Source organism: Festucalex cinctus, chromosome 20, assembly GCF_051991245.1.
Source record: "Festucalex cinctus isolate MCC-2025b chromosome 20, RoL_Fcin_1.0, whole genome shotgun sequence".
NCBI lineage: Eukaryota > Metazoa > Chordata > Actinopteri > Syngnathiformes > Syngnathidae > Festucalex > Festucalex cinctus.
The window spans coordinates 17,626,562-17,687,509 of record NC_135430.1 but is presented as its reverse complement, the minus strand read 5'-3'; the positions used below and the strand labels follow the sequence as shown (position 1 = coordinate 17,687,509).

Below are 60,948 nucleotides of genomic sequence, written 5' to 3'. Positions count from 1 at the left end.
TGAACACAACCACATGCTCTAAGAGAGAACACACAACCTTTAATGGCCCACATTCGCTTTAATCAAGAGAAGGTAAATACAGTCTGCACAGCCGTTTACATTTTGTTTCATTTGCATTCCATATTCTCTTTTACTCTTTCTCGCATTGACCATTTCAAATAGTGCATCATATTTCCCATGTCACCACGGCTGCTAGAAAGTACCAGTAACATAAAAGGAACAGTGCTCATTTTTACAATATTTAACCTTGACAAAGGTTTTGAGTTTACAAAGTCAAATGGTTATGACGGGATAGTCCGGCGCACCTCGACACACTGCTTGGGATCAGGTACAAGTCCTCTTTCCATTTCCACTTTTAAATAGTTTGTTTAAATTCAGAATGATATTTCTGCTCTGTCATGATTATTGCATTCATCTGTGCAGTATTGAAAATTGGCCATCATTCTGCACACCTGTTATTAGGAATGGGCTAAATTAATATTATTTTTCATTAAAGCATCAGTAGTCCACAAAATGAGCCACGCATCAGGTGAACAGTGTTGAGAGAGAGAGAAACAATTACAAAAAAATATTCATTTATTTAATAACTACAGGTGACATTTTTTTGTAATTTTTTTCAACAAAACTTGATTAATAATGATCATACACATTCAGGATTCTCTTCAATACAGCCTTAATTTATTATTATTTTTTTTAATCACCATTAAATTTCACATTTTTCCCCACAGTTTTATTCATGACAACTGTACTTATTTATTTTTGTATGCAATAGTCAATCCAAATCACAAGGTAAAAAGCGAGCTGATAAATTTCAGGTGGCTGTGTAACCTGCCAACCTGGTGAATAAACAGTTTTAAATTATTTTGCAAAGGAATTCCTCAACATTCTGGAACCAGAATTTGTCTTCATCAAGTCCTCATCAAACCTGATACAATTTGTGGACATAAAATGACATCAGAGGGCATAAAATTAATTTTTGTGACATCGGGAACACTATGTTCTGTACCTTCCCGCATTTGAAAGAATGTTGTGACTGCAGTTTAATGTCTTTGTGTTTTTTTTTAGTCATGGATAGGGAAGGTAAGTGTGGGTTTTGCAGTCCTTGTTTGGCTAATTTTATTATTGTCATTGTGTTTTCTGACACTTTTCAGTCTGACCACTTCAAAAACAGCAGCTGACCTTGCATATGTTACTACTGATGGAGATGTATCTTAGTAAGTACCAGTACTAGGGGTATAAAAAAATAAATAAATAAAAAAGATTTAAATTGGAAAATTGTTTGACAAGCCGAATTATATTTGGGGTTTTTTCTTTAATGAGAGATGTACACCAGATATAAATTTGTTTGTCGTAACTGATGATCTGTTTCAGTGGATTAAATTAACTTGGATAGTTTAGACTTTGGAGAGGTATACAGGTAAGTTTCACAAACTTAGTCATATTCTGTAATATGCATACTAATAATTAAAAAAAGAAGAAGCAATAAATCGCAGCATTGTACAATGGATATGAAAAGTCTACACACCCCTGTTCAAATGGTAGTTTTTGTGATATGAAAAAAAAAACGTATCCATGATAAATACTTTATCCACTGTGACTACATGGATCAAAAATGCGATATGCTATATGAATTCACAAATATATAGCAAATTGCAAGACCAAACCAAAAAAAAAAAAAAAAAAATCATAATTTCAGTAACTATAATTGGAATGCTGAGTCATGGTCACTAAAGTGAAGAGAATATGACCACAGAGACATTTATTTTTATGTACAATGGACCAACTAATGATCTGTCATTTATGACCCACAGGGCTTGAGGAAAAAATTAAAAAATGTGAAGATTACTTGCTGCTATTACGTACTTAGTTAAAATCATTTATAGACCAGGACCCTGTGAATGAAAAGACCCAGATGACTGAATATTCACAGGAATGGCTTAATGGTACAAAATTTATCCTCCCACCCCTCTTCTTTTCTTCCCCCCATAAACATAAAAATGGACGTGTTTTTCACATCGCATTTACGATATATGTGATGGCATTGAATAGAAGTGAAGAAATGTGTCACAGGGTACCGACAGCTTGCTCCACTTGTGCTCAGTGCTCCAAAGCAGGCGGAGGTGGGAGGGATGAGGTGGATCAAATTATTTTGTAAGCAAAAGGGGGGATGTATTGTTCTTTTATCATTAAATTAAATTTGAACTAAGTACTGTTTTTTTAACAATTTTCCAGCTTTATTAAAAAAAAAAAAAAAAAAAAAGATAAAGATCTGTAAAATTCTCAGATGCTTTCATTCTGTTTAGGGGTGAAGAATATAAAATAGAAAATGTGGTAGAAGAACTTTCTCCCAACACTGCACTTTGGCTAAAATATATTGCAAACAGTTGGGCAAACCTCATTTTTACACAACTGTGCCATCTGCTGGATGGTTTGGCATACAGCAGCCTTCAGCGGTAGTGTCGCCACCTGTCGCACGGTCCCCATGGCAACCGTGATGTTTACTAGTAAGCTTGGACATCAAAAACAGCATAAAACCCCATCAATATTCGGAAAATACGATACTTGACTGACTCATTTAACCATTTTCAGCAAAAAGTTTTTTTTGTGTAGAATTAATTTTGACAACTTCATTTTACTTGCTGACCTATTTTCTGGGTTTGGTCATGTGACGTTCGCAAACTTGGCATCTGAGCAACAGATGTCAATTTTGGTGGACAGCAAGTGGCAACATTTTATTTTTAAATGTATTAATTGCACATGAAAATGATTTTGAAGTTATCAAAATGCTAACTTGTTAGTTTTTACTGCTGAAATTGGCTAAATGAGTCCTTTTAAAAAAAAAAAAAAAAACGGAGAGGGGGTCTTTGCGCAAGATAGAGTTTACGAAAAATATTGACCATTCTTCTTGAAGCACATTTATGAGGTCACACGCTGAAGTTGGATGAGAAAGCTTGGCCCGGTTTCCGCTCTAATTTGTCCCAATGGACTCCTTCCTGTCTCAATGACTGTGCACAAAGCAAAGCCCATCAAAGACATGGATGAGAGATTTTGGTGTGGCCTCAACTCACTTTTGGAGTCAATTAGAATGTTTGCTGAGTCAGGCCTTTTTCATCCAGCATCAGTGTATAACTTCATAAATGTACTTCTGGAGTAGTCAACACCATTTTAAAACTTATTTCTTAAAAAAAAAAGGGGGAACATGCAAGTCAAGGTAGGCAATGTCATAGAGCAAAAATTTGTTTTGTTTTTTTAAAGACAAAAAAACAACCTGCACAATCCAATAACATGTTTCTAAAAACAAAACAAAAAAACAAATCTTTATTGACAACGCAGGCTTTCAAGTCTAGCATTTTACAAAAGCTGGTATTTTCATTTTCGAAACTCCTTTTTCATTTTGCGTGAGCATTTAGTTTGGAAAGCGTCCACAAGAGGGCGGCCGAGCTCACAAACTGTGTGACCTTCCTGCTTCTCTATGGTCATCCAGTAGTAAGTACCGAAATACGTTTCAAATAGAATCCGAAAGCGCATGTATTAAATTAATTGACAGACGAAAACAAAAGACATTCTCGCTGTCTTGAATATGTCAGTACTGAACGTTTAAGTTTTACACTTTCATTGTCCTTTCTTTACACTGATTAACTGTAGGGGATAATGACTCAAGATCAAAATCGTATTTGACTTTCATTTATTTATTTATTTATTTATTTATTTAATTTATGTATTTATTTATTTATCTTACAGGTATTTGCTTTTTAAAATCAGTTTAAATGAGATTTTAGAGCAGGTTTGTCAGTTATTATTATATTTTCATTTTCGAAACTCCTTTTTCATTTTGCGTGAGCATTTAGTTTGGAAAGCGTCCACAAGAGGGCGGCCGAGCTCACAAACTGTGTGACCTTCCTGTTTCTGTATGGTCATCCAGTAGTAAGTACCGAAATACGTTTCAAATAGAACCCGAAAGCGCATGTATTAAATTAATTGACAGACGAAAAAAAATAAAAAATTCCCGCTGCAATTACTTTTAGTCTTATAAAGTGTAGTTTTGATATTTCTTTGTCATTTTGTTTGTCAATCAATAGTGTTGCCCCTTAAGCTTTCTAATATAATAATAGTAATTACATTTAGTAATATTTTTTTCCTAATCTTTTTATGGCATTGGGTGAGCAGACATTGGGCATGGCGGGGTACACCTGGCCTAGACTGGTCAGTGTATTCCACAAAGGCATTATTAATCAAAATAGTCTTTAAGACTAGTGGGAGCACAAATAACATTTGAGGATTTTTTTTTTTAAACTTCCTTTAAAAACATGTAATGTCCTGCAGGAGCTGCAAGATGGCGGAATATCCTCAATAAGGACACCTTTTGTATTCATCACGGATCAACATGGTTGGAGCAAGATCACCTTCAGACCTCCCAACAAGGAAATACCTTTGCTACAATGACAGTGAAGCAGAGAAGTCCTTACCATGTGGAATATTTGGAATCATTTTCCCTTCCTCAGAGTGGATTATTACTTGTGGAAAATACAAGAGCAGCAAGCCGCATTCCTGCAGTTCCTCGGAGATTCTTGGATTATTAAGAGAACCTGAAGTCAGCAATTGAAAGCAATTTATGTTCAGCATGGCACTTGAGTGGATGCAGGAACCGCGTTCCTGGTTGGGAGGGGCCATAAATAGGTGGAATATTTCTGAATCACCTGGATGATCAACTCTCATCATGCAAGGTAGGATTTTTGAACATTTTACATTTATCTCTTGGCGTGGATTTTAGGAGCTGGAAACCCAAACAATGTAAAGATAAACAAATACTTGAAATCACTTATGGGCCCTCAAGCAATCATCTATGAAAGTTTGACTTTTTGAATTGAATTATGGAAATTGTTCAACTAATTGAGGATATATGAGGATATATAAGGATATATATATATATATATATATATATATATATATATATATATATATATATATATATATATATATATATATATATATATATATATATATATATAGATATGTGTATATATATATATATAGATATGTGTATATATACATGTGTATATATATATATATAGATATGTGTATATATACATGTGTATATATATGTGTATATATACATGTGTATATGTGTGTGTATATATATAAGACTCAAAATTAAATAGATTAGCTTTCAGGCTTGCACACGCATTTCTACAATATATGTCCCAATATATGTTATGTGCATATATGTGTTCTTTGTTGGGGTAAAAATAGCATTTTATCATATTTTATTTGATCAATGCATTGCAATACTTGCTCTCATGATTCAGTCTCGATTCAGCAAATTTCGCATCGAATCGAAATGCTGCATCCACATGAAGGACCCTGGACTGCACGGCGTCGTGGAAAAACCCAGCGGTTCAAGAAGATGCCAATACCAACACGAGAAAACATGTCAGAAGTCGCCATCTCGAACCTGTACACAGAGACGAGGGCAACGGAGTCATTCACCTCAGCAGCCTTCGGACATGTGATGTTTGGACTTCCAGAGGCTGACCTCGCTAATCATTTCATTGAGGGTAAAGAAAGTTTACATGCGCTTCATTTTTTTTTTTTTTTTTTTTCAATTTTCATGTTTACACCCAAATGGAAACGCAAACTTGACATGTACATGAATACAAAGTGTTTAAAGGAGAAGTCAACCCAAAAATATTCATTACAATTAGGGGTGTCAGACGATTAAAATTTGTAATCATAATTAATCGCATGACTTCCATAGTTAACTCATGATTAATCACAAATTTTATACCTGTTTTAAATGTACAATAAAAAAAAAAAAATTTCCCCAAGTTTTCATACTCTTGTTAACATAAAAGTGGGGGCAAAAATGTTGAACTAATAGAAATATGGCTGCATATTTTAGTCGTTAATACAGTAATTTCATAATAATTCATAAAATTGAGTTAAAATTAAAAAGATGTACTGTAAAAAAGACGAGTGAGCTATCTAATCTTTAAAATTTTTGAAATTCTGCACATTTTTTAAATTGTAAAATATAACTTGCACCCAGTCTCCACAAATACATACATATTATTATTAAAAACAAAAACAAATAATTCTAGATTTTGACGTGGACCTGTCTATGTTGCATTTGTAATTCCCCCAGTACAGGCTTTCCAAATAAGTAAGTTAAAATTAATTGCACATAAAAAAAAAAATAGTGGCGTAACTGGCGTTAAAAGAATATTAAATTAACTCCAAATTAACGCACTAATTTTGACACCCCTCATTCCAATATGTTCTATGCAGCCCCACTAGTCTTAAACAAAGTAATCTGATTAATATTACGTTTGTGGAATGTGAGTTGTGAGCACACTGACCCCAGTGAGATGCCACACGTAAATTCCAAGTCAATAGAGTAAGAGGTTGTTGTTGTTGCAGCTTTCATTCTAATTATATATATATATATATATATATTTTATATATTTTTTTCTTTAATGTTTGGTTCAATATGCACAAAGAATCTGAACTTTTCAATGCATGCATTGTGTTTTTTTCTGAATTTTTTTTCTGAATTTTTTTTCTATGTCAGTTTCTAATTACACAAATTAATATAGTCCAATTACCAATTTTATTTTCCAACAGTTTAGTATAATACTTTCTTGCAGATTCGTACATCGGTAAACGTAACTATTTGTAATATTTCCTACATTTGTTGCTTTAGTTTTATAGGCTTTTTGAGATCCACTGTTTATCAATGTTTTGTATTGTTCAATTAGTTTTATTAATGCTCACTGTATTATTATTTTATTTATATCCTATTTTTGACACATTGTAACATGCATGACATTTCCCCCACCACCTTAAAATGAACATTCTTTGCTACAAACAAATATATACCACCTCCGCACCATTTTTATTTTTTTCCTATCCGTACAAACCCATTCATATGCATATATGCATCCATTTCAAAGTCAAAATTGAAATGGATAATGAAAACGTGGTCACAATTGATGTTATATTCATCTAAACACCAGCAGCAGTTCCATAACTTTAAAATTATGTAAAAAGTGTTTTACTGGATAATGCTATGTGAGATTTTTGTCATCAACTGTAAAGTAAGTTAATTGTATTTGCTATCTCGTTTCATACCTGTTTGTGGGTTACAGTAGTTAGTTGACAGGCGGGCCCCGAATTTTATCATTATTATTATTATTTATTTATTTTTTGACCAAAAGACAAACACACGTGCAGATTTCGTAACACCAGCACGTACATGTTTTCATTGGCCACGCGTCGCAACATAAACATCTTGCCGACTGCTTACGTAAATTAACAGATACGACATTGTCATCGTAGAGAAGCAAACTACGTCGCATCTGACTGCTTACGCAAATCGAGACTTGTGCGTCAACTTTGTCAACTTTGCCCCGTCCCCATAAATAACAATGGCCAGCAGATGGAAGCATTCGAGAGTTCGCCTTGTCGTACAAAGGAAGGCTCGTGAACATCTTTGGAAATTAAAAGCGTTACACGCAGTTTGTTTCAAAGTGGGGGGGGGGGAGTCTCGTTAAATCTGCAACAAATGTGTCACAAAAGAGAGGAGAGAAGACATTTAAATTTTAGAGTTTGAAGCGGTGACTTCATTTACATACACACAGTGCAAAATACTTTATACTGTATGTTTTTTTTAATTATTATTATTCAGTCTTAATATTTTATTTAGTATTCATATTTGCAACCTAAGTTGAGTGTTTTGTGAATTTGTGTACCTATATTTAAATTTTCCACATGATTTGTATGCTATTGTTTAAATAAATAATTGAAAAAATGTGGTGGTAGGGAATAAATGGCCTGCAAATAGTTTATAAAGGTTGTCAAATATAAAATTGTCAGACTGGTGATTATTTGTAAATACATTATTTGGCCATCAAAAGGATAGTTTTATTGTTATTTTATAAAACACACGCAAACAATAGTAAGCACTTTATAGGCCTACTGTATTTTTTGGTCTCAATTTAATTTAGCTTTCATATTCTTTGTGTCCTCCTTGGCGAGTTTTGTGTTTTTATTTGGATACAATATTCAATTGTACTCTAGATTGTTTAAATAAAGTTTCATTGAAAAAGAAAAAAGGAAAACACTAGCGTAAAATAGTTTGTTAAAAATATCATTGTTACACTCCTATTTATATGTACAGTATATTATTTAGCAGTTAAAAGCATGTTTTTTCCCATTATTGTTTTGTTCAAGAAAACAGCTGTGAATATGTTGAGGCGTCATTAAGCTAAATGATTAGCATCATCGTCAATGTTGTACGTATTTTCACAAATAGCTTGTTTTATGCGTTTTGGGGGTGTTGACTGTGTTATAATGATTACGGGGAAAAAGGAAGGTAAGGAGCACCTTTTAGTTTATATCTTTTATTTGATAGATTCTGTATTTACAATGGTGTGACGCTGACATCCTCTAAATTGGCTGCCACTCAAGAGGTTCTCTTTGTGAAATGAGAAATTCAACAACTGACGACAGACAAACCCAAGTAGCGAAGTAAACCACTTTGTGAAATGAGAAATTCAACAACTGACGACAGACAAACCCAAGTAGCGAAGTAAACCAAAACTCATATACTCATATAACTAAAAGCTGACGACATCTAGCAACACAAACAGGCTGACTGCTTGCTTATGCAATTGACGGCTTGAAGCACGACAGTTAAATAACAACGTCGACAATTTCGTACCTGACGGGTGCTGATGCACACTTTATCCACTGCGAAAAACGATTAAATAAAAGTCAGAGCTTGTGCAATCACTGCATAAGTCATAATGCACACATGTAGATGTCAGATGATAAAATGAAGCTTTTTTGCACGTTATTGTTGTGAAATCCGAGGTTGTTTGTGGAAGGATAGTTCATTAAAGAAAGATGGATATGTTCATAACGCACTTGCAGTGCGTTTTATTAAACGTACAACATAATTGACACACTTGACATCAAATGAGGCTGTATGTGGACACTGAACTATTATATATTTGACACCCATGCTCTAGTATAAATTGACCTTGCTGTGGGTGTGAATGATCAGCTGACATAGGTTCCAGCTCACCTGCAAGCTGTGCATGAAATTGATGGATGGGTGATAAATTGGTATTGTATGAGAAATCAGGTGGGGGATGCGGTTTTAAAGAGGTGAGTCCTAAGTTTGGATTTAAATGTAGTTTTCATATCGTGTGGGTTGGTGCCGTGCATGGTTGGAGGAGTGAAGCAAGTCGGTGAGGTAGGAACAAGAAAGGTTGAATGAATGAATTTTAGATCAGGAGTTAATAATATGGAGTGGGCGAAGGTGAGTAGATGGATAGGGATAGACCAGGCCGATTATCGGCACCAATATTGGGCATTTTGGTGAATATCGGTATCGGCCTTTTAAAAAAAAATCTGACGTCTGATAAAAAGTAAATCAAAAACCATTTTAATCTCAGGGAAGTATTTAAAATTAAACAATTTGTTTTTGTTTGACATTAAAACAAAGAAATGTGAAAGTTAAGATGTCAGGTGTTTATAAATTTTTTTGGGAAAAAATATTTACTGTCAAACTATAGAGAGCTATGGTATTTACTTAAAAGTCTTAAGTTTCCATTTAACTTTTTAAGACCTACTAATAACCTTGGGAGCTCTGAACATTTTGTTAGGCTAAGAAAAGGATGCATTTCTTGATGGAGATGCAGTATTGCATAAACTGACATTGAGGCCCATGATGGCTGATGTTCAAGAAACATTTCGTTTCATTTGTTCATTTATTTCAGCCAGCAATCAACATCAAGAAAATCCAATTTTTCCAAACAATACTCAACTAAATCACAACAAAAAAGAATGAATAGGTTCAATTATTGATATTAACAACTGAAGTTTTGTGTAGGTAAAAGTTCAATGGCGGGCCAATAGGAAGAGTCTTTGGAGGCTTTGACATGTGTAATCGCTCTCAAGTTGTTTGCGTTATCCTTGAAATGTCACAAATACATCATGTTGACAAGGGTTCATCACCACTGTAAGAAATGATGTTACATAATCCATGCATCCATCTTTGATACAAGCTGCAAAACTAATGGCTAACGGCCTCATAAAATGTTACTAAATGTAGAAAAACAACAATGAGATTTTTTTGCAGAGTTAGACCCCCAAAAGTCTGTTTTCTAATTGATAAATGACGAGCGCCTCAGATCGAGATCTGCATTTGTGACTGACATTGGATCAACATGCACCCGCTCAGGCCGGAATGCCATCCAAGGCCAATGCTACCCACTTTCCCCGTGGGGCCTCGTTTTTCACAGCCAGCTACAATGATGGCGGCCCCAAACATGTACAATGTACCGCAACATATCAGACCCCCGGTACACCTCAATAGTCATGCTGCTTTCCATAATCATAGTCAGGTAAGTAGCATTGAATTATTAGTGAAGTCAACGTCTTTCTAAATGCTAACCTTTTTTGGTTTGAAAGTTATTGTTGCTGGAAGACAAACAGTATAGGAAGATTTCCCATTTTCTCAAAATCAACTTTGTTTTAATTATGACTTTTTTTGAAAATGTCTTAAAAACATCTTAATTCCCTCCAATAGCTTCACCGGTTGTAATCTATACTTTATGCATGCATTGATAGATCTTTCTTTTGCAACAACCTTTTTTTCTAATATTGCATAAGCCCATTAATATAAAACACAAAAATTGTGAATTCTGCACTGATCTTGACTGTCCTTTACCTTTGAACAGCAACAACTGCCGCATCAATGGCCTGTTCAAAATGTCATAGGCCCACATCCTCAACAAATGGTACTATTTAGCAGTTTTCCATTACATTGAAGCATTTATGTATTTCTGATTGAGCAACTTGATGGAGAATTTTAGTTCACGGTGAAAAATGGAAATGACTTCTGTTTCAGATGAGGGCGCCATCGGGCATGATGATGACACCTGGGGCCCCTCAGATGGTACCAGTTGGTTTTATGTGAGTCAAACCCTCACAAACTATTGAATTAAATTGTTCACATGATCACAGTCTTTCTAATTCATATCTATGTGTAGGAATGGAGAAATTTTGTTTGAGCAGGTGCATCCTTTAATGTCTGCAGCTCCTCCCCAAAACCTCTTCACAACAATGTAAGCTTTGTTGAGCAAATGTTTCTGTACATGGTCTACAGTACATGCAAAGGTATTTTTCTCCTTTGAAACTTGGGGAAAGAATTTCTGAAAGATACCATAAACTTTGAAAATGTTTCCTTAACTCTTTGACTGCCGCACGTTATCAAAAAAATAAATAAAATAAACCTGAGAGTGCCAGCCACTTTCGAGCATTTTTAACTCATCTTTCAAGGCAAACAGACTATTGTGTGCTATGACTACATAAACATGGGGGATATCATATGAAAGATTTGATTCTATTCTTTCATTAGAAAAAAAAAAGTATGATTCTACCTTATTCCGTTCTTGAGTAATCACCATTTGAAAATAGGTAGTTTGAGTGACACCAAGAAAAAATAAGGAAAGCGAGCTTTTTTGTGAAAAAGAGACATTTTGTGCACAAGAGTGACTTTGACACAAATATTTTTTGGTTTAGTGACGCTCTGTGAATTATATTTAATGGGACAAATGTTTTGATCATTCACGGCATCCTTGAAAACGTTTGATTTAATCAGATTCCGTCATGTTTCATTGTAATTTTATACACCGGCAACCCATTGAAGAGATACAATGCTGCCATCTGCTGACCATAGCTAGTGGATGTTTAAAAAAACAAAAACATTCTGTTCACTCAGGAAACCAGAACTGCCCAAGATATTGTGCTACCCATTGAGGGGAGGAAAAAAAAATAGTTGACGTCAATTAACGTTAATGGCAGTACTCGGTGGGATTTCCGTTAACGTCAGTTAACGTTAACGGCAGAGAAAGAGTTAAAAACGCCATATTTTGTGTCCTTCATTTCAGTAACACAAGAAAGGCTGAACATGTGCGGGAGCGGCCCTACATAAAAAAGCCGCCAAACGCCTTTATGTTGTTTGCAAATAAGTACCGAGAAGTAGTCACCATGCAATTGGAGAAAAGAGACAGCGCGTCTGTTCATGTGGCCCTCGGGAAAATGGTGAGTTATGCATGCACTGGAGCAAGCACTTTAGGAGATTGCAAATTTTATTTCCTGGGTCATCAAAATATGAAGAGAAGTGGGCATTATACTTTGAAAAGATTTTCGGAACGCCAAGTCAGCAAAAACTCTGGCACCAGTCTGGTCTTAAAAAGTATTTAAAATGTTTGTAAGCCATTGCAACATTTTTAAATGTTTGAAACCGTTGTAAAAATTACATGAACATTTATTTAAAATAACAATATAACTACAAAAAAGACACTATATCATGCACCGCTTTTAACTTTTAATTCAGTGATTCATTCATGTATCACTAGAGGGAGCCAGAGTATCACCAGTGGTTTAAATGCTAACAAGCTAGCAAATGTGAAAATTTGTCAAGACTCTTGCTCCTGCAAACGTGGAACCGGTTTTTCCTGTCACCTTTTCCTTGTAAAAATACGATCTAAGCTAGTGATTCTCAAAATGCGCTCGATTATGAAGAAAATATTAGCCACGACTCATTTGGTAATCGTTGAAATCATGACTAGGACAATCTTTTTTTTTTTTTTTTTTGGTATAAAACAAAATGTTTAAACGTGTAAAAATAAAATAAAATATTAAGACGAATTTCTTTGAAACACTATAATTACACAAGTTCCTTTTGGACCAAACAATATTTATTAATTTAATTTATTGTTGAATATTGTTGCAAACTAGCAAATTTGTTGAGCAGATTGTTTGTCCACGAGGTCGTAGCATTGGGGAGATGTAAGCGAGAAACAAATGTCCTTTTGAACTACATTTACTTAACTCCTTTTCAAAATGTCTTTTATGACAATTCATGTGTATTTTTCAAACACAATTGTGCTAATTGTGTGTTCACAGTGGAAGTTGCTACCGCAGGCGGACAGGGACAAATATTACGAAGAAGCTGACGCTCGGAAACGACGTCACGCTCAGCTTTATCCTCGCTGGTCCACCTGTGAAAATTATGTGAGCTCCACGTGTTTGTTTACAACTCACATGATGGTTACGTGAATGGAATTTGTTGGATATCAAATAAGAACACTTTTTTTTTTCTTCCCCACCCATTCTTTAGGGGAAACGCAGGAAGCGGCGAAAGAGTAAGATTCACACTGGTGTTACAAGTACGTCACTACCATATCAACACAAACATGGCCGTCATGTAGTCGAAACGCGCATAATTTTGATAGTCCATGCATCTTAAGGGAGTGTTCCTTTATTTTTGTTAGATAGCTAGTTGTGTTGGACTAGATTTGCTCAACTTGACATTGCCAATCACGCAGTTAACTCTTTCACTTCCAGCCATTTTCACAGAAACAATCCCATTCGCTCCCGGCTGTTTTACTGGATTTTGACTGATTTTGCAAGGCCCACAGAATATTGTGTTCTAATGCTATAAGAGCATGGAACCTATCAAAAGAAAGATTAAAGTCTCCTTTCATCAGGAAAAAAAGTATGTTTCTATCTGATACCATTTTGCAGCAATTAGCATTAGAAGAGAGAGCTAAGTTTCATCAGTTTTCACAAATCTATTCAAAATTGTAAGTAATTTAGTTTTTTTTCTACATGGCTCTGGTTGATCTCCTTTGCTCTGCTGCCACCTGCTGGCCGTTTGTGTAATAACTACAATTTCTGCAACCGTTCTTTGCAGTTGAGAGGTTGCAACAACGCCTTCTGTATGCTCTAGCATAACCCCCCCCCCCCCCCCCCAAAAAAACAAAAAACAAAAACGTATTTACACGTTATTGGGAGCAAATTAGTTAAGAGGCTGACAGACTTGAAAACAACCACCACTGTTTTCTTAAGATGGAATCCAGGGGGTAGCAGATACAATGCAAACAACAGAGGCCACAGATATGAACCCCGTGGAACACCATATACAATTTCATGCATTCATATCATTGTTCTTCTCTTGTTCTCTTTACAGAGGATACACCAGATCCTGAAGTTCCACATAGCAATATTCTTTCTACAGTCCCAAAGCACATGGTGGTATCTGAAGAATTGGACTCCTCTTCCGAAATGATGCATTACAGCTTCCAGCCTCCTTCTGCGCTCAATTCAGAAGAGTCTTTTGAAGTGCTGATTGAGGGAAAGAAATTTGTGCAGATGCCGTGTGTCAAAAACGAACTGGTGATTGCTACTGACGGACAGACTCAGGGAGAAAGTCTTGAGAACGACCATCTGCTAGATTGTATGCTTCTTTCCCCTGCGTCTCAGATTGAGCTTCAGAGTTTTGAAGATGGGTTCCAATTTTTACTGGAGCATTTTGAGCCTCAAGGACTTACAGAGGCTGAGGAGCATGCTAAGCCCTTGAGTTTAGGGGAACCCCAGCAGCTAATCATCAAGTTGTTTGAAGGTCCTACGCTGACAGGGAATCTAAAAGTAGAGCCTCAGCTGGACCTGCCTGTACAGGGTCACACAGTGGCAGCAGGCCCCTCCAAGACTCAGAATAATCCCATCCAGTTAGCGCTGGAGCATCTTGACAAGCCATCTTACGTCGCTGAGCGACCACATCTTAAGGAAGAGGTGGAACCACGGCCCATCACACAATGTCAGACATTGGTGGCAGAAGCCACCAATCAAAACGTGCCAAATCAAGTACCGCCACTGAGACTTGTTGAGACCCCATCCACCGCTCCTGCGCTCAGTGTTGCGGGAAAAAACATGCCGCCCACCGCGCAGAATCCGATAACAACACAAGTATTCAATCCCGCTACTGTGCATCACAAATCTGAGTCCTCCAAACTACTGAGTCAAGACACAGAGATCAAAGTACCATCAGTGGACTTTGAGGCCTTGACGAGAGGTCAGAGTCAGAAATTAGTGTCTGTTCCATCTCTGAGTAAGGAAAAGCTCTCTGTACCACTACCACATGTCGAGACACTGTCCGCCGCATTACACTCAAGAGAAGGTGACTTCCTCCAATGTCTCAGTTTTGGTGATGAGCTACAATTTTAGTTCACTGGCATGCAGCATGTCGGTTACCCCAAAGTGGGATGTACTTTACAGCAGAAGAATCATTGCTAAGAGGGGAGAAAAAATAGCAGTATGCCCATCTCATCATATCAGATGGATATATATATCTGCCGGTGTACACCAGTATCACTCCTATATTGATATGGTCACCTTCCGATATAAATTGCAATACATTTGGAAAAGCAACACATATTGGGCTAACAACAGACCAGTTTTTGCTGAGATTGATTTATAGGTCAAAGTCGAGCATCTAACTGAATTATTTTGATTTCAGTGTAAATTGATACATCTTTCTCATATATATTTGTTCCTGAAATCCACATAACCATTTTAAAACCTATATTGTTATGGTAATATGAATATAATGACGTAAATATGTATTTTTGTATCAAAGTAATGTGTGCTAATTGTGCAAACTGATCATGACAAAATGCATTTCCATCCCGTTCATTGTGACAGGCGCAATAAACACCATAGCCACAAAACACAGCAAGTTTGTCTTGCCGCAATGTTCAATCATGTGTGTGTTGCCGTTTTTTTTTTTTTAGTATATTTTACCATTTTTCTGTATATATTTGTTTTAGTATACTATGTATATACTGTACACTCATTTATGCAGCTATGTAACGATTTATGAACAGGTGGAATTAACCCTGATCAAATAAAGCTGAAACTACATAGTGAACCTCAAAAATCCCACATAGGGTTGACCTGGCACCTTTTTGCTGTAAGGCCGAATTTGTAGTGATAATCACTGACACAATGCACTGAAGACATAAACTTGTGATTTTGTATTTTATAAATAAAATGTGCAGTACTTTGTTTTTAGCGAATTACTACGGTTTACTGTCGTCCGTGTTGTCTGTGAACGCACCACACTGGGCAGTGGTCCGATCCCGAAATGCAACCGATAGGGAACATTCAATAATATCATTAGTTCCGTCAGTGTGTTACTTCTTTCTTGCTGAATAATTCCTGTGTACGGTTCTGAGGCATTGGTAAGCTAAACTTGAGAATGAGTACACCGCTTAACACGACATAATTATTAGTCATTTTAATGGGAGGATTTAAAAAAAAAAAAAAAAAAAAAAAAAAACAGCGCTTGTGACGGGTCCCGCCCACTGGCTGCTCGCTGAGCTTGTCTCAGCCCACACATGCTGTTCGGCTAACGCAAGTAGAAAATGATAATTCGGGGGAAAAGAACAACAGACCAGACTGAGTAATTTTAGATAAGTAAGTACATAATAGTGGAACGTCTTGAGAATCTGTTTTAATGTTTTGGCTTTGGCGAGACATCGCCACGCCCGCAAAGTTAAGTTTCGCCCCAAAGCTGAAGTGCGCTGCGATGTATTCGGGTTGCAAATAATTATACTGTAAATTCCCTATGTAGTGTATATATGACGCTAAAATCTAGATTCGCCCAAGGAGGCAGTGACGACCCTCACGCCTTTTTTTTTTGGGTCCCTCTAGTGGCCAGTGTGTAAACATAGCAACGGTATCTGGGTGGCTTCCTATCCAAATTCTCTTCCAAATGCCACTGTCCATTGCTTACTTTGTGTGTTGCATTCCTTAGTTGATCAACCAGCTGCCATGGCTTCCGGTGGAGTCCCGACAGGAACCTCCAACTGGCCTAGCAGAGTAGAGCTGACCATCTCCTGCGAGAACCTCATGGACATGGACGTCTTCTCAAAGTCCGACCCTCTGTGTGCCTTGTATATCAACTCATCTGACTCTAGATGGCACGAGGTATGAAATGTACCTAAATATAGCTATTCTACTGCTATACTACCAAAAAGTTTGCATTTTCGGGTGACATTTCTGAATGATGAGAACAGCACAAAATTACCATTTCAATTAAACTTGTAATTGAATTTGGAAATGTTGAACTATTCGACGTGCATTAAAAAGTTTACAGAAGGCCAAATTATGTTCACCTGTAAAGTTTATAGAGCATTTTGGGCTCAACCAGAAATTTCACTTGAAAGTTTTTGTATACAATACTCAATTAAAACTTTTAACGTGTCAAACAATCATTACTTTGCTTTTCTTGGTACATCAGTTAGGGCGCACAGAGATGATCCTCAACTGCTTGAATCCAAAGTTCGCAAAGAAGTTTGTCATCGACTATTATTTCGAGACTGTGCAGAGGGTCAAGTTTTGCGTGTATGACATAGACAATGACACCTATGACCTGGGAGATGATGATTTTCTCGGGGAGCTTGAATGCACTCTAGGCCAGGTAAGCATTTGCAAATTAAACAATTATGTCATTCTTCCAACTTTTTTTTTTTTTTTTTTAATCATTAAGCGTTTCTGCTCGTCATGTGTCCAGATTGTTTCTAACAAACAGATGACCCGACCGTTAATGTTGAAGGATGGGAGGCTTGCTGGTCGTGGTACTATCACAGTAAGTGTTTAAGCACTGATCACAATTGTACTTGTTTCTGAGACACACCTTCTGCTATCATAGCATACTGTCTGATGTGTTCCCTGTTTCAACGTATGCTTTAGATTGTCCTTATTAAAAGTCGGTTGGCTGTTGTGTACGAAATGTTCAATCGAAAATGGCGCACAGCTACCCTCTGCTGGCCGAATTATGTACAGGATGCACATTCATTTTGCAGAGGATTATGACCATGTTGTACATATCAAAAATGGTTGATGAATGCTTATTTTTTCTTTTCTAGATCTCTGCTGAGGAAATATCAGACACCAGGGTCGCTAATTTTGAGGTGTCTGCCCGCAGGCTAGACAAAAAGGTGCCAAGGATAATGTAATGACGTAAATAATACTATATGTAGTTGACATAACATGACCGAGGCTTTTTCTGTGCTCTGGAATCTTAAGTTTTTGTGGTGGTCCGATCCTTTTCTGGAATTCTACAAGCGGACAGACACCGGATGGCAGCTGGCTCACAGGACAGAGGTACACATGTCCCAACCGCGTACACGCCTTGAAATGTTATATTTATGATTGGTTGGACGCAGGTGATACATGACAACCTCAACCCTACATGGAGACCCTTCCGCATCTCTTTGCGGTCTCTCTGTGGAGGAAATGTTGAGACAACTATAAAGGTAAAATGTTTTTAGTTTTCATTTCACTTTGCTGAGTGTTTAAGGAGAAGTCTATTAACCACGCCCCTTTCTTGCACCGCTACCCCAGAAGAATGCTGAAATGTTTGGATTTTTTTTTTTTGCTTACATTTACATTTGAAATATTGCCACTGCAACCTACTAATGATACTAATATCGAGTGATTGCGTTTTCTCTTCATCTTTCAACGCTCCCCCATTCTTGCAGCCCAGCTAGATGAGCAATATTGCACATTTCATGGCGTCATCACATAAAGGTCTGCCTTTTTGATTTTTCCTTCCCTGAATTTGTTTGTATTGCATTAACTGACTTTGTGTTTGTCTTTCAATTGCTGTTTGACGAGTTTGGCTCTCATTTACTAAGAACACAAATACGTGCTCTCTTGTATTATGCGGCGTTGACTAATATTGTGATCATTTACTACGATTGCACTGCTGAGACGATGTAGACGATATGTTGTGATTATTTTGGTTTCTGGCATTTCAAATATATTGAAAAATGTATATATTAGCTTACGTAGTTGCATATTTTTTTGACTGTCTCGTACTGCATCGCAGATCATTGTCTTAACAAGATATATTTTTGTGTTCAGGTTGACTGTTATGACCATCATGTCAATGGCTCCCACAGTCTCATTGGAAGTTTTAAAACCACCCTCGCAGAGATGCAAACTGCAACACATGTCTCCCCTGTAAGAATGTTTAAGTTGTTAGCCGTTCTAGTCCATGTTTTTGCATCAGTGTTGTGCTCGTTTCCTGTCTCGACAGGTTGAGTTTGATTGCATTAACCCAAAGAAGCTAAAGAAGAAAGACTATAAAAACTCTGGGGTCATTTACATTAAGCGCTGTCAGGTAAATTTGTGATTTGTTAACCTTTATTGCTCCAGTTAACTGGATTATTAGACAAAGGTTTTGTGCTAACCCCTCTAGGTTGAGAAGGAATACACCTTCCTGGATTATATCATGGGAGGTTGCCAACTTCACTTCACAGTGAGATCAGAAATACATTTTTTAATACACTTTTTAAAACATTTTTACCACTAATACTTTTTTTTTTTTTTGCGAACTTTGGCCAGATTGCCATTGACTTCACTGGTTCTAATGGTGATCCCAACTCACCCAATTCCCTGCACTATATCAACCCTGAGGGCTATAATGAATACCTGTCAGCAATCTGGGCAGTGGGAAATGTCATCCAGGACTACGACAGGTTCGTCTATCTTGTATTTTCAACACCAGTAAAGCCTTATACAAAAAAAATAAAATAAAAGGATGGAAAAACTCACCGTATTCCCTTCTTAGTCACAAGAAATTCCCAGTTTTTGGGTTTGGAGCCCAGATCCCTCCAGCATGGCAGGTATGAGGGGGGAGAAAAACGTTTGTTTATGATTGCACTTTTACTTACAAGAGACAAGTTATTGTTTTTTTTTTTGTTTTTTTTTTAACCAAGACTTGCTCTCATGAAGGTATTTTGTTAATGCTCTTATACACACAGGTTTCCCACGAGTTTCCCGTCAATTTTAATCCATCAAATCCATTCTGTGATGGTAAGTTCTAGTGTGCCAAAAACGTGTTCGCTGGTTAAAAAAAAAACAAAAAAACACCTACCTTGATACTGCTCCTAGTGGGGAATATACATAATTGCAGGCATTGAGGGTGTGGTGCGTGCCTATCAGCAGTGTCTGCCCCAATTGAAGCTCTGGGGCCCAACCAACTTCTCCCCAATTATCAACCATGTTGCCCACTTTGCCAGACAAGGGCTTTACCAGAATAAAGCTGCAGTAAGTAGTTGTTATAATGTGTCCAAATATTATTAGCAGGCTGAAAATTCTGGCACACGTTTTCTAATATGTTCTTCCCCTCCCGCGCTCCACATGCAGCAATACTTTGTGCTGCTCATCATCACCGATGGCGTCATCACAGACATGGACTTGACACGCGCGGCGATCGTAGAGGCTTCCCGCCTGCCCATGTCCATCATCATCGTGGGGGTCGGCGGCGCAGACTTCCGCGAAATGGAGTTCCTCGACAGTGATGACAAACTGCTGCTTTCACCCAGTGGGGAAGCCGCCGCACGGGACATTGTACAGTTTGTGCCTTTCAGAAGTTTCTCCGTAAGTAGCAAGCCACATAACATTTTTTCAGCATGAATTTAGGATTATTCTTATTATTATTTTTTTGTTATTTGCAGGGGAACAGCGTGGCACTTACGCACAGTGTCCTGGCAGAGCTGCCTGAGCAAGTGTCGTCCTTCTTTAATTCTTACAAGTTGAAACCTCCAAATGTAAACAGCGAATAAGTGATCTGAGATCGGTTGCTTAAAATCACCCCAATATTTATTATTCATCTGCATCTCTCTTAACGTTTTGTCCATTTTAGTCTGTTTTCACTAGTTTTTTTTTAATCCAACACAAACAATGTTGACAAACACTAACTTTGACATTCATAATATTGTATTTTCACATCCATAAAAACTCAACATTAATGTGTGTATGTGTTTTTCATTTCAAGATATGGTCCAGTCCTCGACATAAACAACTATAGCCCAACAGATTTGTTTGAAAACCTTGAATTTACTTTCATAATCGATATTTAGCATGACATCACACAGATGTATCAACAAAAACATCACAGGCAGCTCAGATAAAGTAAAGAGCAACAAGGAGCACTGCAAAGCAGGCTGGGAAATGAAGCGTGTGGCATCACCCTCGCTACAACACATTAACACGGTACATCTACAGTCTACATTTTACATTAAAATGATTCAAAAATAATTCCATGAAAGGTGAGTCAAAATATAGAAATTATGAAAATTTGTCACGTGCTCATTAAAATTAAAATTGTCTCATTTTTAAAGGCTCTATACTCAAACATTTATAGAGTTCAATTGACAGATTTCTAAACATGGAGGAAGAAATGACGAGTGGGATTAATAAACTACAATTACAATATATACAGAAAGTCTACACACCCTTGTACAAATAAGTTTTTGTGATACTTCCTCCTGACAACCAATAGTTTCAAGATGGGGAATTGCTCTTTTTATCATGCCCAAAAAAAAAAAAAAAAAAAAGCAAGAGCAAGCAATAGATGATGGACAGTTGTGTTGATGTTGACTCTCATATTAACTTCTGTTGGATGACAAAGCTCAGTTCACCTTTACAGGTTCTGATATCCACTGGATGGTGGTTTCAAAATAACGTTTGTTTGTTGTCAGTATTCCAATAAAAAAAAATAAAAAATAATAATAATAATAAATTCATTTTAAAATAAATGGGATTGGTCAATATTAGGATTTTACAAATATTTTACTGTTAGTCAGGAGTGGGCTGTTATGACTTGATTTATGGTATAGCCTATATGTCTGACAGGGAGAAAAAAAAAAAAAGCTGCACGATGGGGTACTGTCACATAGGGCAAAAAAGGGCTTCTGACAGTAATTTTTTTTAAATTCATATATATAAACACATTTCTTAGGAAATTAGCTTCTGGCGTGTTTTTTGTTTTTGTTTTTTTTCCCCCCCTCACGCTTTCGGGAATGGGCTTCCATAGTTACGTGACGAACTCTCACCTCTGGTAATAAAATATAAGAGACGGCAACTTTATTACTTTTAAACAATTTTCTCGTGGATTTTTCCTATGTGGAGTCAAACGGGTGACCCTGGAAGTAAAAACGAGCGTACGGGGCACCGCCCACAACCATACGAGTTTTATCGTCGCTACGCTGCACTACGACGTGAGTTACAAACGAAAACAATAATATTCAATAAAGTATATATTTGTTTGCCGAAAGAGTACAATCTTGGTATTACCGTACCGTGTTGCTATAAGCGCGGCTGTCGAGATTGGTTTCACTTCAAATGTGCTTTTTCCCCCCTTACTTAACCGTTGTTTTCACCCAGAGCTGAGTTGAAAATTGCTTCTGCTTGAGGTTTGACACACGGAGTTGGACTTCTGAGCTCAGCCCAATAACGGTCGTGTCATAAGAACTATTGGCTCTATCTTTACCATCTTGAATGCGGTTAATTGTGTTACCTGCCGCAGGCTACAAAAGTAGCATGACATGAAACATTAACTCATTTCGTCAATAGTACATGCAGTACTCCAGGTATTTACAATTTACCAAAATTAACATTCTAGCCCAAACCGGTCTGTAGGTAGTGTCTATGGCTTTTGATGTATGCAAAAATTAAGCAGACATAATTCATACTCTTGCTAAAATAGCACCATGCTACACCAATGAGCACTTTTTTTTTTTTTTTTTTAACTCATTTTATTGTGTTGTTCTTATCAATGTTTGTGTCTTGTTTATGTGAATCCTTCAGTCGGGATGGCCGGAGTTGGAACCCCCCGTCCGGGGGTCCCCGACTGTGTGACCAGAGTGGCCCTGAGCATCTCCTGTGAGAATTTGATGGACATGGATGTCCTCTCAAAGTCTGACCCACAGTGTGTGTTTTACATGAACACATCTGGAAGCAGCTGGGTGGAGGTCAGTAGTTATTGTACTATTTATGCTCACTGATTTTTGTGATTTTGTGATGTTTTTATTTCAGATTGGACGTACAGAGAGAATCATGAACTGCCTCAATCCTAAATTTTCCAAAGGATTTGTCATTGACTACCACTTTGAGACGGTGCAGAAGTTGAAGTTTGAGATGTTCGACATTGACGACAATGTCGGCTGCAGTCTGCGGGACGCGGACTTCTTGGGGGAACTGGAGTGCACATTGGGACAGGTAAAACGCTCGTTGATTTACAAGTTATTTTATTTTATTTCTTTCAATTAACACGTTCACTGCCAGTCCAGCAAAACAAATTGACATTGACGTCTTTTTCCGTCGATGGCAGTGAATGAGTTAAGACACTACATACACCGAAAACTAACATTTTTTTTTTCCTGTCCAGGTGGTGTCTTCGAGGAATCTAATGAAACCACTTGTCATGAAGGACAAGAGGCCTGCAGGAGCTGGAACCATTACTGTGATTATTCAAATTCTGAGACCTCATGTTTGTTTTTTAAATATTAAAATCAGCACTATGATTTTTGATATTTGATAGATCCACGCAGAAGAAAGAACGGACAACAGAGTGGTGCGATTTGAAATCGCAGGTCGACAACTGGACAAGATGGTATCAACTTTTTTTTGTTTGAGAATATTCACACAAATGTTTATGGATATACTTTGAACCAACCTCGATGTGTTTGCTTCAAAATTTCAGAGTTTTTTTGGCAAGGCGGACCCGTTTTTGGAATTCTACAAGGAGACAGAAACAGGATGGCAGTTAGCTCACAGGACAGAGGTACATGTTGCTTTACTAGTTCGAATGTGTTTTTTATTTTTTTATTTTTTTTGTAACTTTTTGAGTTTTTGTGTGGTTGTGCAGGTGGTCAAATACACCCAGAACCCAGCATGGAGACCTTCTCAAATCCCAATTCAGGCACTCTGTGGAGGTGATGTGGAGAAATCTATAAAGGTATTAATAAATCTCATATATTTATAATCTATTTTTGGCACTGTCAGAGACATTATTAATTATGTATATTATTCTTTAAACTAATGCAATAAAAAGAAAATGAAGTCTACGTACTTAATGATTGCTTCAGCTACATTTCTGAGGGTTTGACCATCTCAGCCATAAGCAGAAATACTGTAGCATCAGTTTATATTTGTGTTTTGTGTTCACTGTCGCCCTCTAACCCTGTTTAAGCACACTTGTCAGGAAGAGGTGATTTCCAGCCAAATTGCAAGTGAGTTTTACTGTACCCGCCATGTGTGGTCTTAGGATCCATTGTCTGTTGTGGGACATGCAAAAGTCCGAAACACATCGACGTCACAGGATTTCAGGTTTTTAAATAACATAATGTTGTGAAGGAAATTTGCGGGATGAGGTGAAAATCAACTGTCAGGCCTCTTCTGAGCCGCTTTTAAGGGGTTAGTTTAACTTGAGCCTTCTTGCTGTTCGTCATTTTTTTAACATAGTGCAGCTGCATGTATGTTAAAACAGCGCATGCATCATCCTTTTGTCTCATCTACTTCAATTGGTAATATGTAGACTACTTACTTTTGTGTGTTTTTTGCCATATTGGGAATCGGCGACTTGATTTGCCTCTTCCTGTCTCACATGATTTTTCCAGGTGGATTGTTACGACTACAGGAGCAGCGGTTCACATAATATCATTGGATCCTTTCAGACCACGCTGAGCCAAATACAGCAGGCAACGCAAACTTACGCGGTGAGCTTTGAACTCTAACGTGTTTAAATTCTGGAATTGAACTTGACTTTTATATTTGTTACCCATCCTCAGGCTGAGTTTGAATGCATCAATCGGAAGAAGAAGCAGAATAAGAAAAGTTACAAAAACTCCGGTATTATAGTTATCAAACAATGCAAGGTACTCAATGTTTTTTTTTTTTTCCTGATCTCCATTTAGTGCGTATTTATATTTACGGCTGACTAAAATTGTCACATTCATATGCAGATCGTGAAGGAGTATACGTTCCTTGATTACATTTTTGGCGGCTGTCAGATTAACTTCACTGTGAGTTCCGATTTACATCTTCTCGTTACAACACGTTTTCAATATCCTGTCGTTTATTTCTAATCATCTTTATTGATCTACTCGGACCAGATCGCCATCGACTTCACAGGCTCCAATGGGGATCCCAACTCTCCACAGTCCCTTCATTACATCCACCCTCATGGCTATAATGAATACCTTTCGGCTATCATGGCAGTGGGTAACGTCATCCAAGACTATGACAGGTAATGTACAAATGTAAACGCAGTTTGAGATGGGCCCATCATAGTAATCAAGCCATTTATAATATTGGAAATTCAGTAATCTAATCCGTTGTATTATTATTATTATTTTTTTTTTTTGCAGCGATAAAATGTTCCCTGTGTTGGGGTTCGGAGCTCAGATCCCTCCTACGTGGCAGGTGATTATTTTTTTTAATTTATTTATGGATGTTGAGATATCACAGTGGATTAGAGCACAGATGAATTGAATTGTTTTTTGCAGGTCAGCCATGAGTTTGCTGTCAACTTCAACCCTTCAAATCCATTTTGTGAAGGTAATGAAAATCTAAAGCTAATAATATTACAACTTAGAACACATATGATGTAATTATTGGATCCCTGCCACCTGGAAACAAATTAGCCGTTCAAACATGCATTGTGTGTTGTCACGTGTTGGTAAGCGTAAGGAAATGAAAGGTGTGTGCAAACCACAATCTACTGCAATGTTGGCTTCCCAGTCCAGCGCACGGTAATACATCAAAGTGAGTTTGTATCTAGGAGGTGTCTGAAGGCACACAACTTCTTCTCCACAACTTCTAAAAAGTTAAAAAGTGTTTTCTTGACATGGAACCCACCATCAGCACTTACAATGAAAACAGCAGGGGCCCCAGAATTGAACCCTGTGGAACACCATACGTTCTGTATATTGCACATATTCGTCCGGCCACTTTGTTGTTGTTTTTTACTCGACATAGTATGAATTGATGATAATAATATAGAAATCACACTGTGTGAACCAAATTCCTTGCAGCATTTGAACCAGTGGTCTTTATTTTGATGTGTTTTGAAGGCATTGCAGGCGTTGTGCAGGCCTACCAGCAGTGTTTGCCGCAGGTGAAGCTCTACGGTCCGACAAACTTCTCCCCGGTCATCAACCATGTTGCCCATTTTGCCCGCCAGGCCTTACAGCAGCATGTTGCCTCCGTGAGTGTCAAAATCATGTCGAATTTGGCATTTGGTAGCCAATACTAATCGTGAGAATTCTGAATCACATTTGACCGTTTTGTTTCACAGCAATACTTTGTGCTGCTCATCATCACCGACGGAGTGATCACGGACATGGATCAGACTCGCGACGCCGTCGTCAAAGCCTCGAGTCTGCCCATGTCCATTATCATCGTCGGGGTGGGCAAGGCAGACTTCGGCGCCATGGAGTTCTTGGATGGAGATGACGGACTGTTGCGCTCCCCGACAGGCGAGGTTGCCATGAGAGATATTGTCCAGTTTGTGCCATTCAGGCAGTTCCAAAAGGTATTTAAACTTGCGTGCCATTCATCATCTCTATCGGTAAGACTGCAAACGTTTGATTCGTCCATTTCAGGCAGGACCCGCCGCCCTCGCCCAAAGCGTGTTGGCTGAGTTACCTGACCAAGTGGCCTCTTTTTTCAACTTGTTTGACCTGAAGCCCCCCGCTGACCCCAGTCCTTCTTAGAATTGGAAGTGAACATAAGTGTTGGAGCTGAAAGATGCCACTAATGAATTACCCTGCTCTGCTAAACCACTATTTTATTTTTATTTAAAAAGAAATATATTAAGTGCCAATTAAGTGATTTTCATGATGAACAATTGGTCGTAATAGCCTCGTGCCTATATAGAAATGTTTACAGACCCACTTCAAAATATCTACCTCCAATATTTTGTTAAGTATGGGTACTTGTGTTTTACTATATTAGCAACCTTTTTTTTTATTTTTTTTTTATTTACACGTCATGCAGAAGCATAGGGAGAATTTTTTATTTTTTTTTAAGTTGAAATTGTGTACTAACAATATTATCTTTACTGGAAACCTGAACATGTTGAAAAAAGAAAACATGGCGTATTTGTAACAAGTTCCTCTGTCCTTGAGTGTACAAAGGCAACAAAACGTCTAAACAACTTTGTATTTCTGCTCTGATAACTATCACCAATAATTTTAATTTCCTCCCCTAGACAAATGTCACATGATTGTTTGGCAGGTTTCAAATCAGGCCGACCGCAGCATTGTGTAAATGAGAGGGCGTTCTGGATTATTCATCTTTTGTTGATATTACTAAAAACTACACAGTCAGTTTGCACTGATGCCGCAGTCAATCATCTCTCTATGTCGAAACAATTCAATCTGAATTTAAGATTCCAATAATACGTGATTGGAGTAATGATTCAAATGTGCCTCATTTCAATATCATACAAGTTGTTTGAAGTTGTTCATAAATGTTTGTTCTTGCTGTTTAAATTGATTTTCTGACCGTGCCTTGAGCAACAGTTTTGACGCTAACATGCTATTTACACAGCAGGACTACTGAACATTGTAAGAATTGTTTATGCACCGTGATGTACTGAAGTAATAGTACATTTCTGCTTTGGCATTTCTCATAATGTTTAGCTTCCAGAGACAAAGAGTTCTTTGTGATTGTTCCTACAACATGCATTGAACACATTGTAATTGTGTTCGGTTTTAATTATTTTGTAACATTCATTGCGTATATCAGAGAACTGTATTTATATTAACATTGATTTTGTGTCTGTCCAATCATATATAATTGAAAACTGTATGGCATTAAACAAAAACTAATTGGAACAACATACTAAACTATGATGCGTTTTTGAAGCCACCAATACGGAACTGGATTACAATAAATTAACAGGCGTTTGTTTTTTTCCCCATGAAATATGAGGTGTCAATTTTGTCAAACTTTGCAAGTAGCATTCTATGTAAAGTACGTTTTCAGCTAGCGCCCTCTATCAACAAAAAGAGGAAATACAGTCGAACGCTTTACCGTGTTTACCGTTGTGAACTTCCATTACAACAATATTTGTTTAGTGATAAAAATGCAATACACATTATTATTTTATGATTAATAATAATAATAATAATAATAACAATAATTAATATTAATAATAATAATAATAACAATAATATCTTACCACCCCCTCCCTTTTTAACACCAAAGGGGCGTGGTCATACTGTTGGTAGGCGTAGTCACCATGCTCCACAAATGAGGTAGTTGACAAGGCGACTTGAAAAGCTTCAAAGAGTGTTGTAGCCACTAACCACGCCTAATAAAAAAACTCAACATCCTTCATTGAATTTTGGCGACGCGTGTCACTTTTCTAAATTCTAACGGTAAGTCGAATATTGAATTATCGCCAAAGCTACGTTTGTTGTTATTCGTCAGTTTCTTTAGTAGCTAGCTTAGTTTACCGCTCTGTTGTTAGCGCAAAGTGGTCGTTATGGAACGTTTTAAATTAGCATTTATAAGGCACAGTAACATGTTTACTAAATGTAACCGAAGCAGAATTGTTTCGTTTTAACCGCGGAAGCAAAAAGCAAGTATGTTATGTAACCTGAAGACTACGGTGTTGAAACTACAGCGAGTCATTTACTCCAGTCAGTCGAATTTCCGCCAAATAAACATACTTCTCGCTCATGTGTCATATAAACGCCCACCAGTCTTGTTTAGTAGCTGGACCTTAAAAAATACTCTTAGCATTCTCTAGTTATTCGTTTATTACACACAATGTTCACATTTTTTTGTGTGTGCAAATAAGTATGCGTTTGGGTATTTTTTTCCTACACATGTTACGTTGCTCCAATTTAAATGTTAAGACTCTTGTGTATCTGCTCAATCCCATCTTGCTAATTGTCAGACATGGCTGCCCAGTGTGTGACCAAAGTGGAACTGACAGTTTCCTGTGATAATCTCCTGGACAAAGACATTGGATCCAAATCAGACCCTCTGTGCGTGCTGTTAATGAACTCGAATTCCCAGTGGTATGAGGTTAGTATAGAGAATCTGCATTCATTAAATCTGTGTAGCAAACGAGCTCAGTCCAAAGCTGATGGTGGTTCAAGACTAGCAAGAAACATTGAGTTGGAATAGTTAGTTACTAGATGCATATTTATACTCTGCAGATAGTGTACAATTTGTAAATTGGGAAAGTGGGCTTTACACGCAGTGATAAACATAAATGAGTACATCCCAACAGAAAATCAATAGCTACTAGATGGATAAATGGAGAGATGGGTAAGGAACGACCGTCTGCAGCTACAAAACCAGACTTGAAAGCCAGTTTTTTTCCCTCTGACTACGAAATACCCTTACAAATGTGCGCCACTGATTTCGAATAAGATATGTCAATGTGCACACATTATTATTTTTCTTTTACAAATGAGTTTACACCAATAAAGTGGAGCGAAGCTAAATTGCTTGTGCTCACTGAGAAATGGTTACAAAGCAGCTGGTGTGCTAATTTATGTTGAGCAATGTAACTCAAGGTTGTCTCAGAGCACTAGTAATCATTAACCTACAGATGGAAATACTGGCTTTACTAAACAGTAATGAGAACGTATTTTTTTTTATTTTTTTTTTATTTCTGTGTTTTGTTCACCATCAGAAAGCTCATCAACGGAATGCAAATTAAAAACAGCTAAGTACAACTTGGTCTTAATTTAACAACTTAATTTCTCTACAGGTGGAACGCACAGAAAAAGTCCAGAATTGCCTCTGCCCAAAGTTTGCCAAAAAGTTTGTCATCGACTACTACTTTGAGATGGTGCAGAAATTGAAATTTGGGATTTATGACATTGACAATAAGACCATTGACCTGAGCGATGACGACTTCTTAGGAGAACTGGAGTGTACCTTGGGCCAGGTAAGGTTTCCCTGACTTGGCATACATAAATCACGTTCTGTTTTTTTTTTTTTTTGATGATTGTTTTCTGGCAGAATTAGATAATCTTGTGTCATGTGTTTTTTTTTCTTTTTCTTTTTTTTTTTTTTTTTTTTTTTATTACAAAACAATCAATCAGGTTGTGTCCAGTAGAAAACTGACCAGACCGCTGGTCTTGAAGAACAAGTCACCAGCTGGAAAAGGGACCATCACAGTGAGTAATCGAAAGCCCGCTTCATTGTAGACTTCACCGCACAATTCTTTACCCTTCCTGTTGTGTAGATCTGCGCAGAAGAAATCAAAGATAACAGGGTGGCAAATTTTGAGGTGGAGGCAAGAAAACTGGACAACAAGGTACTAAGGAGATCAGAGATGAATGTGAAAATATTATCGTGTTTTGAATTTAAAAGTGCTTCTTCTTTTTATAATTGGCAGGATTTCTTTGGCAAGTCTGACCCGTATCTGGAATTCTACAAGCAGACAGAAACTGGATGGCAACTGGCTCACAGAACAGAGGTAGGAGTGACACTGCTATGTAATGCGTGCTTTGAAAAGTGTGCAATAAATGGCGTTAATGGACGCAATACTTCCTTTTTTTTTCCTTTTTTTTTTCTAGCGAGACACATATCAACTGACGTCTCTTGATTGTCTTAACATTTAAAATGTCTTTGATCTTGTATGAGGCAATGATGTTTTCCATTTGTTCCGCCCTTAGGTGGTGAAGAACAACTTGAATCCTACATGGAGGCCCTTCCGAATTCCCGTGCAATCGCTCTGTGCAGGCGACATGGAGAAACCTATCAAAGTAACTAAATATATTTGGCTTTTTTTTTTTTTTAAACCACAAAGTGGGGGGGTCAACAAACTTTTCAGGTTTATGGTACCATTATACAATCAAAATATTCCACAAATAAACATGACACAGTTTCCACATTTTGCTGGCTTTATATATCACACGATGACCTGATTAGTGTATTTAGCGCAGGCTCGATGGATGACGCGTACTCTCTTAACTTCTAAGCGAACATTTCAGGAAGGAAGCGGTTTTCAAGGATAAAGGACAAGTGAGTTATCCGGATTGATCACCATGTTTGTTCATCTTAACATGACTTTGATGAATATGGGTGAAGTGTGATTAGATTAGATGGGAAATGCACTTTCTTCTCAATTTCTTTCATCCAGCTCATCGAACATTTGTCTGATAGCAGATTTATCAACTTGTGTATTGCAGTCACTCATGTTTTGCATGTCTTTTTGTCCTTGGGTGTCTTTTAAAGTATTGTTCCACTCAAATGACATTAAATTATTTTGGTTTACTTCCATCATCACCTACAATGAAAACTGAAGGAATTTAAGTTTGAGCATTTTGGGTGCAGCAAACCTTTAAAACGCTGCTTTTGTTACCCTGTGTGCATTGTTGATATTTACTTATGTAGACTTCCACATTATAGGGCTTCCACTCATTTCTTCCAGGTTGACTGTTTTGATTACGACAACGACGGCTCGCATGATCTCATCGGTACTTTTGAGACCACGATGAAGCGACTTCAAGAAGCATCGCGGACTTCTCCGGTACGAGCATATTAAAAAAATAAATAAACCTCAGTTCAAAGTAGTGAGTAGCATGTTTGTTTTCTCATTATGGGGTACTATTTCTAATACCTGGTTAGCCATTTGAGGATATGCAGCTGGAGTGATAACTAAGCGACCATTTTCTCCTCAGGCGGAATTTGAGTGCATCAACAGTAAAAAGAAACAAAAGAAGAAAGGCTACAAGAACTCTGGTGTTGTGAGCGTGAAACATTGTCAGGTATAAAATTAACTGTGGTGATTGTTTTTTTTTGCAAGTAGTTGTTAATCATTAGTCTCCGGTTCGAGTCCAGGCTCGGACCTTCCTGGGTGGAGTTTGCATGTTCTCCCCGTGCCCGCGTGGGTCTTCTCCGGGTACTCCGGTCTCCTCCCACATTCCAAAGACATGCATGGCAGGTTGATTGGTCGCTCCAGATTGTCCCTAGGTGTGCGTGTGAGTGTGGATGGTTGTTCGTCTCCGTGTGCCCTGCGATTGGTTGGCAACCAGTCCAGGGTGTCCCCCGCCTACTGCCCAGAGCCAGCTGAGATAGGCGCCAGCAGCCCCCGCGACCCTTGTGAGGAATAAGCGGTCAAGAAAATGGATGGATGGATGTTAATCATTAACACTGATTTTTATTTCAGGTGGTCAAAGAGTACACATTCCTGGATTATGTTATGGGGGGCTGTCAACTCAACTTCACTGTGAGTGGGAAAAATAAAATAAAATAGAAGGGCTTATTTCCACTGCTCAATTATTGCTTTATCTTCCTGGCAGGTAGCAATAGATTTCACTGGTTCCAATGGGGATCCAAAGTCACCTCAGTCTTTGCATTACATCAGTCCGCAGGGAGTAAACGAATACCTCTCTGCTATTTGGTCAGTGGGCAACGTCATCCAGGACTATGATAGGTATGCGTGATACATATGAAACACAATTTATAAGAAAAGCACATTATTTTTTGTGTTCTTTCCTCACACCCAAGGCCCATTTGATTTAATAGAAACTATGTTTGTTTGTCTCTCCTGTGTAGTGACAAGATGTTTCCAGCATTTGGTTTCGGGGCACAGATCCCCCCAACATGGCAGGTATGACAATTTTTTATTTTTATTTTTTTTAAGATGTGTAAATTTTACTTTTTTTCTGATAACATTTCTTTAACAGGTTTCCCACGAGTTTCCACTCAACTTCAACCCCACAAATCCATTCTGCGCAGGTATGTTGAAAATGAGAGTTGTTGCTTTTTTTTTTTTTTATATATATATATTTTTATATTACTGATTGCTTTGCTCGTCATTGTGGTTTTGCTGTGCAGGTGTTGAAGGCATAGTAGAGGCCTACAGGGTTTGCCTTCCGCAGGTTAAACTTTATGGACCCACAAACTTCTCACCAATCATCAACCATGTTGCGTGCTTTGCAAATCAAGCCCTGCAACAGAAAACTGCATCAGTGAGTGACTCTCTCTTGCGTTCTGACACAGAAGTACAAGAAAACTGTTTCTTGATAGTGTTAAAACACAATCTTCTTCTGCCCCCTACTGGCATAATATAGACATAGCATTACAAATGTACACTTTTGTAGTTGTGCAAAAAAAAAAAAAGCATTACTATTCATGCCAGATATAGTGATACAAAACGACTATGGATTCAAGTATTTTTTAATAATAAAATCAAATCAAACTTAAATTGAAATTAAATAAAAATTTCATCTTTGAAAGTTTGAATAATAATTTTCCAAAAAATACAAAACTTTTTGTTGTATTTCCATCGTGACTCAGCTGTTGCTTTTTTTATTTTGTCTCCACCTTAAAGCAATATTTCGTGCTGCTCATCATCACTGACGGCGTGATCACCGACATGGATCACACACGCAACGCCATCGTCAACGCCTCGCGGCTGCCCATGTCCATCATCATCGTGGGGGTGGGCGGCGCCGACTTCACCGCGATGGAGTTCCTGGATGGAGACGACGGGCGTCTTCGCTCGCTGGCGGGAGAGCCCGCCATGCGTGACATCGTCCAATTTGTACCATTCAGGCAGTTTCAAAATGTAAGTCGATTAGTTGCCGCATCATGTAAATTCAGGTTGTGTGTGGTTATTTTGATTTTCTTCTCTTTTTTTTTTGGGGGGGGGGGGGGGGTGCTTCCAGCTTAAGCTGTTAACATCACTAATTCATTGCTTTAAAGGAGACATAATACATTATTTTAACAATTTGAAACAGTTCTCAGGTGTCGCAATAGCCCATACTGCAAAGAATCAACAACTATAATAGAAAAATGTCCCTTGGTTGGGCTTGAGAAATACAGTGCTAGTTTGTGGTTCAATAAAGGGCACAAAACAGCTTGTTCACCCAACTATAAGTATACACCAATAATTATTTTTCCCATAGTATGTCCCCTTTAAAAACTGCACGCATCCCACTTTTCCATGACACACTTCCAAGGGTGTCCATGTCCTTCCAATGTAGCCCGTCTGTGTGCCTTATTTCTCTGCAGGCGCCCAGCCAGGCTCTTTCACAAAGCGTATTGGCAGAGTTACCTCAACAAGTGGCGTCCTTCTTTGGGTTATTCAAACTGAAGCCTCCCCACGAGCCCACTTCTTCATAGGGGTACCCCACATATTTGGTCTTAAGCCCCATATAACCCTCCCACACTGTTTTCTGCCTCACTAAATGCTAATGACTCAGCTGAAACCTAGCATGCATATTATGGAAAGCCATTTGAGCATTTATTCGATATCAAGCTGCACTAGTACGATCTTTGTCCTCAGTAAGACAATTCAGGACACCTTTGGCATACTCGAAGCACACGTGTCATGTTACTAGTGAGGAAAAACTTAACGGGCATTTTACTACTGGTGAGGACATGAAGCTGGATTAAGGATAATGAAGTTCTAATCGCTTTCCATAGCATCTTCATCTATTTTATAGGAGTCAACCCAAAAATGTCAGGGGGCGGCCATTTTATCACTTGCTGTCGACTGAAAATGACATCACAGTTGGTCAGGGCTCAGGTAACGACCAATGAAGGCGCAACTGTTTTCTGAGTTTGATCATGTGATGTTCTCAAGCTGAGCCGTGATTGGTTGTTACCCGAGCCTGACCAACTGTGATGTCATTTTCATTCGACAGCACGTGACAAAATGGACGCTCCCCCCTGAGCTGGATTAAAAACGAGCAGAGAACATATCGTTAGCCACATAGCATAATTGACCATGTCATATTTAAAAAAAAATATAGAAAATATTTTAAAGTAGGTCCAGTGGGTTCAACCCCATTGCCAACACAAAACTCCATAAGGTATAGTATCCTTCTTGAGCACTGCCGAAGTGCTCTTGAGCAAAACCACTCGATCAGCCTGTTTTCATCTCATCTCATCTTCTCCTGCATGTTTGGAAATCATCTGCGTGGTCTACAAAAGTAATATAGTGTCGGCATGCTTAAACATTCTAACTGTCTCCATTGATTGTGTTTATTGTTAATTGGTCTTTCATATTTTTACAAGCGCCAACAGTTGCGTGCTCAAAATTTTGTCTGTCAGTCCACATTTGTTCCTCTCCACCTCTCCCTTCATTTCATAAATGCCAAATCTGTCCTCATTATCACAGGCTCCAAAAGAAGCACTGGCGAAGAGCGTGTTGGCTGAGGTTCCAGGTCAGCTGGTGGAGTTTTGCAACACCATGAAGCTGAGTCCACCAAACAACAATCCTGTTGCCAAGGCTGCAGAGGTCATTTGATTTTGTTCTACCTAACTTGATCGCCCGCTAAAACCCAGACATGTAAGACAAAGCAAACACTCTAAATTATTGTCCAATCGTACTCTTTATAAAGCAAAGGAGACAGGCAGCTCATAAGATGGACCTTTGCTGACCAATTTTGCACGTGACAATGCAGGCACTCCAATGATTTGTACACAAATATCAGTTTACCATACCATCATATTATGTTCCATTCGAGGCCATATAGGCTCATTGCAACAGCTACACATATGTACACTGCTGCGGGTTATTTAATCTGTAGTACAAGCGCTTTTAAAAATATATTTTTTTAGTCTTTTTGTTTAACTTGTGCCATTAGGAGTTAGTAGCTGTTATGATATGCTGTTAGTACAATCTACAGGTAGTTGTGGACTCAAGTTTACATCCTCATGTAGCTCAAATAGCTTTTTATGATGCTGATTTTTGCACCAGGATCATGTTGCCATTGTTTTGTTCACTGAAATGCCAAAACTCCGCGTATACCTTTTATAGTATGCTATATATTTTTTTAAAGCAGTTAGTTGAAATTATACAAATACCTTCTGTGTTTTATTTTGTTTCCCCGTTGTGCCTGTCGATTACCTTAGCCCACTCAGAACAGCTTGACTGATTAGAACGACTTATCAGAGCATTAATGAAACAAAACTAGCATTGTATTGCTAATAGAGGCAGCAAAAATAATTGCATCAGTATTAATATCCAGCACGTTTATCTTAAATTTAAAAAAAACAAAAAAAACAATGCAATTCTACATTTTTTGGTGTTCCATGGTCATCTATGTGCATCCTGATGTAAAATAGCAACATTTTATCCAGTCACGTGACCCAAGAAAAACAGACTCTTCTTAAGAAGTCACACCATTTTAATGTGAAAGTCTACAGAGAAACTCACATACAGTGCATGATTCAGTATTTTTCAACAGTATTTGCATACTGTACTATATAGTAATTGTGGCCAAGCAACACCATGATTTAACATATTTACCACAGTCAGGTTTCCATCCAAATATTTTAAGCGAATTTTGTGAAAATGCGCAAAACGGACATGCGACTTATGCTCGTTTCCATCCGTTCTTCTTTTGCGAATAGTACGGTAAGAGGAGACTGCTCCGTGAGACGACGTCATTCTGAGAGTATTGCCACGGCTTGTCAAAACATTTCGCCATAATTTGGTTTAGTAACTGTTTATAAACAGTAGCGTTTCTTTGCTTTTTCATCAATAATTGCATTGTTTTTATTCTTGAATGAAGTCTAAAAAGAATTGTGTTTCTTTGTCTCCCAAAGCATATTTTACTATATTGCCATGTTTGTGACAACAGACGTACGTGTGACGTTTTTCCAGTCTTGCCGCTTATTTGCAGAAGCTGTTTCCATAGCCAAAATGCGCATTTTCCCTTTTTCGATACGCTTCAAAATCCACTCCCTTCAAGCGGAAACTTTTTGTTTTGTCCCCCCTGAATTTCTGGCATTTCCATTCTGTTTCTTTTTCGCAATTCTTGAAAATTTTAATAAAAATAGGTGGATGGAAATCCCACTATTGTTGTTATCCATACCTTTGCAAGTTTTCACATTGTGAGACTTTAATTAGAGTTCATTACTTTGCCTTTCTAGAGTTAATAAGTAGCAACAAAGTTCCTGTGTGCCTCAAGACCAGAACAAGCTAAAGTCTGAAACCTGACTGTAGCAGTGATTACATGCGGTGGATGTTGGTGTGATCCATAAACTGCTTCAGGTTCTGCAAATTGTCCCACCATTTGAAGAGGAAGGTCTCTGCAATGAGTTGAAACCAGGGAGTGATCTCCAGTTCTTGCCGCTTGGCCTTCTCCAGCATCTGCCGCAGCTCCTCTTTGGTCACGTAACAGTAGCTTTTGATTTCGTTGGGGTCTGGGTTTAACTCGACATCCTTCAGAGACATTTAAAAAAACAGACATGTTGTATAGTCAATTACTATATTTAGAGTTCATATGATTTTTTTTTTGTTTGTTTTAGTCTTGACTTTGGAGCGCTACCTTCTGCATAAAGAGGATGTAGTCAATCTCATGTTCTCCCCAAACACCATCTGATTGGGCTTTATAATGGATTCTTGTTAGGTAAGTCATTTCTTCTGGCGTCACCTGCACACCAAGAGAGTGAAAGGAGATCAGGTGCACCCAATACACCTTAATCTTTCATCACCTTCCCAAATGTTTTACCTGTTCCATGGGGACGCCCAGTTCCGCTTTGAGTCTCCTTTGCGCAGCTCTCCTCACTCCAATGGCGTCTTTCTCTTCCAGCTCGCTCTCCGTGTGTAAAGGGTGACTGCAGCATGTGTTTGTGAAACAGCCTTATAAACAAAAGACACAGTATTACACTATGAACCACAGAAACAAATCTTGTGTGGATGTGCTACTCACCGGGAAAAGTGATTTTGGCATCAGACCGCTGTTGTAAGAGCAGCTTCTCTTCACTGTTAAAAATGAAGACGCTAAACGCTCTGTGTAATAAACCTGGTCATAAAAAGTATTAGTCAAAAACTTGTCAAAAATAATACAAAGACTGGGAAACTCACCTTTATCAATGTTGGCATTTAAGTGGCAGTTTTTCTTCGTGTCGGCGCCGATCCGTTGGTCGTTCTCGTCGATGAGGATGCACATCTCGGCCAACAACTTGACTTGCTTCTCGTCCAGGTGGTCTGTGGTTATCTCGGGCATTCTGGCTAACCACTGTTGGCGCTGTACGTCACTGTGCAAACACAAAAACAAAAAAAATCCATTAAAAGTGCACACGCCTGAACACCTTGAAGCAAGCATGCTTGACATCTTTTAATAAGTTTAAATGTTTACATTGGGAGGGGTCAAATGCTTCCCTCAAAAACTTCCCTCTTACCAACTAGATCTCCCAGAATGTTGCAGGTACGCCAGGTCAGAGTTTTATGTCAAATATGTGTACATTCATGAAAGGATTGTAGCAAAGACTTTTGTCATATGCGGCCACGCAGTCTTAACTGTCCAAGTAAGCACTTTTCTTGGTTAGACTACGGGTTTACTTATGCAGCTTGCAGCACACGCTTTGTTGAGACTTAAAGCGACATAATGGCGGTTTGAGAGTCCAAAAGCTTACCTGGATAAAGCTCGGAAGGACGTGGCGACCGGTGGGCGAAACAATCCGCTCCAAGGCTGATGAGCGCCTGCGCAGCAAGTAGGTATGTTCGTTTTTAACACGGCTGCTCTCTGGGAGGTCGCCGCCCGCAGTACCGCCCACAAGACCCGCACCATCGCGTGACCAAAGCTGCAAACCAATCACATGCTCTTCAACATTGGGTGTGGCTAAAACGTGAACTAGATTTAGTGACCGGGTCACAAGCGGGGACACGTCGCAACTTGTCTTTGGCGAACTTTTTTTTTAGTTTATTTTTTGTAACATTTATTTAAACACGCACCTGCACTCATATTTAAGTACAGAGTGTGTGTCAAGACCTCTAGACCTCAAGACTAGCGGATGTCAGCGAGAAGTTAGTCCGTTCCTAAAACGCTGGTTCTGGTTTTACTACCAACAGTGCTCAAGACACACGCCATCCATCAGATCACAGCACAAGTGTGGCCCGGCTCCACCCAGGCCCGCTAACGTATGAGTATCCGTGGGCTGCATAGAACGTTACAGTAAACAAGAAAATACTTACTTTGTCCTATCTCTTGTGTTGCACAGACAATCTGCTACGTCTATTATGCTTTTCACCTTGACTTACGACGACATTTAGGGCGAAGCACAGTACTGCACATGGATCTCTCGTCTACTAGCCCATGCGTCTTACGTCACTGCTTATCCATTGGCCGCTGTTATATCGGCGTGGCAGCTCATTGGTGAGTGTAGAACAAAATACATATGCGTAACACGGAAGCGTTTGCGTCCTCCTGATGTGTCCCCCCCAAAAAATCTGGTTAGAAGCTTTTTTTTGTACGTACTTGAATAATGTACAGAACGTTAGACGGGATCAGTGTGAACTAAATGACGTTACACGCCACACACCGCACAGAGAGAACCAATGAGGTTGTGGTGACAATAACATCTGATAGGAAATGCTAGTTGCGCTCATCTCGGTGAACCAGGACAGTGGTGAGTCTTTTTTTTTTTTTTTTTTTTGCAGCGTATTCCGGTTACAAAACGCCCGCTAAGTGTTGTTAAATGTGGTAATCGAATTTAGTTGCGATTGTTTTGTTTTATATTTCGGTCTATAGGCTATGCTGGCCTTTTCCCTGCGAATGGCGCTACAATTAATTCCAGTCATTTAAGTTGTTTTAGGCCAGACACATTAAAGCGCCGTTTGTTTAGTTTTATTAAAAAGAAAAAAATGGTTGTCGTTTAAACACGACTTGCTTGACGATTTGCATATTTATGTATTTATTTATTTAATTAATTTTATTAAACATTTATTTTGGTAAATTTTTTTCATTGAACTTTTATGTGCAATACTTTTTAATGCAATCATTTCTTTGGATTGTACTATTCATTAATGAAATGCAGTGCTATGGTCAAACTGTGGCGTTAAAGTGACTTACGGTAATATGTAGTATATATTTTTTTGTTTAGTTTTTTAGGAATGAAGCCTTTAATTTTCTTTTCATGAATGTGTAGGCTGCTATAGTGTAATGTAAGGTTATTTATTTATTTTAAGACAGTACTTAGTGTGAAAGGTTTGAGAGTCACGGTTACAAAATGTCCAGTTTACAAAACTATTGGTGAAACATGTTGCAAGTTCTTGAATTGCCTCTGTGTATGACACACCATTTAGTAGGGGTGTGAATTGCCTAGTACCTGACGATTCGATTCGTATCACGATTCACAGGTCACGATTCGATTCGATACCGATTAATCCCGATACGAATTTATAAGTCGATTGTTGCGATTTTTTTTCATTCAAATTTAGAAAATACTAATCAGTAAGCTTGTAGAGTGTAAGATTTATATGAAAATGTATTATTTATTTATCTGAAATTTCAGTCTTATAGAGGTTGTAATCTGTTTCATGTTTGAACAGCATTAAAATAAAATATTAAGGCTTAATGTTCCGTTCATATAACATTCTTCCATGCTCAAGGTGTGAATCCTAACCCGAAGTCAGACGTTTTGTTGAATATTTTTCCATTAAAAATGGAAGTTTAAAAATCGATTCACACACACACACACACACAAAAAAAGGCAATGATGATAAGACGTTGAATCGGTAAGACTACCGAATGAACAATTCTGAGCTCTTAAAAAAAATAAAAATAAATAAAAATCGTTTTTTTTTGTTGTTTTTTTAATCGATTCGAGAATCGCGCGATGTAGTATCGCGATATATCGCCGAATCGATTTTTTTTAACACCCCTACCATTTAGTAACCTGTTGTGTTAGTTTTGTTTAGATCCCTTCAGACATTCTTGCAATTGTCTTCTAATCTTTGCATCTTCCTATTGTTGGAGGCGGCAAGCACTCATACCCTGTACTTATAGATTTGAGATACTTGTGGAATAAAAGAGAACAAGTAAAAGCAAAGGAAAGCACAGAATGTACTGTAAGCATAAAACTCTTAGTTAATAACCATTTTGATAAACCTGCACAATTGCTTCTCTCCTAGAAGATTAAAAAAATATCCAAGTTGCTCAGTCCTCCTCTAGTCATGTCCTTGCAACTATTGTGAACTTGATCTCCCTTTTTGACCCGCAGGCAGATGGTGCTAACTGACCAACACTGCCCACCCGATTGCCATCCAGCCCTGTCGTGTTTCGTTTCCCTGCTCTTCAGGTAGGAGGTAAGCAGGGGGGCAGGGCTGTCCAGCAAAGTAGGCGGGATGCCTTTCGAGGGTGGGAGCAGCGGCAGCTCTGCCTCGGCCACTCGCCACCCCAAACAAAAGCGCAAGGCTCACAGCCTGTCCATCCGGCGCACGAACAGCACGGAGGAGAGGCCGCCTGGCATCCACAGAGGAGACATGCTGGAGGGACAGGTAAGTAGGATACCTGCAAACGTGTACCTTATTAAGAAAAGAATGCATTTTTTTTTTTTAACATACGCAAGAACATTTACTCGAAATTGACACCTTGTGCTGCTCTATATCATTTGGTTATTAGAAGAAAGCCTGTCGAGAAAGCAAAATACTGTAGTAGTTAGATTTGACATAATTTGTTGTCATCTAGACTATTTTAAACATTTAAAATCTTAATGACCTGATGTGTAGTTATTGTCTTTCTTTTTAAAAGACGGCATTTTTTTAGACTTGTCTAGATGAGTAATTCATCTCAAGTGATGGGAATATTGGTGCTACCCTTCATTTATTGCCTCCAGAAAGGGAAGCTCATAAATATTATTCGGTGGGCAGTTATTTACTTATTCAGACTGATAGATTACATAGTTCCTGGTTGTTAAGGTTCGAGCCTAGTTTAGATGTTTTCCCATCATCTGTGTGATAAAGCGAGGAAAGGTTGTCAGAGATCATTTTTGTGCGTGTTCTCATGTTCCTGCTATTACATGGTTTAGTGGTAAACTTTAATAATGTGTTTTTGTTTTTTTTTGTATTTGAGGAAGGATAGACCAATTATCAGCTGGGCCGATATTCAGCATTTTGACAAATATAAACATCGGCCCTTTTGAAGAATGATACGGTCAATAATAAATCTATTTAAAATGATGCTAACTTTCGGGAACTATTTATAAGAAATGCTGCTGGCCCTGGGAACTGTCAGTACCTTTTGTTTTTGTTTGAATTTTAAACTAAGATAAGCAAAAATAATATTTCAAATATTTTGACACTTTGGAAAAACTGCAGAAAACAAGCGGGTGCTTGTCTTAAGTTTTTACTGAACTTTTTAAGATTTGCAAATGACCCTAGGAAGTCCTTGAATTTGTTTTTTGACTAATATTACGAATAAAAACTCCAATACTTTGCTTAAAAGTTGCTCAATAAACATGCCAAAAAATTCAATAAGGTGTAAAAAATAATAATAATAATAATAATAAAAAAATAAAAATAAAAAATAAATCATCAAATAATAATTAAAATAGAATCAATCTAATAATAAAAAAAAAATGTTTGACGGCGATATTTTTCCTTTTAGTGAAAATGAACTTCGGCTCCAAATTTCAGTTATCGGCCTTCTTGACTTTCAAAAACAAAACAGAACATGTCGGTTTGAGATGGGATTAATTGAGCCACAATAATAATTGAGCAATTGCTGTTTATTCAGTCTCCACTAGTTGAATCTACATCAGAACAAGATATAAGCGATTACTTTCCTCCAGTTGGCTTATCAGCCACTCAAACTCGAGCTTGCAACTTGCACCGAGCCGTCGTCTCATCAAGTTTTAATACAGGCTGCTTGTCCGTGTCTGATTAGCCTTCTCTCGACCTGCTGGCTCGGTTAATGTCCAGCACTATCTACTTACTTTAAAACTGACTCATAACATGCGGAATGCACTTTCCCACGCTGACATTATTAGCCTGAATATGCTGCAGGTTTTTAGGGGCACAACTAAGCGGCTTTGTACACATAATGGCTGCCTGTTGTTTTCTAATTGATCTTTTTGTAAGCGTTTAGTGCTGACACAATGGTTAGGAGACTAACGTCGTAGTTGACAGACTGTTTGTTTTGAACTCGTGCCAGAAGAGAGAGTGACAGTTGAGTACGTATTTGGTTCCCTGCTCCTCTTAATAGTTGGAGAGGAAAGAAGACTCAGCTCTTGATTTCAGCTGTCAAGTGCAGACGTTTGCTGTCACGCTAGCTTGTACTTCTCTCTGCGTGTTGTTCTAGCGTAGATCGGTCGTCACCTGGTAACTGGGTGTTGTCTAGCACTCACAATGGAGGTAGGTTAACTGGGTAGTTCAGGGGTGTCCAAACTTTTTCATTTGAGGGCCACATACAGAAAATCAGAAGGATGCAAGGGCCACATAATGTTGTGAAGAGAAATTGTGTTTCGTCCTAAAAATTGTACAAATAATTGATTTGTGCTTTTGCATTTTTAGAAAAATGCTACAGTATATAAACCAATTTATTTGTAATATGGCAGTATGGAATTTTTCATTTTAATTAGTTTTTAGGGTGGTTCTCTTTTTATTAGTTCTTTTAAAAATGCCTAATTTTAATTTAGTTTGTTAGTTTCAGTATTAGTATTAGTTAAAAAAAATGTGTATTACTTGTGTGCAATATTTAAAAACACCATGGGAGCGACGTCATCTGAAAGTGCTTTTCTATTGGCTGCTGCGAGATGACGTCACTTCTGTGTGACATACTTTCAAACGTCATTATTCCGGTTGATATCAAAATAAATCTACTAAAAATCACATTTAGGCTCATGCATTCAATTAATTACCAAAGACTAAAACGAAGGACATGTTTTGCTATAATTATAGTTAGTTTTAGTTAGTTTTGTAAATATAAGATGTAGTTTGTTAGTTTTCTTTTTTTTTTTTTTTTAAAAAAAAGCATTTTTGGTTTGTTTATTTTATTTGAACTGAGTCAAATGCCATTTTTAGCATATGTCGCGGGCCACTGAAAAATGGACGGTGGGCCCCCGGGCCATAGTTTGGACACCACTGGGCTAGTTTCTCTGTATTGAGGTACTTGGTTATTGTAGGCATAGGTCAAATGCATTTTCAAAAATGTGCGAAACTGCGAAAAATAATTCCATCTTTTATTTTTATTTTTATTTTTTTATGTTTTTGTGTGTTTTTCCAGGACTCCAAGCTGCCCCACTCTCTACGTAACAACCTTCTCGATCTATTTGGCCAGATTGAACGAGAGTTTGAAAATCTCTACATCGAAAACCTTGAATGTGAGTACATCAGCTTGTCCAGATCCAAACCTTAGAAACAATAAACTGTTTTGGCAACTTACACTTTTGAAGCGTACTATATCGATCTTGAGGTATTGATTGACTAAACCGGAATGTAGACAGTGTTTGTCCACTAAAGCCTCGTCTCTGTGCTAACATTACAGTACGGCGGGAAATTGATTCCCTGAATGAACGTGTGACTGTCGACGGACAGAATCTTGAAGGAGGAGATCCCGCCAAGGGAGCCCTGAAAACAAAAGGTCTAGTATTTCCTGCGGGATTTGTTGGAGTAATAATATTCTTGCGCTCGTGTGGTCTCCCTAATGCAGATTATGTGGAAGACTTTCAAAAGGTCACTTGCAGTTTCTAATAAATTGTAAAATTGGGTGCACAAACAAATATTTATTATTTACTGTAACAACAACACGTTGTATTATCCCGGCTGTTTTACTGGTTTTTGACTGATTTTGCAAGGCCCACAGAATATTGTGTTCGATTGCTATAAAATCATGGAACCTATCAAACGAAAGATTAAAATCTCTTCTTTCATCAGGAAAAAAAAGTATGTTTCTATCTGTTTCCGTTTTGCAGCAATTAGCATTAGAAGAGAGCTAAGTTTCATCAGTTTTCACAAAACTTTTTCAAATTGTAAGTAATTGAGCTTTTTTTCTACATAGCCCTGGTTGATCTCCTTTGCTCTGCTGCCACCTGCTGGCCGTTTTTGTAATAACTACCATTTCTGCAACCGTTCTTTGCAGTTGAGAGGCTGCATCAAAGCCTTCTGTATGCTCTCGCATAAAAAAAGCAAAAAGACGTATATAAATACGTCTTTGGGACACTTAGAACATTAAAAAAACGTATTTATACGTTATTGGGAGCAAATGAGTTAATCAGAATGTCATGTTTAGACTAGTCGGTGCACAATGAACTATTTTTGCTGATACTAATAGCTGGTATCAGTACTTGTCGATATCTAGACGATAGTATGATGTTCTGGTATCTTAAGTATTTATTTTGTATTTTTTTTAACCATTCACTTCAGTCTGTTTTGATGCATTCACAAGGCCAATTTGATACTGGCGCCGCACCCTTTGCTTATATCAACCAAACAAATATTTGCATCATAAATCTTGTGACCACTCGTGATGGGGTGGACCATAAATATGCTGCAATATAACCCATGAGCTCCAATTCTATGTGCATGAGCTACATAAATGTAGCGTAAACATCATTCACAACGGCTTTCTGTTAGCACAAAGCAAATGGATACCAAATGATACTAGCCACTAATGTCAACAGCTGTCAATTTGTTTCCATGTGTTTGTCCCTGCAGCCAGCCACAGCACCAGCCAACTATCACAGAAGCTGAAGACGACCTACAAAGCCTCAACTAGTAAGGTACTGGACTTGTTCTGTTTGCCTTTTTATACACTTCATAAATGTGTTACCTGTGTAAATATTTGTAAAAGATTCCATGATGTCACGATCAAATGGCGTTTTTGTTCCTGAGCGAGGACAAGGAGACTCATCTTGTCCCCGCCCTTTAAGGTCATGTGGTATGTCATGTGCGTAAGTGTAATTCATTTACAGAGTTGCCTTCTTTTAAGGCAGTCACGCCTCCCTTGAGTTCTTCCTTTGTAATTTCTTTGCTATATATAACAATTGTGCGCTTTCGATGGCAAAATAGGTGGCCCGTGCAATTTCAGCGTGGCCACTTGAGAGTTATGAGGAGGAGAATCATGGGTAATGTCCCGTGTATACTGTTAATCACATGCTCTGATTCTCTTTTTAAACTGCAGTCTGACCTTGACTCTGCATCTTGTCTCCCAACTTATTTTTAGCAACGGCTGCATTGACAGTCATGCAAAATTGTGAAACATATTTTCTCATGTAGTGGCTGGGAACATTTTTGCAAGTGTTCTTTTAGTTTTTCTAGATAGCTGGACTAGAATTGCTCAACTTGGCAGCCTGAGATTTTATTTTATTTTTTTGCAGTATTTAGTTAAACCAAAGGTGAGTCAAGTCATGTGAATCCAGCTGCCCACACACTTGAGTCTAAAAATACCACATACAGGACTGTCTCAGAAAATTAGAATATTGTGATAATGTCCATTATTTTCTGTAATGCAATTAAATAAGCAAAAATGCCATAAATTCTGGATTCATTACAAATTAACTGAAATATTGCAAGCCTTTTATTGTTTTAATATTGCTGATTATGGCATTTCTTTTGACTTGGTCTGAGGAAATATTCTAATATTTTGAGATAGGATATTTGAGTTTTCTTAAGCTGTAAGCTTGAATGCTTAATCATCAATATGAAAATAATAAAAGGCTTATGATTTGTAATGAATCCAGAACGTATGGCATTTTTGCTTATTTAATTGCATTCCAGAAAATAATGTACTTTATCACAATATTCTAATTTTCTGAGGCATCTTTTAGGACTGATACGATATTGGCAATATCGTGATATTGCGATATTAACATTGCTACGATATGATCATGTTATACAAGCAGCACATTTGTTAAAACAGCCAGGTTGATTTCCATTTGTGCACTTCCAACACCCTCTAGTGGCTAGTTTATCAAGTGCAGCTTAAATTTAATTAGTTATGTTTTGGCCAAGACATTAACACTTTTGCGCTTCTCCATAAGTTGACTCGGGTAGCAAGGAAATGTCTCAATATTAATATTAAGTGTTATTAGTGGCCGTTTATGTACATCGACGTTAATGTCAACTGTACTATTTGAACTACGAGTTGTCACCTCAGCGACCGTAATTAACAATGTATAAATCCAAAATAGTCACAGACCACCAACATTTCTTAAATGTTAATGAATTTCCTAAATTCTTTTCCTGATAATTACTCACCAAACTAGTTTGGTAACATTGGACCAGTGTTCGTTATTTTAATCTGATTACTTTCTTTCAACAACGAGCAATCTAACGCGTTCATTTTTCCAAACCAGTAATCTTGATTAAAGTTACTTCACTAAGTGGCGGTACGTTACTATTTTTCATTACCTCGTAATGTATGTCCATCCATCCATTTATACTTGACCACTTATTCCTCACAAGGGTCGCGGGGGTAATGTATATAGAATGCTTAATTTTTTTGTTTGAGTGACGTCGCAACGCATGTCACAGTTTCTCAGCGGATGACGCAACCCCGACTCGCGCGTACCAACATGTGTGAGCGGTGTTTACGTTTTTAAACAAATGTGTACCAGTTCTAACCTCATTTCTTCATCGCATTCAGATTGTATCCAGCTTCAAAGCCACGACTGGGTCCAGAGCTTTGTGCCATCTGCAGAAGGAATATGTTGGCCATAGGGACGGAATTTGGAACATCAGTGTGACCAGATCTCAGCCAATTGTTCTTGGAACTGCATCAGCAGGTACCAGCTACGTTCTACCGTTTTGTTTGTTTGTTTGTTTTTTTGCCCTCAATGGTAGAGGAGCCGTTGTTGCAGATCCACAGCCAAAATAGTTTAGGTATAATTTTAGTGATGCACAATCACCAGCAGATGGCAGTGTCGAACTTTTTTTTTTTTTCCCCTGATGAAAGACGGTATTCTATTCTTTCATTTGGCAGATGCGTGCATGTATGATTATAAACAATATTCTGTGGGTCTTGACAAATCAGTCAAAATGTTCAAAAACAGCTAGCAATATAAAGTTGACTGGTAGTGAATGACTTAACTCTTTGTGATAGTTCAGGCTTGAAAGCGCTATATAAATAAACTTGAGTTGAGTTTTATGCCACGTTATCAAAAAAACAAACACAGTGACAGCCAATTTCGAGCATTTTAACTCATCTATCAAGACAAACGGAATATTGTGTGCTTTTATTACATATGCAAGGTGAGCACCACATGAAATATCACATTTCATTCTTTCATTAGAAAAGAAAAAAAATACTTTCTACCTTAATCCGTTCTTTAGTAATCACCATTTGAAAAAAAGGTAATTTTTGAGTGACATTGAGCGAAAATTGAAAAGATGAGAAAACAAGCGTTTGGTGAAAAGATACATTTTCTCCACAACAGTGACTTTGACACTAAGATTTTTTTGTGAATTAGGTTTAATGTGACAAATGCTTTGATCATTCACGTCATCCTGGAAAATATTCCATTGCATTAGATTCCGTTATGTTTCATTGTAATTTCATACACCGGCAGCCCATTGACAAGAGATACAATGCTGCCATCTGCTGGCCATAGTTAGTGGGTGTTTTTGATTCCACAACCCATTGACCAGGCAGCGCCGCACTTAAGACGTTGCACTGCCCATTGATTAAAAAAACAAAAACATAGTTGACGTAATTTAACGTTTATGGTGGTAATACATCATGATTTTACTAATTGTTATTAAACGTTTTTGGCGGCCAAAGAGTTAAATATGAATTCTCACTTTAATATGGACATCTTCACAGACCACTCAGCCCTGCTTTGGAGTATAGAAACTGGGAAATGTCTGCTCAAGTATGGCGGCCATGCAGGATCAGGTATTCAGAAGCTTAATATGCAGTCCACCGCATACTTTTATTTGAGTATTGTTGAGAATAGAATATTGTTTAAAATTATCCACACACAGACATTTTTTTTTTGCAAGTATTGAAAAAAGTATGTTGGTTTTCTATGAGTCATTCATATTGATCTCTCTTCCAGTCAACTCTATCAAGTTCCACCCCACAGAGCAGATAGCCCTCACAGGTAAACGCTCGAATATTTGTGTCAATATGTTGTTTTGCCTCCTCGCTTTTTGAGCGTTCATCTCGGTCTGCTTGTTTGTGCACGTGTCCTCGTGCGGCCCCAGCCTCCGGGGACCAGACGGCTCACATCTGGCGCTACATGGTGCAGCTACCTGCCCCCCAGCCGCCACCAGATGTCAGTGTAAGTCACTTTATTCCACTCAGTTTGAAGGAGTCGGCTTGCCCTGGAATTTATTGACATTGACTCTGAAGGCAACAATTTATTTATTTGCAATGTTAGGCGCTGTGTGACGATGACCAGGATTCTTCCGACAGAGAAGAAGGCGAGGTGGACGGCGAAGGCCCCAGCGAGGTGCCCACTGTCCGGGTTGCTACGGCAACGCTGAAAAGCCACCAGGGTGTAGTCATCGCAGCTGATTGGCTGGTGGGCGGCCGGCAAGTGGTGACAGCTTCTTGGGATCGTGCTGCCAACCTGTATGAAGTGGAGACATCGGAACTTGTGCACACGCTCACTGGTAAGCAATTTTATTTATGTTGTAGTACAATTTTCTGCGAAGGATAAAACATGACGTGCGCTTGTGAATGTGGATGGTTGTTAGTCTCTGTGTGAGCTGCAATTGGCTGGCAACCAGTTCAGGATGTACCCCACCTACTGCCCAAAGCCAGCTGGGATAGGCTCCAGCAAATTTGGAATTTGAAGAATTATCCATCCATTCATTTTCTTGACCGCTTATTCCTCACAAGAGTGGCGGGGGGTGCTGGCACCTATTTCAGCTGGCTCTGGGCAGTAGGCAGGGGACACCCTGGACTGGTTGCCAGCCAATCGCAGGGCACACAGAGACGAACAACCATCCACACTCACAAGCACACCTCGGGACAATTCATAGAAATTTGAAGAATTAATTTCATTTATTTGGGAAATGCTATGTTGGGATATATATCTTTTTTTTTTTAAGTGCCTGTGATGTTTTTTTTTCATTTTATGTATTAAAATGACCAAATATCAAGTATATTCGCTTATTATTATTATTATTATTATTATTATTATTATTTACTCAGGTAAAACATTTGTGTCTGTGTGCAGGCCATGACCAGGAGTTGACCCACTGTTGCACGCACCCCAGCCAGCGCTTGGTGGTCACCGCGTCCAGGGACACCACCTTCAGACTGTGGGACTTCCGAGATCCGTCCATCCACTCCGTCAACGTCTTCCAGGGACACACCGAGTCAGTTAGCCACTCCCACTCACCCCGCAACAGTTTCATTTTGCAGCACTTATATCGACCACAGAGTGGCGCTCTATTCTCTCTCTGGTATCTGCGCGACTCCCTCACACGCAAATTTGCTAAGCCACTTGCGTCTCATTCATTACTAAGAGCCCCTCCCACCCCTCTCAGCATCTGTCTGTCTTGTGTACAGTATTTATCTGTCTGCTTCCCCATTAATCCCCCACTCTGTGTACTTTTTTCCCCACTGTGAGCACTCAATTGCTGTCACTCATTTGAGCTCCGCGGCAACAGCTTGTCTGCTCTTGAGAAAGTATTTCTGGGAATATTGGATTGATATATTTGAATTATGTGCTTCTACATTAAATAATTATAGGTGTTTTTAAAAAAAAATTTTTTTCATGATATGATTTCTAATGTGTTTCTAAATGACACTTTTTCTTTCCTTTTGACACAGTGTCGAGACAGTTGTGCGTTTGTGCCTCCACACACATGCCAAATTGCTATCAGTACCAACCTAACTGCCCCCACGTACCAATTAGCGAGCAGTTTCCCATCACAAAAACGAAAGCTGCCATTTCTCCTGCTAATTTCTCGAACGTGGCACACTGACAAAATGTGAAGGCGGCTTCAGGGAACACCGCTTCACGTTTTCTTCCGCCTTCTCTTGCAATTAGCGCTAATGCTTACTGACAACAATCCGCGGCGGCTAAAAGTGCAGCGTACACCACCGCGCGCGCGCGCGTGTGAGCTAACAAAGCCGTCAGCAGCAACAAGAGGTGGACTTATTAGCAATTACATCAACGCCCAGAACGCCCTAATAGTGTATCAATAGAAATGTTCACGAAATTGTACCTTGTTGTAGAGTTGCAGTCTACTGTGAGTCTTGCATCAAACGAGCGGATATTGGTGGGCGTGGCCAAGGCTCCGGCGGGGGGGAGGGGTTGAAAATTGGTGAGGGTGGAGTCGCGTTGAGCTAGTGACAAAAAAAAACGAAAAAGGTGGCGTTAGTGACGTGTAAAACTGACCTGCTGAAACAGCCCACAGCTAATGTGATACAAACGGCCACAAGAAAGGGAAACATTTATTTCACAACTTTGGGGACTTAGTCAGGCTATGTATGGTAAGCCATACTTATGTCAAAAGCCCCCCAAAAGTGAACATTTCATATGAGGGGACCTTTAAATTTCAGGAGTTTGAAAGTGTTTTTCCCCCTATCCAAAAAAAAATATTCTTGACCTGAGCTGTCAGCCACAGCAGAGAGGCTATTAAGTAGCACCGAACACTTCCCCTCCCTCCTCACGCTCGCTTTCTAAAAACGCTTTAACCTTAATCAACCTTTTAATAAATTACCTTGTCTGACAACGCTCGCCCCACGGCGCCGACCCCCTACACCTCTCTCCCTCCCCCGCCTCCTCACACGCTCCCAATTGGCTTGGACGCGGCAAAGTCACAGGGCGCCTCCAAAGATGCAGCCGTCGCTGTGAGCATCTGCCTCACTTTATAGGAGTTTAGTCCCCGCTAATTAGCTCTTAATTGCGCGTCAGTTTGAATTAAATATGCACCAAAAAAAAAAAAAAAAGTAGATGCGTGCATGCTGGGGCCCCCCCCCAGCATGCACGCATCTACTTTTTTTGCACACTGCTACAATGCAAATTTCAATTTGTTTTCCAAAATGGCGACTCACCTAAATGTTTATTCTTGTAAAACAAAGTCTTGCGTCAGCATTTCTTTATGTTTTTCTTTTGTAGCACTGTGACATCAGCAGTGTTCACGGTGGGCGACAACGTGGTGTCAGGCAGCGATGACCGCACAGTCAAAGTGTGGGATCTGAAGAACATGAGGTCGCCCATAGCAACAATCCGCACCGACTCGGCTGTCAACAGGTAGGATGGAAAATAGAGAAATAAAGATGAGAGTTTAACAAAGGAATAGATGAAGAAAACACTTTATAAACACTGTTCCGTTAAAAAAAAGAAAAAATGTAAATCATGTTTCAGATTTAATAATTTGCTAAAATGCAACATTACTAATTTTTTTCTTAAAAAGATAAAAGAAGAGACTAATCTTTCTTTTGATAGGTTCCATCTTTTTATAGCAATAGAACACAATATTCTGTGGGCCTTGCAAAATCAGTCAAAATCCAGTAAAACAGCAGTTAATAATGTCTATTTGCTGTTTAAAAGAAACACCCTCACAAAGAGTTAACCGCAACATTGCAGGATAAGCGTCTCGGCCAACCAGCGGATCATCGCCCTGCCGTACGACAATCGGCAAGTGCGCCTGTTTGACATGAGCGGAGTGAGGCTGGCCCGACTGCCTCGCAGCAACAGGATGGTAAGAAGCCAACGCCGGCTTTCAATCTCGCCGGCGCCATTAGAACCCAAACGGCGAATGCGTGCGTCCCCGCAGGGCCACAGGCGCATGGTGTGCTGCACGGCGTGGAACGAGGAGAGCCAGACGTGCAACCTGTTCACCTGCGGCTTCGACCGACAGGCCATCGGATGGAACATCAACATCCCCGCTTTGCTGCAGGAGAAATGAAGCGAATCCCCGACGCATAATCTGCCGCCTCACACGTGTTTTGAAATCAAGTACGCCATGCTCGCAACATCCCAAACTTTTTTTTTTTTTTTTTTTCTCCGCGAGTAGTGTATGTTTGTTTGCATTCACGTCACTGCTGTTAAATTAATGAATGGTTGCATGAAGAGAAATGTGTATAGTATGATATCATTGTTGCCTGATAAGTGACCTCCATTAAATTGTTACAACTGAACGCGTTATATTGTTTAACTGTATTTATTATTATTTTTTTTTTGGAAGGACGTTAATGAGGATGCTGTCATTTTTTTTTTTTTTTTTTTTTTAAGTTAAAAGCTAAGGTGTCCAAAATATGTCCCGGGGGCCATATTTATTCTGCCTTTGGAAAATGATGCAAAGTGTTGTAAGTGTAGCAATAAAGGATCATCTTTGTAATCATCCATGTGAAGAATTTTTCAAATATACATCATGTGTGTAAATAATTAGCCAGCTTGTTGCCAACTCTTGTCTTCACTCTCTGCAACGTTACATACTCAAGTGTACTTGTTGGTTACTGCTCACGTCAATGTGAAGTTTACAATTTGTTTTCAAACATCCTTTTGTGACCTTTGTAAGCGCAAAAGAATTTCAGTTTTGAGTTGAGTCGCAAAATGTGCTTTTCAACGCCTGATCTAAAGATGCTCGTGTCGTCGCGTCATCCGACTAACTCTGTTGCATGAACCGACAAAAGCAAACGTTTCCAACGGAAGGCCTGCGAGCCTGCTGTGCCCCTCTTTGTCATTTTAATGTGGCCCCCCTGAAAGCGAACTTTCATTTTCCCTTTACAAAGCTACATAGCGAACAGTGACTGTATTTTATTTTTTTTAATTTGTAGCTAGTTTCACAATTATAACTGAATCCCCTTTGATACGGCCCATGACGGAAAATAAGTTTGAGACCATCTGAATGCACCCGAGCGTACATTCCAAATGCCTGTTAAATAACTAATTGCGTCCTACTGCGCAGTGCAGATAGCATTTTTATTCCTGTTTCACTCAATCGCATGGCCACTGGTATCAATGTCAATTTAATCTAACGGGAAAAAACCCCGCGTATGAATTCCGACTGACAGGAAATATGATTTGGGCCTGATACATGAAATTATGGTTTGCCAATTGGAAAGCTGGAAAGGCGGACAGGCTTCACTTTGTCGCAGGTCATATTCGCCTCCAACTTCATTGTGTGCTCTTTTCTGCATAATTTATTGTGGCTGGTATAAAAAAAAAGGTTTTGTGTCTCTTGTCATTTCTTTTAACAGAACCATTTCATTCATGCCTTTGGAATGTGTTTTGCTAATTCAGCGACGGGTTTCGAAGAGCTTGAATTAAGAAAGGTGACTTTTGTTGGGAGGTGCGGTGACACACCTTGTGCTGGTCCACTGCCAAGAAAAGGAAAGGCTTTGTTGTATGTATGTATGTAGGTATGTTGTTTTAAAAAAAAAAACGGCTTACTATACATGGTCGTCCCCCCCCCCCCCCCCCCCCCCCCCCCCCCACACACACACACACACACAAAAGCCTTACTATACAAGGTCCTTTCCCCCCCCAAAAAAATGCCTTACTATACATGGCCGTTTTTTTTTCCCAAAATAAAAACGCCTTACTATACATGGTCGTCCCCCGTTCCCCCCCCCCCCCACACACACACACACACAAAAGCCTTACTATACAAGGTCCTTTCCCCCCCCCAAAAAATGCCTTACTATACATGGCCGTTTTTTTTTCCCAAAATAAAAACGCCTTACTATACATGGTCGTCCCCCCCCACACACACACACACACACACACACACACAAAAGCCTTACTATACAAGGTCCTTTCCCCCCCCCCCCAAAAAATGCCTTACTATACATGGCCGTTTTTTTTTTCCCAAAATAAAAACGCCTTACTATACATGGTCGCCCCCCCCCCCCCCAAAAAAAAACGCCTTACTATACATGGTCGTTTTTCCCCCCCACAAAAAAAAACGCCTTACTATACATGGTCGTTTCCCCCCCCCCCCCCAAAAAACGCCTTACTATACATGGTCGTTTTTTTCCCCCCCCAAAAAAACGACTTACTATACATGGTCGTTTTTCCTCCCCAAAAAAACGACCATGTATAGTAAGGCTTTTTTTTTTTCGACAAAAAAAACGACCATGTATAGTAAGGCTTTCTTTTCCGACAAAAAAACGACCATGTATAGTAAGGCTATTTTTTCCGACAAAAAAACGACCATGTATAGTAAGGCTTTTTTTTCCGACGAAAAAAACGACCGTGTATAGTAAGGCTTTTTTTCCCGAGATAAAAACGACCATGTATAGTAAGGCTTTTTTTTTCGACAAAAAAACGACCATGTATAGTAAGGCTTTTTTTTTCCTGACAAAAAAAACGACCATGTATAGTAAGGCTTTTTTTTCCGACAAAAAAACGACCATGTATAGTAAGGGGTTTTTTTCCGACAAAAAAACGACCATGTATAGTAAGGCTTTTTTTTCCGACAAAAAAACGACCATGTATAGTAAGGCTTTTTTTTTCGACAAAAAACGACCATGTATAGTAAGGCTTTTTTTTCCGACAAAAAAACGACCATGTATAGTAAGGCTTTTTTTTCCGACAAAAAAACGACCATGTATAGTAAGGCTTTTTTTTTCGACAAAAAACGACCATGTATAGTAAGGCTTTTTTTTCCTGACAAAAAAACGACCATGTATAGTAAGGCTTTTTTTTCCGACAAAAAAACGACCATGAAAAGTAAGGCTTTTTTTTCCGACAAAAAAACGACCATGTATAGTAAGGCTTTTTTTTCCGACAAAAAAACGACCATGTATAGTAAGGCTTTTTTTTTTCTCGACAAAAAACGACCATGCATAGTAAGGCTTTTTTTTCCAACAAAAAACGACCATGTATAGTAAGGCTTTTTTTTTTTCGACAAAAAAAACGACCATGTAGAGTAAGGCTTTCTTTTCCGACAAAAAAACGACCATGTATAGTAAGGCTTTTTTTTTCCGACAAAAAAACGACCATGTATAGTAAGGCTTTTTTTTCCGACAAAAAAAACGACCATGTATAGTAAGGCTTTTTTTTTCCGACAAAAAAACGACCATGTATAGTAAGGCTTTTTTTTTTCGACAAAAAACGACCATGCATAGTAAGGCTTTTTTTTCCGACAAAAAAACGACCATGTATAGTAAGGCTTTTTTTTCCGACAAAAAAACGACCATGTATAGTAAGGCTTTTTTTTCCGACAAAAAAACGACCATGTATAGTAAGGCTTTTTTTTCCGACATAAAAACGACCATGTATAGTAAGGCTTTTTTTTTCCGACAAAAAACGACCATGTATAGTAAGGCTTTCTTTTCCGACAAAAAAACGACCATGTATAGTAAAGCTTTTTTTTTTCCGACAAAAAAACGACCATGTATAGTAAGGCTTTTTTTTCCGACATAAAAACGACCATGTATAGTAAGGCTTTTTTTTCCGACATAAAAACGACCATGTATAGTAAGGCTTTTTTTTCCCGACATAAAAACGACCATGTATAGTAAGGCTTTTTTTTCCGACAAAAAAAACGACCATGTATAGTAAGGCTTTTTTTTCCGACAAAAAAACGACCATGTATAGTAAGGCTTTTTTTTCCGACAAAAAAACGACCATGTATAGTAAGGCTTTTTTTTCCGACAAAAAAACGACCATGTATAGTAAGGCTTTTTTTTTCCGACAAAAAAACGACCATGTATAGTAAGGCTTTTTTTTTCCGACAAAAAAACGACCATGTATAGTAAGGCTTTTTTTTTCGACAAAAAAACGACCATGTATAGTAAGGCACAGTTGTGCTCATCGCTTTAACAGAACCATTTCATTCATGCCTTTGGAATGTGTTTTGCTAATTCAGCGACGGGTTTCGAAGAGCTTGAATTAAGAAAGGTGACTTTTGTTGGGAGGTGCGGTGACACACCTTGTGCTGGTCCACTGCCAAGAAAAGGAAAGGCTTTGTTGTATGTATGTATGTAGGTATGTTGTTTTAAAAAAAAAAACGGCTTACTATACATGGTCGTCCCCCCCCCCCCCCCCCCACACACACACACACACACAAAAGCCTTACTATACAAGGTCCTTTCCCCCCCCAAAAAAAATGCCTTACTATACATGGCCGTTTTTTTTTTCCCAAAATAAAAACGCCTTACTATACATGGTCGTCCCCCGTTCCCCCCCCCCCCCACACACACACACACACAAAAGCCTTACTATACAAGGTCCTTTCCCCCCCCAAAAAAATGCCTTACTATACATGGCCGTTTTTTTTTCCCAAAATAAAAACGCCTTACTATACATGGTCGTCCCCCCCCACACACACACACACACACACACACACACACAAAAGCCTTACTATACAAGGTCCTTTCCCCCCCCCCCAAAAAATGCCTTACTATACATGGCCGTTTTTTTTTTCCCAAAATAAAAACGCCTTACTATACATGGTCGCCCCCCCCCCCCCCAAAAAAAAACGCCTTACTATACATGGTCGTTTTTCCCCCCCACAAAAAAAAACGCCTTACTATACATGGTCGTTTCCCCCCCCCCCCCAAAAAAACGCCTTACTATACATGGTCGTTTTTTTTTCCCCCCCAAAAAAACGACTTACTATACATGGTCGTTTTTCCTCCCCAAAAAAACGACCATGTATAGTAAGGCTTTTTTTTTTTCGACAAAAAAAACGACCATGTATAGTAAGGCTTTCTTTTCCGACAAAAAAACGACCATGTATAGTAAGGCTATTTTTTCCGACAAAAAAACGACCATGTATAGTAAGGCTTTTTTTTCCGACGAAAAAAACGACCGTGTATAGTAAGGCTTTTTTTCCCGAGATAAAAACGACCATGTATAGTAAGGCTTTTTTTTTCGACAAAAAAACGACCATGTATAGTAAGGCTTTTTTTTTCCTGACAAAAAAACGACCATGTATAGTAAGGCTTTTTTTTCCGACAAAAAAACGACCATGTATAGTAAGGGGTTTTTTTCCGACAAAAAAACGACCATGTATAGTAAGGCTTTTTTTTCCGACAAAAAAACGACCATGTATAGTAAGGCTTTTTTTTTCGACAAAAAAACGACCATGTATAGTAAGGCTTTTTTTTCCGACAAAAAAACGACCATGTATAGTAAGGCTTTTTTTTCCGACAAAAAAACGACCATGTATAGTAAGGCTTTTTTTTTCGACAAAAAACGACCATGTATAGTAAGGCTTTTTTTTCCTGACAAAAAAACGACCATGTATAGTAAGGCTTTTTTTTCCGACAAAAAAACGACCATGAAAAGTAAGGCTTTTTTTTCCGACAAAAAAACGACCATGTATAGTAAGGCTTTTTTTTCCGACAAAAAAACGACCATGTATAGTAAGGCTTTTTTTTTTCTCGACAAAAAACGACCATGCATAGTAAGGCTTTTTTTTCCAACAAAAAACGACCATGTATAGTAAGGCTTTTTTTTTTTCGACAAAAAAAACGACCATGTAGAGTAAGGCTTTCTTTTCCGACAAAAAAACGACCATGTATAGTAAGGCTTTTTTTTTCCGACAAAAAAACGACCATGTATAGTAAGGCTTTTTTTTCCGACAAAAAAAACGACCATGTATAGTAAGGCTTTTTTTTTCCGACAAAAAAACGACCATGTATAGTAAGGCTTTTTTTTTTCGACAAAAAACGACCATGCATAGTAAGGCTTTTTTTTCCGACAAAAAAACGACCATGTATAGTAAGGCTTTTTTTTCCGACAAAAAAACGACCATGTATAGTAAGGCTTTTTTTTCCGACAAAAAAACGACCATGTATAGTAAGGCTTTTTTTTCCGACATAAAAACGACCATGTATAGTAAGGCTTTTTTTTTCCGACAAAAAACGACCATGTATAGTAAGGCTTTCTTTTCCGACAAAAAAACGACCATGTATAGTAAAGCTTTTTTTTTTCCGACAAAAAAACGACCATGTATAGTAAGGCTTTTTTTTCCGACATAAAAACGACCATGTATAGTAAGGCTTTTTTTTCCGACATAAAAATGACCATGTATAGTAAGGCTTTTTTTTCCCGACATAAAAACGACCATGTATAGTAAGGCTTTTTTTTCCGACAAAAAAACGACCATGTATAGTAAGGCTTTTTTTTCCGACAAAAAAACGACCATGTATAGTAAGGCTTTTTTTTCCGACAAAAAAACGACCATGTATAGTAAGGCTTTTTTTTCCGACAAAAAAACGACCATGTATAGTAAGGCTTTTTTTTTCCGACAAAAAAACGACCATGTATAGTAAGGCTTTTTTTTTCCGACAAAAAAACGACCATGTATAGTAAGGCTTTTTTTTTCGACAAAAAAACGACCATGTATAGTAAGGCTTTTTTTTCCGACAAAAAAAACGACCATGTATAGTAAGGCTTTTTTTTCCGACGAAAAAAACGACCATGTATAGTAAGGCTTTTTTTTCCGAGATAAAAACGACCATGTATAGTAAGGCTTTTTTTTCCCACAAAAAACGACCATGTATAGTAAGGCTTTTTTTTCCGACAAAAAAACGACCATGTATAGTAAGGCTTTTTTTTCCGACAAAAAAACGACCATGTATAGTAAGGCTTTTTTTTTCGACAAAAAACGACCATGTATAGTAAGGCTTTTTTTTCCGACAAAAAAACGACCATGTATAGTAAGGCTTTTTTTTCCGACAAAAAAACGACCATGTATAGTAAGGCTTTTTTTTCCGACAAAAAACGACCATGTATAGTAAGGCTTTTTTTTCCGACAAAAAAACGACCATGTATAGTAAGGCTTTTTTTCCCGACAAAAAACGACCATGTATAGTAAGCCTTTGTTTAACGACAAAAAAACGACCATGTATAGTAAGGCTTTTTTTTCCGACATAAAAACGACCATGTATAGTAAGGCTTTTTTTTCCGACATAAAAACGACCATGTATAGTAAGGCTTTTTTTTCCGACAAAAAAACGACCATGTATAGTAAGGCTTTTTTTTCCGACAAAAAAACGACCATGTATAGTAAGGCTTTTTTTTCCGACAAAAAAACGACCATGTATAGTAAGGCTTTTTTTTTCCGACAAAAAAACGACCATGTATAGTAAGGCTTTGTTTTCCGACAAAAAAACGACCATGTATAGTAAGGCTTTTTTTTCCGACAAAAAAACGACCATGTATAGTAAGGCTTTTTTTTCCGACAAAAAAACGACCATGTATAGTAAGGCTTTTTTTTCCGACAAAAAAACGACCATGTATAGTAAGGCTTTTTTTTCCGACAAAAAAACGACCATGTATAGTAAGGCTTTTTTTTCCGACAAAAAAACGACCATGTATAGTAAGGCTTTTTTTTCCGACAAAAAAACGACCATGTATAGTAAGGCTTTTTTTTCCGACAAAAAAACGACCATGTATAGTAAGGCTTTTTTTTCCGACAAAAAAAAACGACCATGTATAGTAAGGCTTTTTTTTTTTTTTTTTTTTTTTTTTTTTTTTTAAATTCCTCGTAATACTTACAAACTCATTGCTCCTCTTTCCAGTAAACAAACTAACAGCCCCGTGGTCTAGTGGTAGAGTGTCTACACTCTGACACTGAGGTTGTGGTTTCGATCACAGGCTGAGTCAAACCAAACAGCCATGTATAGTAAGGGTTTTTTTTCCCGACATAAAAACGACCATGTATAGTAAGGCTTTGTTTTCCGACAAAAAAACGACCATGTATAGTAAGGCTTTTTTTTCCGACAAAAAAAACGACCATGTATAGTAAGGCTTTTTTTTTCCAACAAAAAAACGACCATGTATAGTAAGGCTTTTTTTTCCGACAAAAAAAACGACCATGTATAGTAAGGCTTTTTTTTCCCGACAAAAAAACGACCATGTATAGTAAGGCTTTTTTTTCCGACAAAAATAGTAAGGCTTTTTTTTCCGACAAAAAAAACGACCATGTATAGTAAGGCTTTTTTTTCCAACAAAAAAAACGACCATGTATAGTAAGGCTTTTTTTTCCGACATAAAAACGACCATGTATAGTAAGGCTTTTTTTTCCGACAAAAAAACGACCATGTATAGTAAGGCTTTTTTTTCCGACATAAAAACGACCATGTATAGTAAGGCTTTTTTTTCCGACAAAAAAACGACCATGTATAGTAAGGCTTTTTTTTCCGACAAAAAAACGACCATGTATAGTAAGGCTTTTTTTTCCGACAAAAAACGACCATGTATAGTAAGCCTTTGTTTAACGACAAAAAAACGACCATGTATAGTAAGGCTTTTTTTTCCGACATAAAAACGACCATGTATAGTAAGGCTTTTTTTTCCGACATAAAAACGACCATGTATAGTAAGGCTTTTTTTTCCGACAAAAAAACGACCATGTATAGTAAGGCTTTTTTTTCCGACAAAAAAACGACCATGTATAGTAAGGCTTTTTTTTCCGACAAAAAAACGACCATGTATAGTAAGGCTTTTTTTTCCGACAAAAAAACGACCATGTATAGTAAGGCTTTGTTTTCCGACAAAAAAACGACCATGTATAGTAAGGCTTTTTTTTCCGACAAAAAAACGACCATGTATAGTAAGGCTTTTTTTTCCGACAAAAAAACGACCATGTATAGTAAGGCTTTTTTTTCCGACAAAAAAACGACCATGTATAGTAAGGCTTTTTTTTCCGACAAAAAAACG

The 60,948-nt window shown here is 38.2% G+C and overlaps 6 protein-coding genes and 1 long non-coding RNA gene across 26 annotated transcripts; 5 read left to right on the top strand and 2 right to left on the bottom strand.

Annotated features, from left to right (window-relative positions):
* Positions 1-1,100: 1,100 nt before the first annotated feature.
* Positions 1,101-15,932, top strand: LOC144009799 (uncharacterized). 11 transcript variants are annotated; one of them, XM_077509687.1, is made up of 10 exons: positions 1,101-1,214; positions 4,324-4,724; positions 5,318-5,555; positions 10,746-10,805; positions 10,916-10,980; positions 11,058-11,132; positions 11,958-12,111; positions 12,979-13,086; positions 13,193-13,241; positions 14,045-15,932. In XM_077509687.1, exons 4-10 carry the CDS (start codon positions 10,803-10,805, stop codon positions 15,076-15,078), a joined length of 1,488 nt encoding a protein of 495 aa, XP_077365813.1. In that variant the 5' UTR covers positions 1,101-1,214; positions 4,324-4,724; positions 5,318-5,555; positions 10,746-10,802; the 3' UTR covers positions 15,079-15,932. The 11 variants fall into 11 exon arrangements, with proteins under 11 accessions (XP_077365813.1, XP_077365814.1, XP_077365817.1 ...); XM_077509688.1 differs by having other exon boundaries at positions 5,307-5,555; XM_077509691.1 differs by lacking the exon at positions 11,058-11,132.
* On the bottom strand, positions 5,248-7,421 carry LOC144009803 (uncharacterized). The gene is made up of 2 exons (XR_013281048.1): positions 7,129-7,421; positions 5,248-5,452 (listed from the first exon to the last, which is right to left on the bottom strand). It is a non-coding gene; the product is annotated as an uncharacterized LOC144009803 (long non-coding RNA).
* Positions 15,933-16,032: 100 nt separating the features above from the next.
* On the top strand, positions 16,033-20,743 carry LOC144009032 (copine-3-like). 3 transcript variants are annotated; one of them, XM_077508494.1, is made up of 16 exons: positions 16,033-16,094; positions 16,670-16,842; positions 17,156-17,335; positions 17,429-17,503; positions 17,784-17,855; positions 17,944-18,021; positions 18,084-18,173; positions 18,784-18,882; positions 18,959-19,042; positions 19,121-19,180; positions 19,267-19,400; positions 19,493-19,547; positions 19,686-19,737; positions 19,838-19,971; positions 20,071-20,304; positions 20,382-20,743. In XM_077508494.1, exons 2-16 carry the CDS (start codon positions 16,687-16,689, stop codon positions 20,487-20,489), a joined length of 1,611 nt encoding a protein of 536 aa, XP_077364620.1. In that variant the 5' UTR covers positions 16,033-16,094; positions 16,670-16,686; the 3' UTR covers positions 20,490-20,743. The 3 variants fall into 3 exon arrangements, with proteins under 3 accessions (XP_077364620.1, XP_077364619.1, XP_077364621.1); XM_077508493.1 differs by lacking the exon at positions 16,033-16,094 and adding an exon at positions 16,205-16,329; XM_077508495.1 differs by lacking the exons at positions 16,033-16,094; positions 18,784-18,882 and adding an exon at positions 16,205-16,329.
* A 135-nt stretch (positions 20,744-20,878) lies between these two features.
* Positions 20,879-26,537, top strand: LOC144009031 (copine-3-like). 4 transcript variants are annotated; one of them, XM_077508490.1, is made up of 16 exons: positions 20,879-20,975; positions 22,516-22,679; positions 22,744-22,926; positions 23,096-23,170; positions 23,249-23,320; positions 23,411-23,491; positions 23,576-23,665; positions 24,327-24,425; positions 24,498-24,584; positions 24,672-24,731; positions 24,822-24,955; positions 25,077-25,131; positions 25,215-25,266; positions 25,782-25,915; positions 26,006-26,242; positions 26,313-26,537. In XM_077508490.1, exons 1-16 carry the CDS (start codon positions 20,969-20,971, stop codon positions 26,421-26,423), a joined length of 1,641 nt encoding a protein of 546 aa, XP_077364616.1. In that variant the 5' UTR covers positions 20,879-20,968; the 3' UTR covers positions 26,424-26,537. The 4 variants fall into 4 exon arrangements, with proteins under 4 accessions (XP_077364616.1, XP_077364618.1, XP_077364615.1 ...); XM_077508492.1 differs by having other exon boundaries at positions 20,899-20,919; XM_077508489.1 differs by lacking the exon at positions 20,879-20,975 and adding an exon at positions 21,774-21,926.
* Positions 26,538-27,949: 1,412 nt separating this feature from the next.
* On the top strand, positions 27,950-36,496 carry LOC144008988 (copine-3-like). 3 transcript variants are annotated; one of them, XM_077508402.1, is made up of 17 exons: positions 27,950-28,094; positions 28,619-28,749; positions 29,444-29,623; positions 29,781-29,855; positions 29,924-29,995; positions 30,077-30,157; positions 30,357-30,446; positions 31,115-31,213; positions 31,365-31,451; positions 31,853-31,912; positions 31,986-32,119; positions 32,242-32,296; positions 32,373-32,424; positions 32,524-32,657; positions 33,020-33,256; positions 33,703-33,815; positions 34,814-36,496. In XM_077508402.1, exons 2-16 carry the CDS (start codon positions 28,621-28,623, stop codon positions 33,811-33,813), a joined length of 1,596 nt encoding a protein of 531 aa, XP_077364528.1. In that variant the 5' UTR covers positions 27,950-28,094; positions 28,619-28,620; the 3' UTR covers positions 33,814-33,815; positions 34,814-36,496. The 3 variants fall into 3 exon arrangements, with proteins under 3 accessions (XP_077364528.1, XP_077364527.1, XP_077364529.1); XM_077508401.1 differs by lacking the exon at positions 33,703-33,815; XM_077508403.1 differs by lacking the exon at positions 33,703-33,815 and having other exon boundaries at positions 27,961-28,094; positions 28,633-28,749.
* A 20-nt stretch (positions 36,497-36,516) lies between these two features.
* On the bottom strand, positions 36,517-38,757 carry idi1 (isopentenyl-diphosphate delta isomerase 1). Of its 2 annotated transcripts, none has more exons than XM_077508406.1 (7): positions 38,621-38,757; positions 38,062-38,229; positions 37,511-37,683; positions 37,356-37,448; positions 37,155-37,285; positions 36,972-37,076; positions 36,517-36,865 (listed from the first exon to the last, which is right to left on the bottom strand). In XM_077508406.1, the coding sequence occupies exons 2-7, from the start codon at positions 38,214-38,216 to the stop codon at positions 36,653-36,655; spliced, it is 870 nt and encodes a 289-aa protein (XP_077364532.1). In that variant the 5' UTR covers positions 38,217-38,229; positions 38,621-38,757; the 3' UTR covers positions 36,517-36,652. The 2 variants fall into 2 exon arrangements, with proteins under 2 accessions (XP_077364532.1, XP_077364533.1); XM_077508407.1 differs by having other exon boundaries at positions 38,062-38,128; positions 38,621-38,695.
* Positions 38,292-53,505, top strand: wdr37 (WD repeat domain 37). 2 transcript variants are annotated; one of them, XM_077508405.1, is made up of 15 exons: positions 38,292-38,566; positions 38,647-38,801; positions 40,648-40,924; positions 43,650-43,746; positions 43,911-44,006; positions 45,080-45,144; positions 47,010-47,148; positions 48,186-48,257; positions 48,421-48,465; positions 48,569-48,645; positions 48,745-48,979; positions 49,549-49,690; positions 51,442-51,576; positions 51,913-52,027; positions 52,103-53,505. In XM_077508405.1, the coding sequence occupies exons 3-15, from the start codon at positions 40,772-40,774 to the stop codon at positions 52,232-52,234; spliced, it is 1,503 nt and encodes a 500-aa protein (XP_077364531.1). In that variant the 5' UTR covers positions 38,292-38,566; positions 38,647-38,801; positions 40,648-40,771; the 3' UTR covers positions 52,235-53,505. The 2 variants fall into 2 exon arrangements, with proteins under 2 accessions (XP_077364531.1, XP_077364530.1); XM_077508404.1 differs by lacking the exons at positions 38,292-38,566; positions 38,647-38,801 and adding an exon at positions 38,822-39,054.
* The last annotated feature ends 7,443 nt before the right edge of the window (positions 53,506-60,948 follow it).

Bases quoted from the DNA above. Each gene is read 5' to 3' on its own strand.
- LOC144008988 (XM_077508401.1), top strand. From the start codon at position 28,621: ATGGCTGCCCAGTGTGTGACCAAAGTGGAACTGACAGTTTCCTGTGAT. The intron at 29,856-29,923 runs GTGAGTAATCGA...CCTGTTGTGTAG, and splicing joins CTGGAAAAGGGACCATCACA to ATCTGCGCAGAAGAAATCAA. The intron at 33,257-34,813 runs GTAAGTCGATTA...TCATTATCACAG, and splicing joins CATTCAGGCAGTTTCAAAAT to GCTCCAAAAGAAGCACTGGC.
- wdr37 (XM_077508405.1), top strand. From the start codon at position 40,772: ATGCCTTTCGAGGGTGGGAGCAGCGGCAGCTCTGCCTCGGCCACTCGC. The intron at 51,577-51,912 runs GTAGGATGGAAA...GCAACATTGCAG, and splicing joins ACCGACTCGGCTGTCAACAG to GATAAGCGTCTCGGCCAACC. The intron at 52,028-52,102 runs GTAAGAAGCCAA...GCGTCCCCGCAG, and splicing joins TGCCTCGCAGCAACAGGATG to GGCCACAGGCGCATGGTGTG.
- LOC144009032 (XM_077508494.1), top strand. From the start codon at position 16,687: ATGGCTTCCGGTGGAGTCCCGACAGGAACCTCCAACTGGCCTAGCAGA. The intron at 16,843-17,155 runs GTATGAAATGTA...TTGGTACATCAG, and splicing joins CTGACTCTAGATGGCACGAG to TTAGGGCGCACAGAGATGAT. The intron at 17,856-17,943 runs GTGCCAAGGATA...TGGAATCTTAAG, and splicing joins CCCGCAGGCTAGACAAAAAG to TTTTTGTGGTGGTCCGATCC.
- LOC144009799 (XM_077509682.1), top strand. From the start codon at position 9,134: ATGAGAAATCAGGTGGGGGATGCGGTTTTAAAGAG. The intron at 9,169-10,246 runs GTGAGTCCTAAG...GCACCCGCTCAG, and splicing joins GGGGATGCGGTTTTAAAGAG to GCCGGAATGCCATCCAAGGC. The intron at 10,981-11,057 runs GTGAGTCAAACC...ATCTATGTGTAG, and splicing joins ATGGTACCAGTTGGTTTTAT to GAATGGAGAAATTTTGTTTG.
- LOC144009031 (XM_077508489.1), top strand. From the start codon at position 21,830: ATGTGGAGTCAAACGGGTGACCCTGGAAGTAAAAACGAGCGTACGGGG. The intron at 23,492-23,575 runs GTACATGTTGCT...GTGGTTGTGCAG, and splicing joins AGTTAGCTCACAGGACAGAG to GTGGTCAAATACACCCAGAA. The intron at 24,585-24,671 runs GTACTCAATGTT...ATTCATATGCAG, and splicing joins TAGTTATCAAACAATGCAAG to ATCGTGAAGGAGTATACGTT.
- idi1 (XM_077508406.1), bottom strand. From the start codon at position 38,216: ATGGTGCGGGTCTTGTGGGCGGTACTGCGGGCGGCGACCTCCCAGAGA. The intron at 37,077-37,154 runs GTAAAACATTTG...CTTGGTGTGCAG, and splicing joins TGGGCGTCCCCATGGAACAG to GTGACGCCAGAAGAAATGAC. The intron at 36,866-36,971 runs GTAGCGCTCCAA...ATGTCTCTGAAG, and splicing joins ACATCCTCTTTATGCAGAAG to GATGTCGAGTTAAACCCAGA.